Genomic DNA, 63,232 nt, shown 5'->3' on the forward strand with positions numbered 1-63,232 from the left:
GACCGGGATTGGTTTGGACGCGGCCATTGGGATATGGCAGTTGGACCGGGATTGGTTTGAACACGGCCACTGGGATGTGGCAGTTAGTGCCACTCCTCGGCACAGTTGCCATCCCAAGAGGACACACAGCCAACCCATCACCACCACGCAGTGGCTCAGTCCTGATGGTGCCTGGAGTTCCCACCCAGGTGCCCTGGAGGCCTCGGTGGGGGAGGACACCAGAGACAGATCTGCAGTGGGCGGTTCATGCACGATGAAGAGCGGTTGTCCTCCACCCTTGGCTGGCTCAAGGGCGAGGAGCACCATCTATCTGACGAGCAGGGCTCTTACATGGGCACTGGCACCTCATTCGTGAGTGGTGGGAAGGCCTGAAGACGCTACACGGACACAAATTACTCATAAAAAAAAGCAGTGTGAAAGTATGAGACACAGCCTCCAACCTGTTATTATAACTCCAGATTGCCCAGCCAGGTTAGTCATTAGTCCTCCCTAAATAACATCCCATTGCAACCAAATTAATTTGATTAATGCTTGGCTGGATTCTTCTCCAGCACTGGGCGGAGTGAGAGCCGGACCGGTAGGTGAATCAACCCTGACTGTGCTGTAGCGTGCACGTTGTCCTGGTGCAGTCTTGGTGTTTGCCGGCTAAAAGTACAGAAATGGGGAAGATCTGTACTGCAGAGTCCTCGCCATCCAAACGAACAAAACAAATGAGGAGGAAATGACAATTCTTATTTGAACTAGTGTTACTTTCATGCCGCTTTTCTTATTTTCCCCCAAATATTCTTTCAGTTGACTCACTGACTTCTTAATCTGATGTTTATTCCGGGTTATAATATGCCTTATTCTCTTGTTTGAATAAACAATGACATTTCTGATTCTAAAAATTATAGGTTGGGGTGGGAAAGACCAAGAAGTCATCTCCTACTTCCTCATCACAGTGAAGAGCCCAAGGACAGGTACAGACCAAGATGGTGCAAAGCCCCAGAGCGTTCCTGGGGACTCCTTGGGAGGATGGCAGAGAAGGTGAAGATCTTCAGTGTGTTGAAACCCAGGAAGCCAAAGCTGCAAGCTTCATCCTGCAGAAAACCACAGGCTTTTTATAAGTTTCCTGAGTTTTTCCTGGAGAGGGGCCAAGCTGTAACCCAGAGGTGCTGGAGTTTATCTTTCCCATCTGCTGTGCTCATGAAAAAGGGAGAAATGCTAATTGCTCAAGTGCATCATGCTTGAATGAAAGATCGTAACAGCCCAGTGGCTGGGCTCCCCTTCACCTGCTCCGTGGGGCTCTGTGGGAGCTGCTAGCTCTAGTGTAAATGTAGATCCGTATCTGCGGCAAAAGGGGCTGTTTTGCTGAAAATGAGTGAATTTACTTGTCAAACAGCCTCGGTGCAATCAAGCAATGATATGTCTTCAATATTTTTTGGTAGCGCTGTTGCCATTTTGGACATAGAGGATAAAAAATACAGGATAAATATATTTTTTGTTGGTTTGTAAGTTCTTGTTTTCTACAATAAAGGGCATGTGCCTTCTGTGCGAATACAAAACCTGCCCTCAGGAGTCTTCTGCGCACTCTGCGTAGGTAACCTGCCTGCATTTTCAGATCATTTTTGGCTTGCGGAGGTTGGGGTTCAAAGTGAGATGGCAAATGTCTCACTCCTACTATTTACCACTGGGTCTCCACCACTTAGTCCAAGTAACGTGGGGTTGTGAGATACCGCCTGGGATTGCTGACCTGTCCAGTCACCACCTGGATTAGTGCAAGACCACCGGTGGCTAGGTGTAGGAGTCTGGGCCGCGCTGGGAGAAAGTTAGTGCAGACAGAAGAATGCAAGGACGAAGACAAGGCCAGCAAAATAAGGCTGGCAAGAACACACAAGATAGCAGATAAGTGAGAAACACCTGTGGTCAGCAAAAGCACACAAGTCTGAGCAAAACAGGGTATGAGATAAGGGACTTTTGGCAAGTTTGGGGCTTTACGTGCTAATTGCAATTAACCAATGCAAATGCTTGTAGAGGCGCGTGAACAGCGCGTGTAGATGACCTGTAGCCTATTAGAAGATAGATGAGTGCGTGTACGGAACTTAGTAGAGTATAAATGTAACCAGAAAAGGAATAAAAAAAAAATATAATAAAGATGGACGACCTGATCATCACATTGGTGTTGCGTCGTTTCTGTTCCCGCACGGAGAAATAAGGACCCCGGCTAATGGTGACCCCGACAGCTAGATGCCCTACGGCTCAGAGGACAGTGATGTCCCAGCTGGTGGGACTCAGAGCACTCTTCCTTCCACCAAGCATTGTTGAGGTGAAACAGAAAGGAGATCTCACCCTCAGCAAAGCCAAAAGCAAACTGGATGAACTTTGCCGAGCCCTTGGTGGAGCTGAGGGAAAGCTTGGCCGTGCGCTGAAGGAACATCAGGACTTGTTGAGTGTGAAGGTAACGCTGGACATTGAGATGTCATGTGCAGGAAGCTGCTGGAAGGAGAGGACAGCACGTAGATGTCTCTATAAAACCTGATTCAGGGCGTGAGTGGTTCTTTGCATTAGAACATGGGAAGAAATATAATAGGTGCAGTATTTTACGAGCTTATTGGGGAATGAATCCAGGTGGCATTATATTAGCTGTAATTAGAGCTGTAATGAGTTTTTAATTGATACTAATCATGTTTATTATGGGAGGGCCTCAGAAGCTACCAAGATTGGTTCCCCTGGGTTGGTTACTGTGCAAATATGGAGGAGACCCACCCACTTTGTAGTCGTATTGGATATGACAGCGAACAGCTGGTAAGCAGGAAACATTTGGTTTTATAAGTGGCGCTGCTTTGTTGAAAGGATGGGAACAGAGTCTCCTGAGAGGTAATCTGCCTCTGCAACCTTCACTGTTATTTACATGGCACATATCTCCTGAGCAGCCAGAGTCCTTCATGATCCTGAAGGATGAGATGGAATTGAGGTGAGGGAGGTTACAGGAGGTTAAATGTGGAAATCAGCATCCATTGGTCCCTTATCTACACTTCAAACAGCAACAGCAACACCCCCAGCTCAGTCACCTCCAACTCAACTTGTCTAAATTCAAAACTAGCTCAAATACTCACTAGAAAACTGCCGACCTTCTCAAGAGGGACTGAAATCAGCATGTCATGAAAACAGGGACAACCACCAAGTGTCCAGGCTTGGAAGGAGTTTTAAAACCCAACAGTCAAAGACCTAAAACCTTCGGTAAGCAAACACATTGACAAATGTACCTAAATCCAACCCCCAGCAGTGCTACAGGCTTGGGGAGGAGTGGCTGGAGAGCTGCCAGTCAGAGAGGGACCTGGGGGTGTTGATTGCCAGCCGGCTGAACATGAGCCAGCAGTGTGCCCAGGTGGCCAAGAAGGCCAGTGGCTTCCTGGCTTGTACCAGCACCAGCGTGGCCAGCAGGGACAGGGAAGGGATCTGACCCCTGTGCTCGGCACTGGTGAGGCCGCCCCTTGATGAGTGGGTTCAGTTTTGGGCCCCTCACCCCAAAAAGGCCCTTGAATGACTTGAGCATGTCCAGAGAAGGGCAACGGAGCTGGTGCAGGGTCTGGAGCACAGGTCTGATGGGGAGCGGCTGAGGGAACTGGGGGGGTTTAGTGTGGAGAAGAGGAGGCTGAGGGGAGACCTCCTGGCCCTCTGCAACTCCCTGAAAGGAGGGTGCAGAGAGGGGGGAGGAGTCTCTTGAGCCAAGGACCCAGCGGCAGGCCAAGAGGGAATGGCCTCAAGCTGCGCCAGGGCAGGGTCAGACTGGCTCTTAGGAAGGATTTCTTTGCAGAAGGGGCTGTTGGGCGTTGGAATGGGCTGCCCAGGGCAGGGGGGGAGTCCCCATCCCTGGAGGGGTTGAAGAGTCGGGTTGAGCCAGCGCTGAGGGATCTGGTGGAGTTGGAAACTGCCAATGCTGGGTTAACGGTTGGACTAGATGATCTTCAAGGTCCTTTCTAATCTAGATGATTCTGTGATTCTGTGAAATCTATGTAGCTACCGAAGAAGTTTAGTTAAGGAGCAAAGTGGAGCTCTTCCGTTTGCTTTTGCAAGCTCCTGTTCTTTTATTCTTGATGCAAAACCACCTCCTTCCTCGCCTCTTCGGGTCCTGGCTGCTCTTGCCTTGGATTCATCACGAGTGAAACTGGTTCTGTTGTCAGTCTCCGCAGGGTGAATCTCGCTGACTGGCTTACTGGGATCCAAAGAAGTCCATGTCCTAGAGCATCATCTAAGGCTTTACAGGAGAATTTGGGCCCTTCATCTGAGTTAATATTCACCTCAACTTTGATTGTGGAGATTGCACCAACAGTGAAGCGCCTTTGATCCCAGCCTTTCCTTCCTGTTTGATGTCAGCTCCATTCCTCTGTGAGAGTGCTCAATGAACTGCAAACAAATCACATGCTGCTCCTGTGTTACGTGTCTCTGAACAAAATATCTGCTCCCACATAGCCAGGTGACCCGGCTGAGTGCTGCCAGGGCATGTGGTGTATCTCCAGCTCCCTCCTGGCCTCGTTTTATCCAGGGCTCTCTCAGCTAAAGCTGGGGCGGGTAGAGCAGGATTTGCAGAACTTGTGGCAACCACATTGTCTGTGTCTGGTCCTGACAGCAAACCTTCCTCCTCTTCTTCCTCCCACCCACTCTTGGCTTGGAAGCTGGGGCTTTCTGCTCTTCATCTTGCTTCCACCCTCACTAGTTCTGCCCCAAGAGTGGGCTGATATCCCTTTAGGTTTACACTTGTGAGCCCACAATCCACATTTCTGACCAGTTCTATTGATGGTGCCTATCAGACCTAGCTGAAAGCATGACATGGCATGGCATGACATGACATGACATGACAATGTGGCATGGCATAGCATGGCACGGCAACATCCACTCTTTAACTAGAAGTATGATTTGAAGCAAGTCTACATCTCCCATAGCCTGCGGACCAGGGCTTGCTGGGCAGACCCGATGAAGATAGGGTAGACACAGCCACAGAATGTCACCAGAAGGCTTGCAGCCTGTGCAAGGGACACTGTCCCATTCTCACACACCCCCGAACCTGCTGTTGTCCTCCAGGCTGATGACAAATTGACTTTCCCATAAATTACTGGTCAGGCTGAGATGGGAATTTCAGGTTGTGCAGAAAACCACTACCTAAAGGAAGGACCGGCTCCATTCTTAGTGCAGTCATCGCTCACAAGTGACAGCCTGATGAAAGGACAAGTGGTGTGTTGCGTTTGCTAATAACTGTGTTTGTGGCAGATCTGTCTGAGCTGCAGGTCCTCTGCCTTGCCTGATTTTTACAGGGTTTGATATGGGGCCAGAATCAACTGTAAACAGGAACTGGTCCTTGTCTCAGACTTGAACAGCAACTTCATGCTGGTCCTGGAGGTCCTCAGAGCAGCCTCTCTGCCTCCATCCCCACAGAACCACTCTCTGAAGTCCCTAGAATAAGTTCTCTAACACAGATATTTGAAATTTGCTGGAGTAAAGGCGGGGCTGACAGCCAAGGAACCAAGCCCTTCAGCTGCTTTGCATTATTTTGTTTTCACCTCTCTGACCAGGCCCAGCTCCTTGCAGACACATAAAGAGAAAATCAGCTGATCCTCTGTTAGGTCTGGTTTTGCGCCACAGCCTTGTCCATTTGAAGTAAAGCAGCTGAACAAGAGCAAGGGTAGCTCTGGTATTGTCGTGCCTGTCAACAGCACAGCCTGCTTGAAACCTTTTGGGCTGAGAAATGGCTTCTGTGGCTTTGCAGTAGAAGTCTCTCCAGAAATGGTGGGGATAGTGTTTCCTACAGGTTGGAAGTTCTCAGCTGGGAGGGCGCTTTGGTGCTGGGTGCTCCTAAGGTCGTGTGGCAAATCTCTATGGCGAAAACAGATTGTTTGCTGGAAAAAGATATGTTAGTTCTCCTCCATCACATCTGCTGGCATCCAAGAAATCACCCTGAACCAAGACTTCCTGGCACCTCTCAGTACAGATGTTGATCATGAGGTCCAGAGTGTGCAAATGCTGGAGAAGGAGCAAATCAAGATCCTCAGTGAACAAATGCCTCATTTGTTGATGAGGTAGGAGTTGTAATTTTTCACTGTTACGCTTGTAAAGACTTCTGGTGGGATATGGCATTCAAGGGCAGGTAGACAGGTCCCTTTTCTGGCGTGTTAAGTAGGCAAATTGGGCCTTGGAAAGGGGAGATTGTCTTGTGCCTGGATCTGACAGGCTGGGATGGGTGAGGTCACTCACACCGGGCTACCAAAGTCTTGGTAAACGCAATGAGATGCTTCAGGCTCTGGGCATCCTTTGGCTCAGTGGTTATTACACCAAGTTGCGCAGCAAACTGCCGCTCTGGGTGGTTTTTAAAGCACAGACTGTGCCAAGCACCACTAGAGGGCTCAGAAAAGGTTTTAAATGCATAAAAAATAAATCTAAATTACTCTTTACTGCGAAGCGTTAGCAGCCTATCTCCCTTCGAGGAACAGCCAGCATGCCCGTGGCTCCAAAGGGGTTCTGGTGACAATGTGTGAATGGTTTTGTTCGTCCTAGCACAGATGATTGATGGCCCCGACTGAGGTTCCCAGTGACAATAAATAACCGTATTTAAAACTTTTGTGTATTGTTGACTGCTTCTGTATTCTGGAAGTATTGAAAGCAGCATGATTTGGGGAAGACTGTGACCTTTTGAGCCATAAGGTTACTTCTAGCAGTCTGCAACTCGCTTGGCTCTTCCCAGCGGTGGCATGCCTTTGCCAGTCCTTCCAGTGTGCAAACCTGCCTCCGTTCCTGCGGACTGGCATTCTTCTGTCTTGGTGAGCAAAGTGCAGCTGCAGGCCAGGGTGGAAATGGCTGATGGATGAGATAATTCCCGGGATGTTAATACTTCAGTTCCAGCCCTCTTGGGCCATGTAGCAACACTGATCATTTCCTGCTAAGGTGGACAAGAGTTGCAGCATGTCCCCTAAACAGAGCGGAGTGCTCAGCAGATTTTTATTCTTCTTCCCCAAACCAGAGGTTGAATGTGTGCTTGGGAGAGTTTCCTTTGCTAAAGGACAGCTTTGAGTGGCAGCTCATTACGGGTTGAGGTGCCAGGACTGCCCGTGGTCGTCATTTGAAATGCCCTGTCCTTGTACCACAATCTGAGCTGCAGTATGTAGAGGTTTTGAGGGATCAAACCAGCCTTCATGGACTTTATGATACTCTCCCACCTAAGACAAACCATACTAAACGAAGCTTGCCCTGAATCCTACAGACTTGTGTGCGCTAATAGCACCCCCCATGCGGTGCACTCGCATGATAAATACTGCCACAGCGCAGCCTGGGCTTCCGCCGAGCAAACTATTTCCATCCCAGCTCTTCCCTGAGATTTATACCCAGCATGTTATCAGATCCCCAGGGCCATGGAGACAGGCAGCCAAACACCATGTCCTACCCAGAGAACTTTCCCAGAGCAGAGGGACGTGGTAGCCTGAACCACCAGCCCCTGGCTCGTGCTGTGCACAAGCAGGTACCAAACGTGCGTGGTCCTGAGGAGTGCTGGTGGGAGGCGACTGCATGTTGCCCTCCTGGGCCCATTGCACCACCAGCTCGAAGGTGCACGTCGGCATGTCATGCCCAACCCACCATGGACCTGCTGGCCCAGACCCAAACTGCTCCGTGGCAGTGGCTGTGCTCCAAAAGTGATTAGACGCTCTTGCGTGCAGCAAGAGCTAGGTGGCTGCCAATCTCAACTTCTTTGGAAAAAGCTGAATTCAGGGCTTGGCCAGCAAATTATGTTGTGCAGTTGCTGCCGTGAACTGGAGCTTTTAACTGGGAGGTGCCGTGGGATAGGAACTCGTTGATTTGCTGGGGGAGTGCTGGGTCCTGAGTTTTGGACACCGTATGGCCTTGGTGTGTGATGAAGGACGTATGGGCATGGGACTGGGACAAAGTTAGCATGATGGGATGGATCTTCCAGGGATAGCATCATTTATCATGGTCTAAAGCGCTTCTGAAAGTAAGGTGTCTTATGATGCCACATAAGGTCTCTTGAGAGGATGAATTCTGGGGAATCTTGTACCTTTGTGTCAAACTCAGTTGCTGGTCCTCACATCCGCCACCAGCGAGACCATTGCAAACCCAGGAGAGACTGGTGGAACCTGGCTTGTTTGAAACTGTGGACGTGCACAATATACCTGGCAGAACCCGCTCATGGAAGAGTCCTCTTGGCTAAGAAACATCATCCTTTAAAACACATCATCTCTAAGGTTGTGTTAAAAGAGACTTTGACTAACTTTGCTGTTCTGCGGGGAAAGAAAGGTACCTTCAACGATGGATTCTCCAGAGAGGGAATCTCTTTCTGCAGGTGGTGATCTCTCTTGACCAGCTCTGCAAAGAACCTAAATGACTAGATTAGCCAAAATGCTTAACTTCAGAGCTGGGCATCACGTGATGCCCACACTAGGTGACTTCTTCAGATCTTTCCCTTGCTGGGCAGGAGGTCTAGTCTGAGAATAATCAAAGTTCTGATACATTTTGTTGTGCTTTACCTTTTCTCCACCTGTTTTGTTGTCCTGTGGATGCTGTTATTGCTGCCACAGAGCTAATTATAGCAATTGAGGTTCCAATAACTTAAAAGAGTGATTTACTCAATTGATCACAAAGTCTGACCTTGATTGGACTAATTATCAGCTCTAAGTCAACTGAGAGGCCAGCCCAGGTGATACGTAAGTGTGATTGGGTGTGGTGAACCTCCCAGATGGAATGACACTCTGCCCAGAGAAGGCAGCACTGGGACCCACTTCTTTTGTCGGCTGCTAATCACATTGTTTATTGGATTCTGAACATCTGCCAGAATTATTTCCAGCTGTTTCAACTTCCTGTGGGAAGGGATGTTATTAAAATTCTTCCCAATCATAAACAGTGTCTTTGGATGTTTTCCACACCCCTCTTAGCATGTTCTCTACCTTTACTCTCTGACCAAGTGAAGTGGTCCCCAAGGTCCCAAACCCTTCGAGAGGCCATTCCTGTGAGCACTGATCGCTGGTGTCACTTACGGAAGTTCCAGCAACTCCCTTTACTTATTCCCTCTGTAGATCTTGCTCAAGAAGCTGCCCTAATATTTTTCCTCTATTTATATCATGGATACCATGTACGTTGACTATTTTTCTGATGGAAAGCAAACCCACACAGAAAAAAAGTCATGTTTTTTCATGACATGAGAATTCACATTTAACCTAGCGTGCAACCCAGTTTCCTCTTCATCCTAATTTTTCCTTTTTTTTTTTTTTTTTTTTTTTTTTTCCCCCCTCTGTAGTCTGTATCTCTCCTCCTCCTGAAATCTTTGGAGATTTCATCCCTGCCTTGCTCCAGCACCACGTGCCCCAGCTCGAGCGCATCAGCTGCAGGTTTGCTGTGTGTGGAGGAACCAGGACTTGCTCAGCCTTTAAGAGATCTCAGGGGTCACAGAACATGATATTTTGCATTAGGTTAGCCAATAAAGTAAAAAAAAAAAAGTAATAAGCTTCTACTTCATCCACTCACTGCAGTTGTTAATAATAACAGCAATAAAAAAATTACTTCACTGTTTTCACACATTTTATTAAACAGTTACTTTCACATTCTTGTAGGGGAAGAAAGAGATTAACAGATATCATAATTGTGATTAGTATTTTCTGAATAGATAATTTAATATTATAGGTGGTTACAAGTCATTTATTGACTTGTTTACCTTCCTGTTAACCCAGAATAATTAACCATTTAATAAAGTAGCCTTTAGTCATATGTTAACGGGATTGCAAGGTAAAGTAATACTTTGTTTTGTATTAAAAGAATACTTGCTGGTCCAGACCTGAAACTAAAGTCAAGCCTTAACACAGCCCACGCCTCTCCCCATTCAAAGTGTCTGAAGCAGGCAAGACCAAGATGGGAAGTAACGTACCCTGAGAAGAAGGGGACCTACCCCACACCAGGTCGAATCCATCCTGCCTAACTCTGGCTTTCTCAAAGTCAAAGGTCTAATCTAAAGCCATCACACAGCTCCCTGCACAGTCAAGGAGAGGTTTGGAGCTCCAGGGGCAGCTCTCTTCGCTCCTCATGGGCTTTCCACCGCTTCCCACGCCGTGTCTCCTTAGCTTGCCTTGCTGTCATTGTACTTATGAGCTCAGCACTTGGTTCTAACCTCTTACAGGTTGGTCTGTGCTGCCCCTGACCTCTCGGTCTCCACCTTATTCTACTTGTCCTCCCTCCACTCAAAAAGCAACCACTCCCATGCAAGCAGAGATGCACTGTTGCTTCTCACCATCTGAAATGCTGTGGCCCACCAGTTGCTTCCTTACATCCATATAATGGAGCAGCTCCTGATGGAGAAGCCAATGACGGGTGCTGTGCCAGGTTCCTCCTTATCTACTCATTAAGCGCCCGTTGTCTGGAGTGGCCAGCTCTGCCCCCTCACCTCCGATCCCAGCCTCCACCCTGGTTCTGTGCAGAGCAGCCACAGTATTTCCACAAAATGTTTCTGTTTACCAAAGACAGAAGAACATTTTCTCCCCAAAAACATCCCCAAACAGCTGAACTCAGTACCCACTTACATCAGCCTATGCAGAACAAAGCCCTCCCATCTTAGGGGCTTCCCAGACCTCCTCTAATTATAGTTTCCTCGTCCAGAAGCTTCACAGCTTTACTATGAAGGGTTGACCACTCATGTAATTCTGACCATGCCCTGATATGGGGTTTTCTTTCTGTGGTCTAACAGCAACTTTCAGTCACACCCAGGTGTAGGTCTGGGTGGGGGAAGCTCTGTCAGATCTCTATGTACTATAGATCATGTATGTGGGATCATATTTCTGTCTGGATAATTAGTACAATATCTACTGGCAGGCAAAGTGCTTTCCAGGCTGGGGAACCTCAGAATTAAAATAGCAAAAACATTTGATAGAATACCAGCATTTCACTTTTTTTCTGCCATTACAAGTTTTTTGACACTTGTCTTCCTTTTGTTCTCGCCTTGAAATCTCTTACTGCCTTCACTGGCCACAGAAAACGGTTATCGTGGGAGAAAATGAAAGTCTGTGGGATGACAGGCATTTTTATTAGTGTGTCTATGCGATCTCAGCCCCATTTTTCTAAGCGACTTAGGGCCCTACTTACGCAGGTATTTAGGCGACTAGTGATCAATCCTATGTGTGCATGTCTGTCTACTTTATCTGGACAGCTATTGAAGTTAAGTACTGTATTTATTAATGCACTACTGTACTACACTGCTGTGTGTCCACTGCACTGGTGTGCAGTAGTTATTAAATAATAAGTACACCACTGTACTTATCTACCCTCTGCTCTGCCAATGTGCCTTGTAAAGAGCACTAGTTTATGTTCAGCGGTGATGAAAAGTAGCTAGATCCTTCTTCTGAGACATCTGCAGGATTTTGGTTATCTAGGCTTTCTGTTTTGAGCTGATTAAAATGGTCCTGCAAGGATGTGGAGGCATTTCCTTGAGCATCAGCCAAAGTACTAGAATTTATTATTCCCGTTTATTATTTGGGTTGACCGGAGGTGGACAGAGACGGATGGGGATCGTGGAGGCTGACGTGATCCTGCCTCAGTTCTGCTCAAGGAGCTAAAGCTTGGGTCTGTTTGGGAATTGTCTTTATAGTTTGAAAACGTTAATCCTTGGTGCAGTCTCTGTGACATGGCTCTGGTGGAGGACAGCTCAACTTGCACTACTTTCACCCCCTGTAAGTCAGGAGTTGAGCGAGCTCTCCAGGTTCCCTTACGATCCATAGAGGGAAAGGAGACAGAAAGGCATGCTCATGTCACCTGTCTCAGATGCTTCTCCAGGTGGGAGGAACATCATTACCTGCTTCATGGACTGCTCTGGATGGGAGGGATAACACATGGACATTCTGTGCTTGCTCCAACAGCTGTACAAGAAGCCCAGGTAGTCAATTTTACATGAATAACTTTTGGGATGCAACTTAAATTTATCTTAAAAACCCCCAACAACAAAGAGCCAGGTTGACCATGTGCCTATTTGAATAGTCCCTGAAGGCTTCCACTCCTGGTAGATTCTGTGATAACCCGTCTCTGTGGTAAGGACGTTGGTTGAGCTTGTGGTCCTTTTGGTCCATGCGTGTTGGGAACTGATTTGCTGTTTCTTTTAAAGGATCAGAGCAGAAACTAGCCAGGCACAGCCAAAAGCAATGCCAAGTCATTGCAGGGAAGAGGAAGGTATCACAGGAAGCTCCCCCTTCATCTGCAGGAGGCATCGCTGTTTCTGGAACCAGCTCAACAGGTTCAGGTGTGGCTTGGTCTGTTGTGCCAAGGCTGAGCTGGTGCCAGCAGCGATCACAACAGCAACCTACACGCTGTGCTCTGGATTATGTGGCACGTGGAGCAGGATGGCTGCTCTCCTCATGCAGCGTTTGCAGGAGGCCTTCTCAAGCAGGACACGGCTGCCTCAGAGATCAATGCAGTGGTCTTGTATGAGTCGCCATCTGGTTTGCTTCGCGCAACGAGTTGATGTATGTATTTAGGGCGATGGTTTTGGATACATATCACTCTAACCATTGCTCCACACGGAGCTGGCTTGTTTGGTCTGTGGGTGTTCCCTTCCCTAGGTCATCACACTTCCTTCCAAGATCCATGTGGATGATCTAAAGTATTGACTGATGCAGCATTCATTGGAACGAGCCACTCTCAAAATGGAAAGAGAAGGGATGGAGATGAATTGCACCCAGAGCAGCCATTCACAAACTCAGTAGACAGGTGAACAACTCTTTAGAAACTCTTGTGCATGTCACTGAGGAATTGCTAGTTAGGGCAAGCAAAAGGGATGTATTAGCTCCGACCTCACAGAGGAGATCATGGGTCACTGAGTCTCACGTCCTCCTGACATGAAGTCATTGTCCTCCTAATCTTTACCTGAGCCTAGTAATGGCTCCGAGGTCACAAAGGAGTTTCATCCTCAGCAGTGTTCAGACACAATTTGTCCTATGAAGAATTTTACAGGGAGCAGATACAGTTCTGAAAGCATCTTTCAGCTTGACTGAAATATGGGAGTAAAAACCAATTTACATTGGTTTCTCTTGAAATGCACCAGCATCTACAAACTACTGAGCCCAACTAAAACAGAATAGGAAAGATTTTTGTCTAATATCCTAATGCTTTGGCAAACCTTACCCAGATGTATTGAAATGGTTCTGTTTCCAGATTCCGGCCCACACCCCCCACCCCCTTTTAAAATCATGGTCGTTACACACTTTTTTTGTTCACCATAATTATTCTTTCCAGCAGGACACAGAATTCTCATTCCAAATAGGTACGTAAAAAGCAGGAATTCAGTGAGAAATTTGGTCAAAATTCTCAGTAAAATGCGGGTAACTAGTAAAGTTTAATTACGAAGGAGTAACATGAATGGAAGGTCTGGGCTACCAGTTGGCCATTCCTGGTGTAAGGCTGGAAGAGACCAAGTTTGGTAGGGGAAAGTACTTGTTATCTGGTTGTCTGGAAAACACTGTGTCTGCTTCTAGGAAAAGCCCTTCATCTGGTCGCTGAGCATCCAAAATCTTGTCCCCCTCAAGATATTTCAGTTGGTCTAACAGCTGGTTTAGTAACTTCTCCCTACAAACCTTTCATTTAGGGGATTTATGAGGCACTTTCCAAATGGAGCCAGAGCAAGGATTACCAAGCCCTGACCACTTAACCTCTATATAACTGAAGGGTTCACAGTGTGGCTTTATCCAGCAGCTTTGGAAGGAAGAACATCCCCTTCGGGTGAAGCCCAGATCCTCTGAATGTTGTGTAGGGGACAAAGGGGAGGTGGTTGTTGTGTGAAAACTGTTCCACCAGTGCTTTTGGGGACAGTGCATCAGATCTGAGCTGTCTTCTAGAGATATCAGGCAAGGCTGAAGACTCTCAGTGGCATTGTCAGCAGCAGGACTTGGCTTTCAAATGCTTTTTAATGAGTCCATGGCCATTGAGTCTTGCACCAGAGTGTGCTCAGACTGGAAAAGTGGACACTTGCACTGAGTTGAGGAGAGGAAAGAAGGATGGATCAGGCAGATGGTCAGTGGGAGAATCTGTGTAGAAAAGCTTGGAGTCCAGCTCTGTGTTTGATATTGCAGCTGTCCAGTGGCATGACCTTTAGAAACCAACAACCCATAAACAGGTAGTTTTAGTTCATGGTCTAACTACTTCCACATAAAGGACCAGGAGCAGAAGGTCTAAGAGTGTATGGAAGTGATGGGTCATCTGCTTCCTAACGTGACCTCATCTTAATCTTAAATAGTTAAATGTTTGGTTTAATTGATTAAAGTTTATGTCAGAGCTTTCTCTTTTCTATTTAAAATGTATCCATTTATTTAAAGCTAAAATCAATACAGAGACATTCCATCTTTTTCTGTTTTCTAGATGCTATTTCAGCTTTATGAGGCAAATGCAGATTTTTTTTTTTTATGCCATTAGCGAGGAGACCAGATCTCAACACCTTCCCTCTCCCTGCAGCCCTGCAGCAGCAAGACTTACTCATGGGTGGATATACTGGGAATGAGAGAAAGGAGAGAATAAGAAGCTAAGGGAGCAGTAGTCCTTGCTTTCTGTAGTAGCTACTCCTGGTGTGGTGGCGAAGCAACGTGAGCCACCATGAAGTCAATATGAGGACGATATCAAGGCCTTCTGTCTCATGAAATGAAATGCCAAAAGAGGTGGGTAAATTTGAGAGAGAACAAACCGTGGTAATGTGCACGGATAACTGTGCAAGCTGTAATTAATGATGGAGGGCAGGCTAATAAGATAAGGAAATCTTATCTGAGAAAAACTCATGAGTCAAGCGGGATTTGGGGAATTTCACAATTCCTCCGTTGGTGTGTGGTGTTTACTCTGACCTCTCTTCAGGCAGCCAGCCATTAATTGCTGCTTGATGAACCAAACCCAATAACAATATTAACAGACCTGCTAATTACCACGGAATGGAGACCAACTCCTCCAGAACGTATAAAGGAGAACTTCCATCACCCCCACCAGAGGAGGTGAGGATCCTTCACTCTCATTTCTCCTCCTGATTTACACCCTTTCCCATCTGCTCTCTTGCCTTCTCTTAACGCTCTGAAAGTGACACTATGAGCCAACATTTCTCCAGATTTGGGGATGGGAATTTCAGTTCTTCTTCCGCTCACTGTGGCACACTGGGTGGTGGGAGAAGTTCATCTACCATAAGGCATTGTGAAGACAATAGAGGAGAAGAACGATACAGTGGTCATTGGTATGGATATGGCAGCAGGAGTCTCCACAACCTTGGTGAATTTAGGAATGTTTCTATTGGTGGAGGCTATGGAGGAGAAGGAAGAGGATACGGGAGGTACCTGGGATTTGGCGGTAGGCAACATCTTGATAGTGGCTTTGGTAGAAGAGGATATGTTGTGGGAGCTTTTCAAGGTGGTGAAGCAGGGTTTGGTAGAATGTGCGGAAGAAGTTCAGGCAGGGAAGTACTTGGAGGAGGCCTTGGTAGAAGTGCCTTTGGTGAACAAGGGCCTAGACAGGGTTTTGGGCAGGCTGGTGTTATCAGGGGCATCGAGGAGGTCCGTGTCAATACCAACCTGCTGAGGCCAATACAAGTACAAGTTGACCCCGAGTTCCAGAGAGTGCGGTCAGATGAGAAAGAGCAGATTAAGGCTCTCAACAACAAATTTGCATCATTCATCGATAAGGTGAGTCCCTATTCTATCTTTTACTTGTTATCTGGGAAGGAGGAAATATAAGGGGGTGCTGCTCTGCCTGTCCGAGTCATGGGGACACCTTTACGTTGCACCTTCTCCCCCCAAAATCACAGCATTGTCTAGATTCCCTTGTGCTGGTGTGAAGTTTTTAATAGCTCGCTATAAATGCTGCTGCATGAATCACTTATATTTAGCCCTGGGATAAGTATCTCTGAGTAATCTTTTGTGGCAGGACAGTAACAAACCACTGGGATGTCACCGACACATTAACTCCTCTTTTGAGGAAAAGGGTTCCTGTATGGCTGGTGTTAGTCTGGTGCCTGGGAATTGTTGATGCCAGCAGGACAAACGGGTGATGGACTTGGACATCCTTCATGTGTTTTTTTTTTTTTTTTCTCAAGCAAAGCAAATTGTTGTATTTCTCCAAATTCCAAACCAAATGACTTCTTTGCTCGGAGGTCCTAGCCTCTTTCAGGTGGCCAGTGGCCCCCACGTCTTTCTTTACCTCTTTCTTGGTTTACACCACGATACTTTCACCTCTCTCTGCAGTCTTGTCTTCTCTTTCGTTTCTACTCACAGACACAGGAACAAAACAAGCCACAAAAACACTTCCACCCACACAGACCTGACATGTGCCTTTGTTTGGGTGGTGACATGTGTCTCTGCGCAGGGTGGAAGCTTGTATTATTTGTTACACGTGAAAACCTCAGGGCTTCTTGTATTACCCTACAGAAAAGGTGTTGGTTACACGCAGACGTTTTAAGCATGTTTAGTCCTGAAAAATAGTAGTGCCTTTGACTTTTTTTTTTAAAAAAACTTTTGAAACCTTCTGGATGTCAGCTTCCAGGTTATAACCTCTTCAGTGTCCCAGCTGAAGAGATGTTATCCCTCTGGTTTCCAAAAATACCAGCTCTGCATGTCATAGGTCTTTCTGACCTCTTCTCTAAGGCAAGGTATATCTAGGAAGAGAGAGGTACCGTGTGGTCTTCTGAGAGAGGGCGAAATCTTCTCATGTATTTGGGTGTCTCAGGTACTTCAGAAACAGCTGAAGTGTCCCTCCACCCCAATCATCCCTCTAAATATTGTGCATTTAAGAGATGAAAGCCAGCAAAGATTTCAATATCAGTTTGAGAAGCAGCAGTAAATCCACACCCTTCTTATGCAGCAGATTGGGAAAAAAGGTGTGTCCCCGTTAGTCTAAGCTCATGTGTTGGTACCAGTGCTACTGCAGCTGGTCCCACCTGACAAATCCTCTAGATGTTACTGCTTTAGAAACATCAGTTAGGATTTATTTTGCTATAGGGGCCCGTGCTGGTGTCGGTGTTTCCCCAGTGCTTTCAGTGACTGAGACGCTTCTGCTTTGCCTTTCAGGTTCAATGTCTGGAGCGGCAGAACCAGGCTCTGATGGCCAAATGGGAACTTCTGCAGCAGCAAAGTGCCCGACCGGAGGAGAGCAGAAATATCACCTCTTTCTTCCAATCTTACATCAGCAACCTGCAGAGGCAGCTAGAAACGCTCCAAAACCAGAAGGAGCAGCTGGATCCAGAAGCATATAATATGCTTCAGCTTGTTGAAGATTATAAAAATAGGTGAATAACCACAAGTCTGGGAGAAAGCATACTGGAATTTTCCAAGGCAATGTTAATCATGCCCTGGGATGGCAGAGCTTAGCTTCACGCCTTCGAGAGTTTTGTAGCCATTATAGCACTACTCTGCAGTAGGTTCGTTATGGGATTTCACTCTGATGCTGGAAGACCAAAGCAGATTTGGTAGAACCAAGAACAGTAAGAGGAAAATCAAAGGCCCTGTAGATCTAATCCCACTCTTCTCTCCTCCTGTCCTTCATGCCCTTCCTCCCGCAAGCAATGAGTAACCCAGGACTCCCTACTCCTGCTGGTAGTTGTGGAGAATGACAGAATGGTTTGGGTTGGAAGGGACCTTAAAGACCATCTAGTTTGAACCCTCCTGCAGCTAGGGACACCCACCACTAGCCCAGGTTGCCCAAAGCCCCGTCCAACCAGGCCTTGAACCCTTCCAGGGAGGGGGCAGCCACAGCTTCTCTGGGCAACCTGTGCCAGGGCCTCACCCCCCTCACAGGGAAGAATTTCTGCCTTAGATCTGACCTAAATCTCCCCTCTTTGGGTTTAAGACCATTACCCCTCATCCTATTCCTACACTCCCTGATAAAGAGCCCCTCCCCATCTTTTCTGTAGCCCCCTTTAAGTACTGGAAGGCCGCTATAAAGTCTACCTGGAGCCTTCTCTTCTCTGGCTGAACACCCCCAGCTATCAGCCTCAAGCTGAGAAGAGTCACGTCTTCTATCTTGTCTACACCCAAAATACAACATATGTGCACAGGCGTGAAATATGGGAATCTTAGTTCAGAATTACAAGGATGTTAGAACTGGTTGTATCTACTGCATTTTGTTGGCTAATTTAGCACACGCTTTTGCAGGGGGGGGATGCAATTGCCCTTGCAGCTGTCAGAAATTACAGTTAAATGAAAACTTGACACATTCCCTTTTTGGATTTCAGAAACCCTTTGGTTTCTGATTCACTTGACTGGAAAAGTAAGATAGGCCATGATCCACCTGTTTCTTTTCTCTGCTGCAACAGATTTGAGGACGAGATCAACAAGCGTGCATCTAAAGAAGAGGAGTTTGTGGAGCTTAAAAAGGTGAAGTAATCCAAGACACTGAGCTAAATCAAAGGCTCAGAAATAAAGCAATAACTGGATGGTTGCTGAGGTTTTCAAAAGAAGGGTCTTTGCTTAGTTTCATCTAACTCTCCTCTAAATGAAGTAATGGAAAACCTGAGCTTTTTACTGCAAGGCTAGCAAGAAATAATTTCTTCTAGAGACTGAATCAGTCCTTTGTAAGATGAATATTTAAAAAGTGCTAGTCTTTCTCTGTTCACTCAGTCACAACCTAGGGGAAACGTTATTAGGGGTTAAATAGTGTCTATAGATGGCTTAGATAAGAGAATAGAAAATGTAGACAACTTTTTATTAGAAGAATTAATGAAATTTCTGGTTTTGCATTTTTCCCAGGAACACATTTATTGCCACAGCTATTTTGCTTATCTCCAAGCCATTCTTTTCTTCTTAGAGTTAAAAACCTTCCCTTTGTTCCAATCACTTTTCAAATGAAACCTGAGATTTGTGGGCCATTATTTGACTCCAGAAATGAACGCTTTAAAGAAATGTACCAAGTCTTGCAAGAATTGCACTTCAGTGGAGAGGTTGCCATCAAAGAACTATAAATATGCCTATGGCTTTTTTTTACAGGAACTGGACAGTGCCTACATGGGGAAAATGGAGTTTGATGTTCGGGTGGAAATACTGAAGCAGGAGCTTGAGTTCCTCAGATGTTTACATGAAGCTGTGAGTATACTTCTCAGGTTAAAAGCTTACGCTCAGGTCTTGAAGGGCGTGTATCTTTTGGAGGTTCTCAGAAATTTCACTTGGACAGGACCTTGTAGAGTGGTGCGGAGAGTGGATTATCTTTGACCTTTGAAATGATAAAGTCCTTTTTAACCTGTGAGTGTAAATGGGGTCTGGTGTGTCATAAAGGCTGGAAGAGACACTTGAAGATTAAAACTGGTGGTGGAACAATAGGACCTGAGGGGTGCAGGTAGGGAAGTTCCAGGGGGTAACTGGCCAGATGGCGCCATTTCTTTCCTTGTAACACAACCTGGACTGTTCACATGGATTGTTAAAATCCAAAATCTTGTTTTCCTTGCAGGAGCTGTCCCAGCTGCAAACAGTAGCTGGCAACACCAACGTCATTCTGTCCATGGACAACCATAGAGAACTGAACATGGATGGCATCATTGAAGAAGTCAGGCAGGAGTATGAGACAATTGCTCAGAGTAGCAAAGCTGAAGTAGATGCCATGTATCAGGGCAGGGTGAGTAGACATCAACAAGATAGGGAGGCAAATCTGTCTCCTCAATGGTGAAGAAACCAAATATGTCTTTCTCTTCTCTGTACATCAGTACCAGGACCTTCAGAACATGTGGATAAATCAACGTGAGCAACTGAGAAACAGTTATCAGGAAGTCCAGGAACTCACCAGGCAGATCCAAAGACTGCAATCAGAAATTGAAATTGCAAGGAAACGGGTAAAGCTGATGCTTTCCATCATGACTAAACTATTTAAGTCACTGTTACATGGGGACACAGTGCAGTATAACGTGGCCTGTCCTTTGAAGGCAAACAGAGAGATGATGTTCCCTCTTCAAAATGAAGCAGATTTAGATTTTGGCTGTCTACACTGGGATTTAATTTGGGTTAATTTACCCAGTCTAATGTATAATTTACCCAGTCTAATGTATCTTCTGAATTCTGTCATTGAGGCAGGTCTTTTAATTTCCAAGGACTGCCAGAAGGGTTTGAAAATCCCAGTCCTATAGAAGGGAAATGGAAACATTCTGTTCGTGTCCCCTGCAGAACGCCAGCCTCCAAGAAACCGTTAAAGATGCTGAGCAGCGTGGGAGCTCTGCCATCAAAGATGGCCAGCAAAAGCTTCAGGAGTTGGAAAATGCCCTGCAGCAGGCCAAAGATGATCTCACTCGCCTTCTTCACGATTATCAGGAGCTTCTGAACGTGAAATTGGCCCTGGATATTGAAATTGCCATGTATAGATCACTCCTTGAGGAGGAGGAGACCAGGTAGGTACAAACTATCCATCCTGGATAGAAGCACTTGGACAAAGCGGTGTGTCCCATTCTTCCACCTATCACTCAGATCTCCAGGATGAACTGCTGCCTGGAAGGAGCGAACTCTTTCACTGGCTTAATGATAGAGCCTGGCCTGACTTTAGCTTCTATGGGGTGCATTATCTCAATGTCATTTTTCCTTCACAGGATCCAGGAAGGCTCACCAGCCACAATCTGTAAGTATCTCAAGGTTTGCTTTGCTTTTTTAAGAGCACTGTTACTATTTTGTTGTCTGTGGTACTTAACCCCTACCAGCAGAACAACCTATCTCCGTTCCTATCTCAGTTTCCTAGGGAAATGAAGCAAATGGTAGATGCTTGTGAGTGTGTGTGTGAATACATGTATATATGCATTAATATGTCAACATTGAGCTACTGACTTTGCAACTTATTCGTTAATTTCAAACAAATTTGTAGGAAGTGGGAAACACCTCACTTATTCTATAGGTCTGTGCAGTGCATGTCAGAACTGAGGGCAAAAAAAAATCTAGTCCCAAAATTTCTGGAAAGAGGAAGCCAGCTAAAGGAGAGAGAAATGCATGTTATTTGCTTTCTTAAAGGAAGGGCTGCACTGAGTGTTCATGTGTAGAGTAAGATATTAGTCATGTTAATGATAGGAAATAAAGTCAGAAAAACATGAGAAAACATTTCATAGGTACACGTATAAATGAAGATCCATGTTGCCCCTTTTCAAAGATGACTATGACCACTAGAGTAGGGACAAAGATGGTGTAAGTACATAAGTACTTACATCAAATGTGTTTATAAATTTTGGGTAAGAAGAATAAGGTGGATATAATTTCCATTTCTTGCAGGTGTCATTGACCACAATGCGAGTGCTACTGGAGTCTTTGGAGTAAAAACCGGATGCATAAAAATTGGGAAGGGGGGGATGAGCTCTGGTGGTGCCAGCAAGAACACAGGGAAAGGGACAATATCTGGAGGAGTAAAAGGTGGAAGCTCTGGTAGATGGGGAACCAGCTCAGGCAGTGGTGGGTCCATTTGTGGAGGAGGAGGTGGCTCAGGTTCTGGAGGTGGGGGCAGCTCAGGCAGTGGAGGCTCCATGTCTGGAGGTGGCCATGGCTCAGGAGGATGGGGATCCAGCTCTGGCAGATGCAGTCCCCACAGTGGAGGGATGAGCTCTGGTGCTGGCAGCAGCTCTGGCCGGAGAGGGTCCAAGTCTGGAAGTGGAGGAGGTGGAAGCTCAGGTCATTGGGGATTGAGCTCAGGCAGTGGTGGATCCAAGTCTGGAGGAGGAGGAAGCTCAGGGTCCGGAGGTGGGGGAAGCTCAGGCAGTGGAGGCTCCATGTCTGGAGGTGGCCACAGCTCGGGAGGATGGGGATCCAGCTCTGGCAGATGCAGTCCCCACAGTGAAGGGATGAGCTCTGGTGGTGGCAGCAGCTCTGGTCGGAGAGGGTCCATGTCTGGAAGTGGAGGAGGAGGAAGCTCAGGTCATTGGGGATCGAGCTCAGGCAGTGGTGGATCCAAGTCTGGAGGAGGAGGAAGCTCAGGGTCTGGAGGTGGGGGCAGCTCAGGCAGTGGAGGCTCCATGTCTGGAGGTGGCCACAGCTCAGGAGGATGGGGATCCAGCTCTGGCAGTGGTGGGTCCATTTGTGGAGGAGGAGGAGGCTCAGGGTCTGGAAGTGGGGGTAGCTCAGGCAGTGGAGGCTCCATGTCTGGAGGTGGCCAAAGCTCAGGAGGATGGGGATCCACCTCTGGCAGTGGTGGGTCCATTTGTGGTGGAGGAGGAGGAGGAGGAGGAGGCGGCTCAGGGTCTGGTGGTGGGGGCAGCTCAGGCAGTGGAGGCTCCATGTCTGGAGGTGGCCACAGCTCAGGAGGATGGGGATCCAGCTCTGGCAGATGCAGTCCCCACAGTGGAGGGATGAGCTCTGGTGGTGGCAGCAGCTCTGGTCGGAGAGGGTCCATGTCTGGAGGAGGTGGAGGAAGCTCGGGTCACTGGGGATCGAGCTCTGGCAGTGGTGGTGGCTCCATGTCTGGAGGAGGAGGAGGAGGAAGTTCAGGTCACTGGGGATCCTGCTCTGGTAGTGGTGGATCCATGTCTGGAGGAGGAGGAGGAGGAGGAGGCTCAGGGTCTGGTGGTGGGGGCAGCTCAGGCAGTGGAGGCTCCATGTCTGGAGGTGGCCATGGCTCAGGAGGATGGGGATCCAGCTCTGGCAGATGCAGTCCCCACAGTGGAGGGATGAGCTCTGGTGGTGGCAGCAGCTCTGGCCGGAGAGGGTCCATGTCTGGAAGTGGAGGAGGAGGAAGCTCAGGTCATTGGGGATCAAGCTCTGGCAGTGGTGGTGGATCCATGTCTGGAGGGATGAGCTCTGGTGGTGGCCAGAGCTCTGGCAGGAGAGGGTCCATGTCTGGAGGTGGAGGAGGAGGAAGCTCAGGTTCTGGAGGTGGGGGCAGCTCAGGTAGTGGAGGCTCCATGTCTGGAGGTGGCCATGGCTCAGGAGGATGGGGATCCAGCTCTGGCAGATGCAGTCCCCACAGTGGAGGGATGAGCTCTGGTGGTGGCAGCAGCTCTGGTCGGAGAGGGTCCATGTCTGGAAGTGGAGGAGGAGGAAGCTCAGGTCATTGGGAATCGAGCTCAGGCACTGGAGGCTCCATGTCTGGAGGGATGAGCTCTGGTGGTGGCAGCAGTTCTGGTCGGAGAGGGTCCATGTCCGGAGGAGGTGGAGGAAGCTCGGGTCATTGGGGATCGAGCTCTGGCAGTGGTGGTGGCTCCATGTCTGGAGGAGGAGGAGGAGGAAGTTCAGGTCACTGGGGATCCTGCTCTGGTAGTGGTGGATCCATGTCTGGAGGAGGAGGAGGAGGAGGAGGAGGCTCAGGGTCTGGTGGTGGGGGCAGCTCAGGCAGTGGAGGCTCCATGTCTGGAGGTGGCCATGGCTCAGGAGGATGGGGATCCAGCTCTGGCAGATGCAGTCCCCACAGTGGAGGGATGAGCTCTGGTGGTGGCAGCAGCTCTGGTCGGAGAGGGTCCATGTCTGGAGGAGGTGGAGGAAGCTCGGGTCACTGGGGATCGAGCTCTGGCAGTGGTGGTGGCTCCATGTCTGGAGGAGGAGGAGGAGGAAGTTCAGGTCACTGGGGATCCTGCTCTGGTAGTGGTGGATCCATGTCTGGAGGAGGAGGAGGAGGAGGAGGAGGCTCAGGGTCTGGTGGTGGGGGCAGCTCAGGCAGTGGAGGCTCCATGTCTGGAGGTGGCCATGGCTCAGGAGGTTGGGGATCCAGCTCTGGCAGATGCAGTCCCCACAGTGGAGGGATGAGCTCTGGTGGTGGCAGCAGCTCTGGCCGGAGAGGGTCCATGTCTGGAAGTGGAGGAGGAGGAAGCTCAGGTCATTGGGGATCAAGCTCTGGCAGTGGTGGTGGATCCATGTCTGGAGGGATGAGCTCTGGTGGTGGCCAGAGCTCTGGCAGGAGAGGGTCCATGTCTGGAGGTGGAGGAGGAGGAAGCTCAGGTTCTGGAGGTGGGGGCAGCTCAGGTAGTGGAGGCTCCATGTCTGGAGGTGGCCATGGCTCAGGAGGATGGGGATCCAGCTCTGGCAGATGCAGTCCCCACAGTGGAGGGATGAGCTCTGGTGGTGGCAGCAGCTCTGGTCGGAGAGGGTCCATGTCTGGAAGTGGAGGAGGAGGAAGCTCAGGTCATTGGGAATCGAGCTCAGGCACTGGAGGCTCCATGTCTGGAGGGATGAGCTCTGGTGGTGGCAGCAGTTCTGGTCGGAGAGGGTCCATGTCCGGAGGAGGTGGAGGAAGCTCGGGTCATTGGGGATCGAGCTCTGGCAGTGGTGGTGGCTCCATGTCTGGAGGAGGAGGAGGAGGAAGTTCAGGTCACTGGGGATCCTGCTCTGGTAGTGGTGGATCCATGTCTGGAGGAGGAGGAGGAGGAGGCTCAGGGTCTGGTGGTGGGGGCAGCTCAGGCAGTGGAGGCTCCATGTCTGGAGGTGGCCATGGCTCAGGAGGATGGGGATCCAGCTCTGGCAGATGCAGTCCCCACAGTGGAGGGATGAGCTCTGGTGGTGGCAGCAGCTCTGGTCGGAGAGGGTCCATGTCTGGAGGAGGTGGAGGAAGCTCGGGTCACTGGGGATCGAGCTCTGGCAGTGGTGGTGGCTCCATGTCTGGAGGAGGAGGAGGAGGAAGTTCAGGTCACTGGGGATCCTGCTCTGGTAGTGGTGGATCCATGTCTGGAGGAGGAGGAGGAGGAGGAGGAGGCTCAGGGTCTGGTGGTGGGGGCAGCTCAGGCAGTGGAGGCTCCATGTCTGGAGGTGGCCATGGCTCAGGAGGTTGGGGATCCAGCTCTGGCAGATGCAGTCCCCACAGTGGAGGGATGAGCTCTGGTGGTGGCAGCAGCTCTGGCCGGAGAGGGTCCATGTCTGGAAGTGGAGGAGGAGGAAGCTCAGGTCATTGGGGATCAAGCTCTGGCAGTGGTGGTGGATCCATGTCTGGAGGGATGAGCTCTGGTGGTGGCCAGAGCTCTGGCAGGAGAGGGTCCATGTCTGGAGGTGGAGGAGGAGGAAGCTCAGGTTCTGGAGGTGGGGGCAGCTCAGGTAGTGGAGGCTCCATGTCTGGAGGTGGCCATGGCTCAGGAGGATGGGGATCCAGCTCTGGCAGATGCAGTCCCCACAGTGGAGGGATGAGCTCTGGTGGTGGCAGCAGCTCTGGTCGGAGAGGGTCCATGTCTGGAAGTGGAGGAGGAGGAAGCTCAGGTCATTGGGAATCGAGCTCAGGCACTGGAGGCTCCATGTCTGGAGGGATGAGCTCTGGTGGTGGCAGCAGCTCTGGTCGGAGAGGGTCCATGTCTGGAAGTGGAGGAGGAGGAAGCTCAGGTCATTGGGAATCGAGCTCAGGCACTGGAGGCTCCATGTCTGGAGGGATGAGCTCTGGTGGTGGCCAGAGCTCTGGCAGGAGAGGGTCCATGCCTGGAGGTGGAGGAGGAGGAAGCTCAGGTTCTGGAGGTGGGGGCAGCTCAGGTAGTGGAGGCTCCATGTCTGGAGGTGGCCATGGCTCAGGAGGATGGGGATCCAGCTCTGGCAGATGCAGTCCCCACAGTGGAGGGATGAGCTCTGGTGGTGGCAGCAGCTCTGGTCGGAGAGGGTCCATGTCTGGAAGTGGAGGAGGAGGAAGCTCAGGTCATTGGGAATCGAGCTCAGGCACTGGAGGCTCCATGTCTGGAGGGATGAGCTCTGGTGGTGGCAGCAGTTCTGGTCGGAGAGGGTCCATGTCCGGAGGAGGTGGAGGAAGCTCGGGTCATTGGGGATCGAGCTCTGGCAGTGGTGGTGGCTCCATGTCTGGAGGAGGAGGAGGAGGAAGTTCAGGTCACTGGGGATCCTGCTCTGGTAGTGGTGGATCCATGTCTGGAGGAGGAGGAGGAGGAGGAGGAGGCTCAGGGTCTGGTGGTGGGGGCAGCTCAGGCAGTGGAGGCTCCATGTCTGGAGGTGGCCATGGCTCAGGAGGATGGGGATCCAGCTCTGGCAGATGCAGTCCCCACAGTGGAGGGATGAGCTCTGGTGGTGGCAGCAGCTCTGGTCGGAGAGGGTCCATGTCTGGAGGAGGTGGAGGAAGCTCGGGTCACTGGGGATCGAGCTCTGGCAGTGGTGGTGGCTCCATGTCTGGAGGAGGAGGAGGAGGAAGTTCAGGTCACTGGGGATCCTGCTCTGGTAGTGGTGGATCCATGTCTGGAGGAGGAGGAGGAGGAGGAGGAGGCTCAGGGTCTGGTGGTGGGGGCAGCTCAGGCAGTGGAGGCTCCATGTCTGGAGGTGGCCATGGCTCAGGAGGTTGGGGATCCAGCTCTGGCAGATGCAGTCCCCACAGTGGAGGGATGAGCTCTGGTGGTGGCAGCAGCTCTGGCCAGAGAGGGTCCATGTCTGGAAGTGGAGGAGGAGGAAGCTCAGGTCATTGGGAATCGAGCTCAGGCACTGGAGGCTCCATGTCTGGAGGGATGAGCTCTGGTGGTGGCAGCAGCTCTGGTCGGAGAGGGTCCATGTCTGGAAGTGGAGGAGGAGGAAGCTCAGGTCATTGGGAATCGAGCTCAGGCACTGGAGGCTCCATGTCTGGAGGGATGAGCTCTGGTGGTGGCAGCAGCTCTGGTCGGAGAGGGTCCATGTCTGGAGGAGGTGGAGGAAGCTCGGGTCACTGGGGATCGAGCTCTGGCAGTGGTGGTGGCTCCATGTCTGGAGGAGGAGGAGGAGGAAGTTCAGGTCACTGGGGATCCTGCTCTGGTAGTGGTGGATCCATGTCTGGAGGAGGAGGAGGAGGAGGAGGAGGCTCAGGGTCTGGTGGTGGGGGCAGCTCAGGCAGTGGAGGCTCCATGTCTGGAGGTGGCCATGGCTCAGGAGGATGGGGATCCAGCTCTGGCAGATGCAGTCCCCACAGTGGAGGGATGAGCTCTGGTGGTGGCAGCAGCTCTGGCCGGAGAGGGTCCATGTCTGGAAGTGGAGGAGGAGGAAGCTCAGGTCATTGGGGATCAAGCTCTGGCAGTGGTGGTGGATCCATGTCTGGAGGAGGAGGAGGAGGATCAGGGTCTGGAGGCTGGGGCAGCTCAGGTAGTGGAGGCTCCATGTCTGGAGGTGGCCATGGCTCAGGAGGATGGGGATCCAGCTCTGACAGATGCAGTCCCCACAGTGGAGGGATGAGCTCTGGTGGTGGCAGCAGCTCTGGTCGGAGAGGGTCCATGTCTGGAGGTGGAGGAGGAGGAAGTTCAGTTCACTGGGGATCCAGCTCTGGTAGTGATGGCTCCATGTCTGGAGGAGGAGGAGGAGGTGGCTCAGGTTTTGGAGGTAGGGGCAGCTCAGACAGTGGAGGCTCCATGTCTGGAGGGATGAGCTCTGGTGGTGGCAGCAGCTCTGGCAGGAGAGGGTCAATGTCTGAAGGAGGAGGAGGAGGAAGTCATTGGGGATACAGCTCTGGCAGTGTTGGATCCATGTGTGGAGGAGGAGGAGGAGAAAGCTCAGGATATGGAGGTGAGGGCATCTCAGGTAGTGGAGGCTCCATGTCTGGAGGTGGCCACAGCTCAGGAGGATGGGGATCCAGCTCTGGCAGATGCAGTCCCCACAGTGGAGGGGTGAGGAGCTCTGGCCGCAGCAGTTCCATCTCTGATGGTGAGGGAAGCTCCATCTGTGTAGGTGGTGCTTCGACCTGTGGTGTTATCTCTAGTTCTGTCAGTGGAGAGTATGGGTCTACTGGTGGGGGATCCAGATGTAGCAGTGGGGGGTATGGCTCTGGAGGTGGGTCTCTCCCTGAAGGGGAAGGTGGTTATGGAGCAGGGAGATGTGGAGCTGGGACCTGCAGCCCTGGAGATGGGACTGGAGGGTGCAGCTCTGAATGAGGGAGGTGTTCTCAAGCGGGCATTTACAGGCCTGTCTGTGGAGTTGACGGATTCTCCTCGAGATGCTTCCCACAAGTAATATTTGCATTCAAAAAAATCTGTCAGTGGAATAGGAAGGATGCATTCCCCTCGCTACTGGAAGCAAGGGTGGCTTTCATGCCCACCAATGAGTAATCACTAGTCTGACAGAATCCCGAGCTCTCTTCTCCCTGCACAGCCATCTCCTGAATTCTCCAACAACACGCCTCCATTTTATGACAATATTGTTATAGTTGCTGTTGTTTCCTCAGGCTTTCTCTGAGCACTTCAGCTCAGGCTGTTTGGAACCTTTGTCTTTGGCAACTAAAAGCTTGAAACCCTGTCTGTTGTGTGTGTATTGGTCTATGGGAGGGCACGACTCTGATGTGCATGATGAGATTTTTGAAAGAACTCTTTAAATATATAAACCAGTTTATGGAGATCTGATCCAACCTCAAGAAAAAAAATCAGTGAAGAAATGGAAGGTGTTTACAAAAGACTGGTGTGGGGCGGCCACACACTGCACCCCTGCTTTGAAAATGGGTTTCAGGGTACAAGTCCTATTGGTCTGATCTAGCCAGTCAGCCAGGACACGTGGCTACATCTCAGTTCCATCATTCCCTCCAGGAGTCGCTCATTAAATAATCATGGGACAGATCGCAACTTCCATTCTATAACTCCAACAGGGGAGGTTTAGATGGGACATTAGGAAAAAATGTTTCCCCGACAGAGTGGTCAGAGAGTGGAATAGGCTGCCCAGGGAGGGGGTGGAGTCCCCACCCTTGGGGGTGTTTAAGGGCCGTTTGGATGAGCTGTGGGGGGATGTGGGGTAGGGGAGAACTTTGTAGAGTCGGGCTGAGGGTTGGACTTGATGATCCTGAGGGGCTTTTCCAACCTGAATGATTCTATGATTCTATTCCATATGGATTTTGTTAGCATTGTGGTTGCAGATAAAGAAAGGAGTGAAAAAACTACGACAAACTATGTCTCCTTATCTTGCTTCTAGTCCCGTTTCTCCTGCCAGGTCCCAAATCTACATTGGACCGCATGTATCTGAGTAAGCCTTTTTTTGTCCAACATATTAATTAATGGTCTATTCTATGTAGAGGAAGCAAGATATTTTCTAAATTTCTCACAGAACCTCCCTGAAGTCCAATCAAAAGTTCTGATGATGAGCAGAGCAGCTGAGATTACTGGGAAAGTTTGTCCAAGAAGCTCAATGCAACCTTGTCACCTTAATTTAGTAACAGTCCACTTAGATGAGTGCCACAATCCCATCAGGAATATTTCATGTCTTTTCCCCAGTCAGAAGGAAGGTAGGATCCTCTTAACTGGTTTTCAAAGAAATACAACTGTGAGGAGTCCTGGGGGTGGCAGCCGGTGGGACCGAGCTACTCAGCTTGGTGGGAAATCCACTGCAGAGCCCCCTTTGCAAATGGCTGTAGAGATGTGGAGACAACTAGAGAAGGTTGACAGGGAGCCACAAAGGACTAAATCAACCCTTTATAGCATAGTCTGGAAGCAGTTATGAATACCTTGCATGTGGGGAGGTCTAGACACTATTTAAGACAAAACTAGGTTGTCACTGCCCTCATCAAATGCAGAAAGCCCTACGCGAGCTGTGAAGCCGCCAGCCGTGGTAGCGAAATCTGGAGATGCTGTTAGCAAACCCTGCTGAGATAAGCTTGTGTTGTCATCTGCGCTGGCTCACGTCCCACGGGTTCAGCTTGCAAAGTGCCGGGCAGAGCTGCCCTCCGACAGCTGAGACAGTTCCTTCGCCCTGTTCATGGCGACTGCGACACCACTCGCGGAAACAATTCGGTCCTTCAGGATCAAAGAGATAAATAAGCTGCATCATCACAACCCCGTTTTTTATCTAAGAGATTAGGTAAGGCTTTTCAATCAAGACAAAGCCTCTCCCCTTACAATAAAAAGCGGAAGCTGTGAAAGGTAATTCTGCACACTACCGAGCACTGCTGGCCTTTAGTTTTACTGTTAATTATGTAGACAGGGTGCCTAGAACTTATCTCTAATCAGAAGAAATAAAGAATTAATATGAACACTGTGGTCAGGTCTGCGGGTTTTACTGGTCGGTTTTCTAGAGTTAAAGGTCGAAAAGGAAGAAGGGAGAGTCAATGGGGAGAAACAGGCACTTCTGGAGGCAAGTCAAAAGACCTAATTTGTGCATCTACCTTAGTAGAGGATGAATCACCCGCCGGAGATCAGACAAACCATCTGTTTCGGTTGGCTCTAACAGGAGCCTGGGAGACCAGCTTAGAAAAGAGATTGCTGACCCCCAACTTGTATGAGGGGCTTGATCAGCGTTTCCACTAAGTTGTTTTAAGTACTGTTTACACACTGGTAGTACATAGCCTTAAGTGCCAGGCTAATTTAGTGAAGGGATGGTTTGGAAGGGTATATCAAAACCTGTTCTGCTTGTCAGCTAAGCTATAATCATATCTCCAGTTTCTGGAGCTGAGTGTTCTGGCACCTCCTTTCATGTAAAGCCATCCCTTTTTAAGTAGGAGTGAAAAATCTGGCCCAGGATTTCAATTGCCTAAAATTATAATATTTTAAAAATGCTTAATTATTGCTGTTCCTTTCCTTCAGCAGTTATGTGGTCCAGCTCCTGATAGTATCTGTAAGGAGCCTGCGTGTTTGGCTCTGTTAAGACCGAGGCCAGGTTTCAGGTCTTTGGACCATACAGATCTGAGCTGGAATGATCAAGCAGATGGTTTTCTTTCCACCTCCACAGCACATGCAAAGTGTGGAAAGTGGCTAAAAGAGGTGCGATGTCAATGTGTATGAGGATATATCCGCTGCTCATTTCTCACTGACTCAACGCTGAGTTGTATGTGTCAATTAGATATTGCTCATGCATTTTTGGTGGAAAATGCCACAAGATAGACTGCCCAAGGCTGTGCCCAGAGACAATTTTATTTCTGAGACTCAGGGGCTGAGCTGAAGGAATGAAAAGATCATAAAATGGGGCCTTCAGATTAATGTCTTGGGGCGTGTGTTATCAGTCATCAGAACACTGTGAACATGCTCAGGATGTAACACCGAAAGGCACAGCTTGAGCCTCCGAGAGTATTGACGTGATGAGCAAGAATTCAGGTACGAGGGGAGGACACTAAGCTGGTGAATAAGATGACAGTAGGTCAGCTGTTCTTAAAGCTGATGGTAACTCTACCTCAGGGTTGTTCTCCTGCCAGAGCTGCAGTACTGGATGCACACATATTTTACACAACATCCTGGGCTCATAGTCAACCTCAGAGTAAAAATCCATATGAATCTCACCTTCTTGCAAGGACTGAGGACCTTGTCGTTCCCATGCTGCCCTGGCTTCTAAATATTGCCCTCTACAGCTGTGAGCTGGCTCTTGCTAGTGGTATCCTTGGAGGTTTCTGAGTGTTGAACCAGGTGTGAACAGGCTCATGTCACCACCAAGAACCCAACCAAGAACCCATGTGGACAGGGATGATCAAGATGCATTAGATACCACCACCTAGTGGGAGAAAAATGTTGTACCATAGTGGTGTAGAGCTGGTCTTTGCACCAGCTCTGCCAGTCTCTCTGAGTGATGGAGTTTTGGGCTTGAGCCCTCTTTGCTGTACAGATGTGGCCAGAACAACAACTTCCCTTCTGATTTACTTTGGCAAAAAGCTGCAAAATTACTCAGGGCTACATTGCAGCACCATGAAAACTGTGGGCTTCCTATCTTCATTGCTTGGCCTTTTCCCCAAATTCCTGGTGATTTGAAGTAAATTAATGAGCTGTGATTACACTGGGAGCTACTCCCCTGGTGCCCACATACACATACAACCCTCCCTGTCCTGAAAGGGAGCTGCAGCAAACACAATTGCTCTGACGTGAATACACTGAGTTCCATCAACTGGATGGAAGCAAGTGGAGAAGATCTGGTGTATTTTAAACCTGGAGACTCTCTGATGTCGAATGACACCCACAAACTTTGTCTCCTGCAGCAAGTTGGGTGGGATGAGATGAAGTTGGGAGAGGAAGGCAGAGCTGACCATGTCGCCCTCTGAGCTGGGCAGTTCAGGACAGCCCAAGGGTCTCCTCAGGTGCCATCACCTCCCTTTTGGGGACTCAGGGTCATGAGGGGACATCTAGACTCAGAGTCAGAGGGGAGGCTGATCTGGCTGGATGAACCTTTTGCTATGTCTGTGGATGTGAAAACCCAAGTGCGGAAGTTTTGCTTAACAAAGTTTCTCTATGGGAGGAAAACTTTTGAAACCATCCCTGACCCTGTAGGCTCTAACCACAGCAAGGAAACAAAAACTCTGAGCTAACTCCTTCTTGCTTGAAAGGAGCCAAACGCTCCGTGCTACAGCAGGGCCAGGCAGAGCGCTGTGAGATCACCCACCCCTGCTCAGAAGGTGCAGGAGGACCATCACGCATCGCGGCACCTCATCGCTGGGGCCATGCGGATTCAGCGGGGGGATTGGGTGGGAGATGGAGAGACAAACTGGAAGCACAGAATGAAGACCGAGGCAGAGCAGCTCCAGGCCAAGCGCCCTCCTCCTGGGCTCCAATCCTGCTCTTCCAGCTGGGATTGCCACGGATTCTGCTTGTATTTAAGCAGCCAAGTGAGACACCCAGGACTTCAATCATTCCTGCTCTTCTGTGTGTAGGTGTAATTGATAGTGCTGTCAAGAACCTGCAATTAAGCTAGTTGTCTTTCCAGCTACTTCATACCATCAATTATCTCTCTTGCTGGTCTAAGGGCAAGCTGTTCCAGTGCAGAACATTTGCAAATAATGAGGTACAAGAAAACCTTTGGCATCAGCCGCTCTTGGAGACAGAATACCAGCACGGTTGCTGGTAACCAGTTTTGTTTTTCATCAGTCTTCTTGCGAAAGGTGGTGAAAAAAGCCCTCTAATGAGCCCAGGGAGTGGAAAAAAAAAAAAAAAAAGATTAAAAAAATCACTGCAAAACCAAGGAAAGAAATGAGCACATGAAATACGATGCCATTTCTTGGGAATTTGAAACGCTTAAATGTTTAATTGTCAAAAAAACACTGACCAAGGTTTGACCCTATTGAAAAAGTTGAGGGTCAGTACAGCACAATAGCAGGGGAAAACCATTTATTTCAAATCATCTGAAATGAAACCCTTTGCCTTTCTGTTTTGAAAGAGGCTTTGGCAAGAAGCCACAAGGACAGAGATGTAATCTTGGCTCCACCTCTGAGGTATTGTGAGGCTCTCGGCAAATATATTAAACTTATCAGCCTTTTCTTCCCTGTCTGTCAAGCAACTCTAATAAATCTTTTTTATTTGCCTTGAGGTATCCCAAGGGTTTTAATTACAAGCTCAAATATAAAGGATAGTAGCAGAGAGTAGCCATACAGCAGCTGTATTAATAAGGTATTTTTGCAGGATACTGGTCACTGGTGCATTCATAGCCTGCCCACCAAGGCCAAGCCTACCGCTCTTTCCAATTAAATGATTAACAAGTATCCAGCTAACAGCCTTGTGGCTGAGCTTCCTATTTTCGAAGGTATTTATTGTCTTCTCCACGTGAGTCTCATTTTTCTATGTGTTCTACACAATCAAAGCCAAAAACTTAATGAGAAGATACAGCTACGCTAATTTATTCCCCTAAAAGTTGTGCATCTAAGTCTGAGCTGGGCGTTTCAGACTTGGACTCAGCAAAGAAAAGGCGCTTCTGTCTCCCCAGTCAGTTATGGCCTTTAACTGGAGATGGTGGATGGAGGGCTATTTATAAAAAAGAAGTATTTTGGACTCTGTATCATAGCAAGGAAATTCGCGTGTCCAGTCGATGCTATGGTTCCCGGTTCCCAAGCGCTGGGCTGCCTTTGGCTGTGCCTCATGAACTCCTACTATCCTTTGTGAAGGGAGGGACTATGAAACGAACAGATACTGCAAAAATCCCTGATAATTTGCTGTTCAACAGAACATTCCTTTACAGATTGTCCTTGAGAGAGGGAGATGCTCATAAGGTCTTTGCTAAAGTGTAATTAATGTAAGGAAGGAGGACGAACTAAAACAAAAGAATTCTCACAAAACCCAGCCCATGGTATCCTCCAAGCTGAGTATGCAAACAAAGCGATTTAAAACCAGTAAAGTTCCGTAGGATTTCACAAACGTTCAGTGTTATGCATTGTTTTGCATATTTAAACCTACAAATCGCCGCCAGGCAAGACAAACCCCAAGGAAACCCCAAATTATTCATCTCCATCAACCAAGCCCCACTTCTGAGATGTGTATAAAGGAGGCGCTCAGGGCTCTTGGAGCAGAGGGGCCCCTTTTTTGAGTTGCACGCTCTGTTGTCCTCCAGCATCCTCTCCTCCCTCACAACTGCCAGCATGAGCCAGCAGCTGTCAGCTGGAAGGTCTTTTCACGGAAGAAAGTTCTTCTCATCATCTTCTGCTGAGAGTGGCCTGAGCTGCTGCCGAAGCAGCACTTTCCCCCCTGCTGCGCTATTCGGAAGAAGTTATGGAGCCTGGAGCCACAGTGGCCAGAGCCTCCAAAACACAGATGGGTGTAAATGGATTTCTTCTGGCCAAAGCCTCGCGCAGGGGGTCTGTGCAGGCTGGGGGTGCGGGGGCATCCACGCCAATAGTGAAGGTAGGAGTCATGGGTTAGGTTTCCATGGTGTGAGCTACAAAAGTGAAGGTTTTTGTGCGGCGCATGTCAACAAGAGGCTGCTGCAGCCTTGTGATGTGAAGATTGACGCCGAAATCCAGCGCATCCGAAAGCAGGAGAGAGAGCATTTGAAGAGCCTCAATAACCAGTTTGCCTCTTTGATTAACAAGGTGAGAACTGAGACAAAACTTAAAGGAATGATGAGGTTTAAGTGTGAAGGAAACATTTTTGTGCTCAGGTCTTAGATTCCCCTCCTTCTCTCATCCTATTACATGAGCCCTGTGCTGGTTTTAGCATGTGTGACTCCAGTACGATGAGCTACAAGTGCAGATCTAGCCGATACTCTTATTTTAATCCGGTTTATGTGCTTATGTGCTTTGATAAAATGCATCTGGTTTTATTATTAATAGCGGAAGGGAGCTGTTCCTCCAAGGCATCTTACCGAGCTTCTCCACTGTTGACTTCTCTCTGCACAGCTAGACCTTGTAAAGTTGCATTGGCTCCTATTGATAAATGATGGTTTCCACTGTCAGCCAACTGATATGCAGATCTATTTAAATATTCCATGGTTTCTGTAGCTGCCACAAAGGCTGTGTTGTCTAGGGCTTCCCTGGAGAATGGGAGAGCAGCATGCCCAGTTTGCTCTAGGGTTATAGGATTATGAATATTGCAATGCCCCCCTTTTGTCTTCTCATCCCCTTTCAACCACAGTGAGCCCCTGGAATATTGACTCAGAAGAGAAAATGCCTTGTTCCCCCCACATTCATTTGGTCCCCATACAATGCATCTAAGAATGTGCCTGGAAAAGGTGGCTTTGCTTTCTGAATGCAGGTGCAACATCTGGAGCAGCAGAACAGGGTGTTGGCCACCAAATGGGGCCTACTCCGAAAGCAGGTCCTGCCGTCCCAGAAGAACATCAAGCATGTCTTCAACAACTTCATTTGCAGCCTGCAGAGGCGGCTGGACTCACTGCTGCATGAGTGGGGGCAGATGGAACCTGAGCTGAACGACATGGGGGAACTCGCTGAGGAGTTCAGATGCAGGTGAGTGGGTAGAAACCATTCACAGGGCAGTGAGCTCAAATAGCTTGTCTAACGGGACTTTAATTTTTGTCCGTATCCATAGACTTCTCTCTGAGGTCTGAAAAGCTGAGATCCAAAAGCACCCTGACCCCTAAATACCCAGACAAACAAGATCTCCAGTGTCAGAGCGACCCAGTAACGAGTCTCTTCTCTTGCCCAGCAGATACAATCAGGCAGTGAGCAGACGCACAGCTGCCGAGAACGGGTTTGTGTTACTGAAGAGGGTAAGGCATTTGTATGAGTGGAAGGGTTGATGCACACATCCAAGGGCTTTCCTCTGATCTGCTCCTTCCAAGGCAAGGATCAGGTCTTGAGAATGTTAGACGTTGGACAAATAAAGATGCAGAAAAACACGTCACAGAGTATTGCCAGAGAGCATTAAACCTCTGCCCTTTAGCACAGAAAGTATGTTTCATTCCAAACTGACAGCTTGCTAGTCCTAATGCCCAAATCATGATGTTTTTCAAGCAAGAACTCAGCAATATTGTATATGCTTTTGGGACCCCTCAGCTGTTGCTGTTCAGGGGATATCTGAGCTTCCCAATTAAACAAAATTTCCTACTCTAAACAAAATTTCTTACTCTAGAATTATAATGAAATTGCCTTAGGTCTCTGTGTAGGCACCATTTTGACTTCTGAATGTCTGGAAACTCTTTTAGGATGTGAACTGTGTCTACCTGGTCAAGACAGAGCTGGAAGCAAAGGTGGAAACCCTAAAGTGGGAGCTAGAGTTCCTGAAATGTGTTTCTGCTCAGGTATGGATGCTTCTGTCCCAATGTTGCCTGATGGCAGCTATTCCTACCAGCTGCTCCTTGTCCACATTGATTTAGGCACCAGGCTCTCTTTGGGAGGCAATGGGAATCCCAAATAAGGAATACTTTGAGATCTCAAAAAAACCCAAACCATGAAGCTGCATGTGTGACCAGCTCTAGTATCAACTCCTGGTTTGTGGCTCAGGTCAAACTCCCAGTGGGGGTGCTACTTCCACTGGAGTGTGAGATAAGAAATCCAGGGACAGAGACATACTGGCAGCTTACTGCCACTTCACATGGCTTCTAGGAAATCTCTGAGCTGGAGAGAAGTCCCTGTGACACCTCTGTCGTTGTGAAAATAGACAACAGCCGAGGCCTGGACATGGAGGGCATCCTCAGGAGAGCTGAGTGCTGGTATGAGGACATAGCTCAGAAAAGCAAAGCAGAGTTGGATGCGTTGTACAGAACTAGGGTAAGTTGTATCATCCAGTGACATATCCTTAATTCTCTCACTGTCAAAAATAGCAGTGCAAAGGTGGTGATTTTTCCTTTCCGTCTTCACTATGTAATTTCTGGAACTAATTTTCCATTCTGCTAAACTCTGTGAGTCTCAAAGTCAGGAGAACATCCCCAGAACAGATACAGCGCAATGGGACAGGACTCAGTTGTGCTGGGAATGGGGAGGTTTTAGGTGAGTTGAACGGTGAAAGCTACAGGAGGAAAGCTCCATTTGCTGCTGAAGGTCTCAGGAGCTGCAAAGTTGTGAGGGCTTTTCTAAACCTGGTTTAATTCACTCTGGAAACAGAAGCAAGGCTCCTATATTACCTACACTACCAGTATTAATTGCCAGCTCTCTCTTTTCTTACTATCAGCCCCAAGAGCCTGAGAAGGCAAAGGGGAGAGACAGCGATGAACTGAAGTCCCACCAGCAAGAGATTGAAGAGCTGAGTTTTGTGATCCAGAGAAGGCAGTGTGACCTTGAAAATGTGAAGAAGCAGGTATGATGGATCATATTTACTCTCTGGATCCTAGATGTGAGATCCCAAGTCACGTTTTCAACATCTCTGTGACGTTTCTTTCACCTTTATCAGAGAGCATTGCCTCACGCTGGTTCCATTGGTCCAAAGATCTTACAAGTGCTGAGCAGGGAAGAAATATTACCTGCTGGTGTATTTTCTGTTGGATCATTTGGATTATTGCAAAGAACTAATTGCATCAAATTAGATTGTTGGATTAGCTACAGCCACTTGGAGAATTGCTAAAATTGCTCCAGCAAGAATTCTGGCAGGAGGCAATGCTTCTGACACAGGTTCAAAGCATCCAATAAGTAGAGTAGAATTATGACTCACCAGTAATTCAGCACCCATAGAAACTGGTATAATTTTCAGACCATCTAATTCATTATATAGTTTATAACGGGAAGTAATGGAAAACCTTAATTATTGGTTCCAGTTAGAACAAAGTATTGGTATCCTCAAAACAAGACTTAACCACAGTCTGGCAGTACAGGGACATGTCCAGCCTTTCTGTAGCATTTCAAAAATTATTTGATTTTGGAAACATTTGGCTTTCCTAAAAACAACTTCAGTACTTGCCAATTTGGGACTCTCAAAAGAAATGAGAATTTCTCTTTCCAAGGTGCGCATGGCAAGAAAAAGGGCAGGGAAAGTAAGGACTTGTTGTGTCTGCCCTGACAGGTGTCGTCTCTGCAGACATCATTCTGGGGTACTGAGCAGTGCGGAGACTGTGCCCTCAAAGATGCCCGGGAGAAGCACGCTGAGCTGCAGAATGCCCTCCAGAAGGCCAAGGATGAGCTGGTTTGCATGCTGCGGGATTACCAGGAGCTGCTGAATGTCAAACTGGCCTTGAATATTGAGATTGCGACATGTAAGACTCTACTGGAGGGTGAAGAGAGCAGGTGGGTACCACTACAACCATGTGTGGGCTGTGTTCAGTCCTTGGGACTCTTCAGCAGAGACAAGGAGGCTGGAAAACTCTAGCAATGCTAGCGACGTGATGGATAACCTTGTGACCTCCTTCTCCTTCAGGATACACCTTGGGAGCCCCGTGAGAGAGTGTAAGTAAGCTCAAGGTTTTCTATTTTCCTTACAACAATCTAGTTCTTGTTGGCAGGGGGAGGAGGAAGGTTACGTCCTCCCCATGAGTGATTCAGCTTCTGTTTTCCCATGACAGTGATCGCCCCCCCTTGCAACACCATCACTGTCTGTAAAGCCGACCTGGGCTGTGGGACTGGTAGACAGTCCAGAAGATGCAAGTCCTCCTGTAGCGCTGGTGGAGCGTCCCTACCTGAAGATGCTGGTGCCTGCCTCAGAGGATTTACATCCAGAAGCGTTGCCAGCTGCACAGGCAGGCAGTATATCCCTGGTGCTCCCAGCTGCATCCCTAGGAGTGAAGAATTTAGGGCCAGAGGTGGGGGCCATTCATGCCAGAGCTCAGCCCCTCCGGGCAGCGGTGGACTCTGCAGTAGGACTGCAGGGAGCTGTGGAGAGAGCTGCAGAGCTGCAAAGAGCGTGGGAAACTCAGCTCACCCGCAAGCGATGCGTTGGCCAGGGGTGAGGGTTTCAGCTGGACCTCCATGCTCCAGGAACACCCGGATCTAAACTTCAGCTGTGAGACAACCAGGACATAAGACCTAAAGTAGAAGAATGAAAGCCCTGCTCCACTTTCAGCGGTAAAAATGTCCTCAGCTCCACTTTACACACAAGGAAGAGGCGTACTGGGTACAAGACCATTGTAGCATCATGAAACCACATCAGAGAAACTCCACCAGCATCACATCAAAAAAGAGACACTTAAAACGTATTCCTTTTGATTTCTGCTGTTTCTTTAAAGGGCTGATGGTTGTGTTGGGACACTTAAGTCACTATCACTCAATTCCTGCTTCCCACCAGCCTTCTTTTTCTTTTTTTTTCCTGATTAAGCCTGTGCTATCTATGAAACAAGCCGTGGTATTAATTCAGAATCCTTTCCCTGCAGTGGTCTGGGAAGTGCTTCTGGAATTGAGCTCTCTAGGACTCACCATTTCATCAAAGTCTATCTGATGCAATTTTAGACAAGCCAGTGGAGCTGTAGTGGTGAGACACATGGGGTCACGGAGAGGAGGGCAGGACTCCAGTGATGTTCTTTGTTGACTGTCTTGGAGCAGTTTGGTCATCCATATGCAGGCAGGCAAGTCATAAAGGAAATCTAAATTCAGAAAAACACATTTCACCTTCTGTAGTCAGCAAAGAGTAATTACGTCGCTTGTACTCCTGTTAGCTTCCTTGTTTAGTGTCCTGACATACGCATAAATCACAGCACCCTCACTTCTATCTTGATGACTCAAGAGCTTTAAACATTTTGCTGTTTTTCCAATAAACTGCACGGAGAACAAACATGTTGCCACTTGGTTTTTAGTGTTTGCCAAGAATACAGAAATGCCCTATTCCTGGGCAAGACGTATCCACTTAGAAGTCTTAACAACGAAGCAGAGGTGGCAGGGCTGCCCAGAGAGTGTCATGTAGATCCAGTCTTTGGTTGGTGTAAATTATGGAAGCCTTTTAAAGTCAGCTTATTTAGGCTGATTTGCACCAAATTTGGCTCCTACCCAATGCTATTCAATGGGTGTTTTAAGATTCATAGGGAAGTCATCTCAGTCTCTTTGCATTTTTATAGCGTGTCTACCACAGAGGTGTGATGACAAAACACATTTTATACCTCTTCAAAATCTGCTGCAATAGGGTCATTATAGGGAAAAGCTCAGGAATGGTTGCTTTTTTTTCAGCATCGTTTTAGAAATCCTGTGACTACCAGTTTAGGATTTCAAATCAGATCAAAGGGAGATATTTTATTGTACATTTGAGCAGATTAAAAAAAGAAGCCAACAAATTAGTAACATAAATCAACCACAAAGTACTAAGGTGTTTTGTGTTTAAACTGATGAAAGTCAACAAGCAGAACAAAAAAATGAACCATACAGAGGCAAGTTGGACAGCTATGTGTTTTACAAAAGGGAGAATCCAGAGGGGAAGGTCTTTCCTATCCAAAGCAATTATCGTGATTCAGAACTGGAAGAGCTTTCTCTCCCCCCATAATTCTCATGTAATAGGACATTATCTCCCAATCAGATATGGGGAGCACAAGAGAAAACAGGCACAATCGTTAATGAAGAAAACCACAAGAAAGATTTGACAAGAAAAAAACAATTGAGCATCCATAAATATTCATTAAGAGGGGTTTGAGTGTCTCATAAAGGTTATGGTGTTCCATTGAAAATAGACGATCCTGTCACTTTTTATGCAGGAGAAGAATAAGTTGGGGAAATGACACAGAATTAGGGTCGTTTTCTCACCTCCAACTCCCCCCCCCCTTGTCACCATTTCAAGATGTGATAAATTAAATTTAGCAAGTGTTTTACTTTAAACCTGTGATCAGCCTCTCGGTACCTCAGCACTTCATGAATCAGCCAGGCCTTTCATCAGAAATTCAGCAGTACATCACAAAGCTGCACAAACCAAATCAAACATGGGCTTGGGCACTAGGGCGTGAGCATAACAAAAGGCAGAGCTTATCTCCTGCTGGCTGAATATGCTTCCCAGGATGACCCAACCCACCTTCCATGGGCAATTCCTTCCTTCTGTGTGGCTCAGAGAAACTCTTCTGCCCAAGAAAACAGCTACAAGTGGAAGGGATAAGAGCTCCTGTGGATTTGTAGGGAAGCTGCTGTAACCTAATAACGGCTGCAGTATTTTTTTTCCTTTTCTAATCTTTTTTGCCTTAAACAGGCAGTGATGCCGCCCCATCCAGGGACCTGGATTCCCACACATGCCACATTCATTTCCGCCGTGCAATTCTGTGGGAGGGAGACATCAACATGAAAAAGATCAAAACAAACCTTCACTTCGTTGCAAGCCTCAGCTTTACAGGAGGTAATCACCGCACGGAGATAGGATATATGCATACATCAGGAACTGAGCAAATCTAGAGCGTGTGATGTTGTGTACTCTCATTAAGACTTCAAAGGTGCTAAAGAAATTTGGCGCCCAAAGGGTGGGACTAATTCAGCTAGCTTCAACCATCCAGAAGTGGGGCGCCTGGTCTAGTTGTCTGGTTGTCTAGACTGTCTCTGGTAGTCAGTAAGAATAGAGGTGAGTACCTCCAGAGGTGGATTCCTCCCACCTGTCTTAGCTGCCTATTTTAGGATGCGATGAATCACCGTCTAGAGATGCCTATCTCCTTCCATTAGCCATAGAGGGAGTCTCAAAGATGAAATTAGAATACATGGCCAGTTTGATGGCTGAAGCAGGGAGGAAGGTGCACCCAGGCCCAGTGTTTGATGAATTTTATGAGGAACATCCTTTGAAAAATCCCAGCCTTGACTTCTAACATAGAGCAGATGTAGGTTAATGAGAGGAAAAAATACATTACCAGACTGAATTCCCTTGGACAACTTTGGCTTTAGGATACAAGGGAACGAGACTGCACTAATCAGATCAGTTCTTTAACATCTCATGAATGACAGGGACAAGAGACTATACAGTCCAAGAAGCCGTGTGTATAAAAATACATGTTACGACCCAATCTTACATCTATCAAAGGGTGATAGCACAGGTAGGTTATTGCCATTGTCCTGTCTGAATGCAATTGAGTTTTCTATGGCTGAGGATAATTACAGAGATGGAGCACGGCTCTTTGAGACTATCGCATAAAACGTATTTTAAGAGCTAGTTGGGATTCATCTCCAGAGGCAACAAACAAATTAGTGAACTTCACATGTTCTTATAATGAATTCCATTTTCAGCAGCACATTCAGGGAGAAGAATGCTGACAAAGGGAGAGATTGCAAGTTGTCAAAATGACTCATCCAATCCTTCATCAAAATATTTTCCTCTTTTGCTTCCTCAGTCCTTCCCCTCCCCCCCCCCTTTTTTTTTTAGTCAAAAAGATGTAATTTTCACTTCAGAGTACTCTCCCATTTCCCATGTCCTTGCTCACAACAACAAATTGTCGATTCTTGAGGTCTTATGTACCAAGAGGCAAAACACTTATTGCTCCTTGGCAAGACCTAAGAGACACAAGTGAACTTTCTGCACAGCTGCCTTGTCCCTGGGATTCAGGAGCAACAACAGGGATTTGGCTAACACAGAAATTTTACCCAGTGCTGGGCAACTTATGTCCCAAATCTCTTACCTATCAGGAAGGCAGTGGCTCTGGTGAGGCATTTTGGAACTGGGGCTGCTGCAGCACAGTTGGTTCACAGACGTTTAATTGCAGTCTATGGTACGTTCCAGGTGTCTCCCACACAGCCGACGTGTATAATGGGGTGCAGAAAGGGAGCAGCGGCGCACCAGTCTTCAGTCTGACTTCTGGTCCAGGACGCAGTTTTCCTATATAGAGCTTGTTACAACTCCCTTTTGTACTCTTCTTTGGATTCAAATATGCATTTTGCTTCTGATAAATCTTTGTCTAGAACTTAAAGGGTCTGGGATGTTACCAGCTTTAGCTTGAAGTCTCTAATATTTGTTCTGATGCTGCCAATTGTGCTGGCAACCCAGTATGAACCGTGAGCCTAAAATACTATAAACAAAGGTGTAATCTGAAAGTCATGCTGTAAATATGTTGAATTATCCCATTTGTATAGGGCAAAAGTATCAGTTTACGCAACTAATTTATACCACCAGCCCCTCAAACTCACGTAAGTGGCAATTACACGTCCAATTAATAGTTTTGTGAATCTTGGTGCTGCAGTCACGTCCTCTGGTTTCGGTGCGCATGCATTCTTTTTAAGAACTTGATATTAGAAGGTTTAATGTTTTACAGAAGTTTAGCACTGTTTTTATGATTTGCACCACCTGATCCTAACTCTTGGAAAATGTTCTCGGGGGGAGTTAATGGGAATGAGGGAACACAGCTACCAGGTGTCTCTAGATATCATCGTGTCGCATGTATAATCCGTGTGTTGCTCCCTTTCGGTCTGGAAGGGCTGAGGGCATTTAGCTGTTTGCACTATAATGTCTCTTTTTCTCCCAAACACTTTCAAAGAGCTGAAAGAGCCCTATTGTTTTGACTTTCCAAATGTCAGTTAGGAGAAGGCCCTCAGATGGTTGACAGATTGGTTCACTGTCTCAGTTCCTTGGGCTGGTGATTAGGAGAGAGAGATTCACCTTGCCAATGTGAGTCAAAGCCATCTCTGGTGTCCATTCTAATCCACTCATTAAGACTTCCTCTGTTGATGGAGAAAGACCAGAGCCTGTGGAGAGTGAATCACCCCAATTCCCCTAAGCACGGACCCAGGGGCTATTTCTCTTGGAGATGTATCTCCACTGAGTGTCAAGGACATGTCTGGCAAAGTCACCCAACTTCTAGCTGTCGCTTCTTGAATGAGGTGGATCTCGCCAGGTTGAAATGTGCTACTGTTCCTTTCTTGTTCCCTGTAGAGACTACCAGAAGATGAATCAAAAAGGTCTCTGACATCCAGCTTGGTAGAAGCTCCAATATAACAAGGGCCAAAGATTTAACTGTGTCAAGTGGACTTCAGGTTAAGAATCTGCAGCATTACTCAAGCGAAAATGTCACTGACTGCACAGAACATAAATCTGGTAAGCAAATCGAAATAGACTGCAGTTTCTGGATGCAATCTGCTCTGTTTTGGAGGTGTTTCATGATGGTGAGAGGTGGTTAGTGTGAAATGCTGCATGGGAATGTTTTGGGGGGGCATTTTGAGTCCTTACATATGAATCCAGACCCATAACTCAGTGAATTTGCTGTTGTTTTGGGTACAGAAATGATCCATCCATCACAACACAACTTCCGCGGTGTTTTTCCATGGTTGACTTTTTTTTTTTTTGGGTTACTTTTCCGCACCCAAAGATTGTGAAATTACCCCCGCAAAGTGCAAGTCTGCAAAACATGCCATCATACACAAAACCCCATGAGACACAAAACCCCAAACGACACACTGCAAACAAATCACAAAGAGTTTCTTCAAAAATGTTTGCTAAACTATAATTAGCGTAAGTTAGGGGAACACTTCAAACCGTAATATATTCTAAGCCAAGTTGCAAACAGAGCACTTTTAGATTCCTTTTTATTTCCTCAGTAGTTAGTATTTGCTGGGCTGTTTTGCATTTTGAGGAGCATTTATTGCTGCCAGGCAAACCAAACCCTTAAGCGCTTTAAATTAACGTCCTGATCCTATCAAGGCCGGCTTCCCAAATATATATAAGGGGTAGCATCACTGTGTCACTTCAGTGGGACCTCTGTTCCTCTCCTGCAGAAGAGCTTCCCCTAAACTTTCATATTCCACCTTCAAATAAGCCACGATGAGCAGACAGGCGCCTACAGTGAGATCTGTCCTGGGACGAAGAGGCTTCAGTTCAGCTTCAGAGATTTGTGGTCGAAGCTACGCCGCCTCCGCCTGCCAACCTGTCCGATGCGGAGCTGCTGCCTATAGCAGCAGGAGTGTCTGCAACCTGGGTGGAAACAGGAGAATTTCCTACGTGAACGGGGGCTGTGGTACTGGATGTTTTGGAGAGTTCGGCTTTGGAGGTGTAGGCTACGGTAGTGTTGGAGGAAGGGTTGGCCTTTGCGGCCCCAGGGGATATAGTATTGTGAGAGGTTACCCTGATCGCAAGGCTGATGGCATCCAAGGTATCTGCATTGATGAACGGCTTCTGAAGCCCCTCTGTGTTGGGGTCGACCCACTGGAACATGAAATACGCTGCCAGGAGAAGGAACAGATCAAGACTCTCAACACCCAGTTCGCCTGCTTCATCGACAAGGTGAGTGTAAACCTGCTTCATGCTTGCACTTCTTTGAGAAAAATAAAACACGACCAACCTTATCCAAAACTCCAGTCCAGCTCGTGCCATGAGTCACTGAGCTGGGTCCATGCAAGGGTCCAGATTCCCACAGAGCCAGGGTGGTTCAGAGTGAGATCTTCAGTATTGGGGAAGGGCTCATTTCAGCCACATACCGGTTCTAGTATTTGCTGGTGTTTGTATCGTGGCCATGGTGGCACTGGACTTTCTTGCAGGTGTCTCCTCTCTGGACGGCCTCAGTTCAAGGCTGGATTTCTCACTGCAGCCTTCTTCTACCTCAGCTAGAAGTTACAGCCCCGATGGGCTCATCTGTCTGTCCTGTACTAGACCCTCTTCCCCCCTTTGTCTTTAAATATAGTGACTGTTCCAGAACCATTTCTGAGGCAAAGGAGATTAATCTTCGTTCAGGCACCTAAACATGAGATATCTAAGTCTGAGCTGTCAACTTTGTAGAAAAAACAGAGACAAGCAGGTTCCACCCTCTGGGGACTCAGTCTCATCCTGAAATACATCAGAGATACCGTGCAGAGGAGCTTTATTTCTATTCATTGGCGAGAAAGGCAGTTTTAGACATGTGACATTTAGATTTCTAAATAATTTAGACATGTGAATTTTACATTTCTAAATAAGGGCAGATAGTTGTATGATAATCATGGCATATCACCTCTCACTTCCCCAAAATCCTATTCTTACACCTGCAATTCCACAGTGAGAGGAGGCAGTTAAACCAGGTGTGGAGTTATCGCATTCATCTCTTTATTTGAAGAATTGCTACTTTTTGGCCTGCAGGTTCGATTCCTGGAGCAGCAGAACAAAGTGCTGGAGACCAAGTGGGGCCTCCTGCAGCAATACGTCCTACCAAAGAAAGGGAAAAACCTTGAACTGTACTTTGAGAATTACATCTGCGACCTGCGGAAGCGCCTGGACTGCTTGCTATGTGAAAAGCAAAAACTGGGCAGCGAAGAATGTGCCACGAGCCAGCTGGTGGAGGAGTTCAAGTGCAAGTAAGGGCCTTCAGGTCTCCTCCAACTGTTGGCATTTCACTTCTCCTCTGGTTCATTTCAGGAAACATCTCCCAGACATGTGGCACATCCCCTTTGGGGATGTCACATTCTTCTGTCTCACTTGCAAACTCTTTGCATTGTTAATGTTGTTGTTCATGAAGAAGCTTCTGATCTTGGGATGGTCTAATGTTTGGTCTCCAGACACTGATCTTACAGTGCCTGATGGCGGTCTCTGAGCAAGCGAAGGTTGTAATTTATACCTGGTGGTTAACGTCTGTGTGTCTGATAGTATTGCTTGCCTCAGCCCTCTTCTTCTTTTCCAACAGATACGAAGAGGAAATCAACAGGCGTACAACCGTGGAGAATGAGTTTGTGGCACTCAAAAAGGTGAGAAGCTAGAACGACATGAGTCATTATACCTCTAATAGGTTTATTTGGTGTAAAGCTTGGCTGAAATAGTGCATTATTAGCAAATGCCCAACAAAACTGTTAGAATGAGCAGAAGGAGGGAGGCCTGTAAAGAGGCACTGGGTCAGAAAATGAGACAAATGCAAGTAGAAAGCAAAAATAATGTATCCTCAAAGTTTACGTCATCAGCACTACAGCAATGGTTTTGTTACCCTAAGCACATTCTTGAAGCGTAATGGGAGGGTGGAAGGGGGACAGAGTGGGAGAGGTCACACTGGAATACCCGGTGTCTAAGACACTGGTTATTTTCTGACCGTCTCTTCACGTCCTTTATACTTGGACATCAGAAAAGCAGAAATCATTTGAACAATATTAAAAAATTATGTTTAAATACTCATTAGTCAATTCTGAGTTTGTAGCTAGGTCCTAAGTAATAAATAAACTAACCCCTGTAAGTCACGTTGGAATGGTTTTGTTTTCCTTTAGGAGACACCAGGGCATCTTGACTCACTCTCTCTCACACCTTTTTACTCTTGAAATCTTGTTGAAACATGTTGCTGTTTTATTGGCGCTGCCTCTGTCTTCTGTGTGTTTCTCCAATGTTTTCAGTGAGATTGGGCTGGAACGTGTCTCCTCTCTTGCAGGATGCAGACTGTATCTTTTTGAACAAGGAAGAGCTGGAGGTGAAGGTGGATCTGTTGAGAAGGCAGTTGGAATTGTTGAAATGTGTGTTTGAGGAGGTGAGTTTCTCTGGTCTGTCCCAGGAGTTTGGTGGTGCTGTCTCATCCTTCAGGTGCTCCAGATTTCTACAGCTTGAAACCCCTCTTGAACATGTCTCATCCCAAGCCCTGAATACTTGAAAGCATAGAAGTACAAGGTTGATATAATATTAACATGATTGTGCTGGAAATAGGGTGTTTCCCCGTTTCTTAATGCAGCTCCAGGTATGAATTGGCTGTGTCCTAACTCTACCCCTGAGAAAAGAGATGCGTCTGTCTAGTTACTCCGGATTGCAGTTGTCTGATTAGAGCTAAAGAAACTCCCAGTTTAATCCTGTCATTAACATCAGTAAAGCAGCTGAAGATGACAGGATACCAAGGGTTAAGTCACTCAAATTCCTTGCCCTTGATGTGGACAGAATTGCTGCAGGTCAGCATGTAGGTCAGCAGCTGGCATGTGGCAACTCATCCAGCAGGGAGGATTTTCTGCTGAGCCAACTTGAGGGACATTTCTTGACTTGTTATACCCATCAGCTGAGCAGTGTGGCTCTTTGTCCCAGCCCTTCCTTCACTACAAAGTCTGAGAATTGCTAACAGCTGACTAAGCCATTCCCCAACCTGCAGGAACGAGCTCAGGTGGATCGCCAGCTATGTGACACTTCGGTCATCGTGAAAATGGACAACAACCGAGACCTGGACATGGAAAGCATCATCAAGAACGTTGAGTGCTGGTACCAAGAAATAGCTCAGAAGAGCAAAGAAGAAGTTGATGCTTTCTACCAAACCAGGGTGAGTAAGACGCCACCTGGGTGTCTGCCTGGCTACTTAACAGGCTGTGGGTCAAACCCGATGATTGACTTGTTTCTTGGTTCCAGTTTCAGGAGCTTCAGGATAAGAGAGGCAAGTATTGTGATGATCTGCAAAGCAACAAGTGTGAGATTTCAGAGCTAACCCGGATGATACAGAAGCTGCAGTGTGAACTGGAGAACGTGAAGAAGCAGGTAGGAGAGGCCCACAGGTGATGTTTCCAGAAAGGGCAATGTCTTACAGGACAGCTCAGATATGGGGAAAGATGACGCATCGGCCTTTAGTAGAATTAAGACCTGCTCTGGGCTGTTGTTGGAAAATGTATAGTTAAAAAGTGCATAGAGAGAAGGGATGCTGGTGGTTTTTTTCTCTGTTTGCAATTGGAGGAGTGGATTAATCCAAACCCAGAATGTCCAGGAATTATGAAACGAAACCTTGAAGACACCTGTGCTGTTGTCCTCCCCTCTGACAGGTGTCCTGCCTGCAAACCTCCATTTGTGATGTTGAGCAGCGTGGGGATTGTGCCCTCAAAGATGCCCGGGAGAAGCACATTGAGCTGCAGAATGCCCTCCAGAAGGCCAAGGATGAGCTGGCTTGCATGCTGCGGGATTACCAGGAGCTGCTGAATGTCAAACTGGCCCTGGATATTGAGATTGCAACATATAAGACTCTACTGGAGGGTGAAGAGAGCAGGTGGGTGACTGAGCCCTTTTCTCCTGTGTATCAGAGGCCAGAACGATTCCAGCTCCCCAGTGAAATCTGCAGCTCTAGGATCCTCCCAGGCTCACAGAAACTGGGGCTGGAGAGATGACTGGAGGCCATACAGGCCACCCTTGTGCCAGCACAAACAGTTCCTGTCCTAGGGATAGTCAGACATGTTACAACAAGGGATTAAGTGGGCTGGATGTATGGCTGGAAGTTATGAGTAACGTCGGGTTTCTAAATGTGCATGCAACTGGTTAATAGGATAACGTGCATTTCTCTTCTCTCCCCTAACAGGATATGTGTGGGGAACCCGGTGAGCGTGTGTAAGTAACCTGAAGATTTTCAGCCATGAGGGTTTTTCATTTTTGGAAAGGAAGTTTATGGAGTAGCGTTATCTGTCTGCCCCAGCTCCCTCTACCTTCGTGTCCCTTTTCCATTTCAGCCCAGGCCGCTGTTGAAGGTTCAGGCCCAGAAATCTCAAATACCTCTGAATTTCAAAATAATCAGCTTTCGGATAGAGGGGGGAAGATAAAATTCATGACCCTTTTTTACTCTTGGAAGCAACAGCGAGCAGTCCTGGCAAACATGCCAGGCAATGCACCAAGGCACACTGAACCTGGGAAAGAGTATGGCACCAGCCAGATGAGCAACGTGGGAACTGGGAGGATCTGCGAGGGGATGTGTTGGGACATGGGGGAGGAGTTGGAAGGAGCAGGGGCTAAGATACGTTGGACAAATCTAGAGGAAATCAGGTTTGGTCGGTTCTGTCACTCATGAGACAACTTGCCTTGTGAGAGTCTTCCAGTTTTCCTCTCTAAATAATTAATCCCGTGGGCTGTCTTGCAGCTGTGGTCAGCAGTGGCTACAATATCCCTGACGAGTGCGGGATGCTGGCTGCAAACGGGGCTGCGTGTGCCTACGGCTCCCTGGGGAGACGGTCCGGAAGACAGAGCTCCCAGAATGGAGGATTCAGCTCCCGAAGCGCTGGGATCCACCCCAAGAGAGTCATTAGCTCGGTGGCCAAGCAGTGTGTCCCAGAGGTGTATTGCCAAGCCGGAGTGGTCAACTGCAAAAATGGAGGATTCAGCTCCCGGAGCGGGGGGTACCCAGCTCGCACCGTCATCAGCACGGGAAATGGGGGCTTGAATGCTAGAATGGGGGCTTGCCAAGCTGGTGGGGTGGTCAGCTTTGGAAACCAAGGCTGCGTCATCAGGCAGCTGGGGGGCTCTCCCGTCGTCGTTGCAAACAGCCCCGAAGTTGTGGGGTGCAACAACGGCGTGGTGGGGAACTTCGGGGTTGTCAGAGACCCGTGCGTGGTTCCGTAGGGCCTTCAGGTGGGGAGGTGGCACAGCCAGCAACGTCGGAGAGCAACGCGTAGACGCGCGGTTCCTACCACTGAGATGATGCAGGATAGTTTCTCTGCCCACTAGTAGCAACATTCGTCACCAAGCCCATTCCCACATTTATTAGCATCAGATATATACCCCACCAGGTTGTGTTTTCAGAGTCCCCAGCCTAAAGACACATCTAGCAAGCTTCTCCAGCAGGTGCTCAACACAGTATTATTTCTCCGAGTTTATACTGTCTAGATTATCACAGCTTTAAGGGTTCGCCTGTTGCGCTGCCTTCTGTCTCTGGCTTTTCCCATAATGAGCAAATTCATTAACAATCTTCTTCCTTACAAGACACCTCTTTTTCTTCCAGCTCCTCCCAAAGCATTTCAGAAAAGAGAGTGATGATTTAACTTTCCCAGGAGGCACTGCAAAGAGCACGCTCCTTTTTTTTTTTTTTTTTAATTTTTTCTTTTTTCCCTTGGTCAAAGAAGAAACCCTGAGCTGCCAATTTGAGCTTAAATTTTAAACAAGGCAATTTCAGCTTTCAAAGCACCTGCTAGTTACGCTGCAGCCATAGGCTTTTGTGGAATTTGCTTACAGATGAATACGTAGTACTTTCATTTGCTTCTGCATGTTAGGGGTGGCTAGTTCAAAGCGTGCTGATTTTTAGAAGAACTCACCCCCACCCCCCGCCATCCCCACCCCCGAAATGCCAAGGGAAGTTATCGGTGTGTAAATCTTCCGAGTTGACATCTTGTACTCACACGAACAGAGCTTCTTTCAATGACTGCTCAAACTTCCCAGCTTTTCACTGTGCCTTCAATAAACTGCATTGAAAGTACATGGTTTGTCTCTGAATTTTTCAATTTAAAGAAATTACAGATTGGGGGAAGAAGTGCTCTTTAGCGGTTTATGGCGGGAAGAAAGGACCAAACAGATCTTCTGATTCTCTTTAGGCAGTTTGGAGCATGGTAGGACTCAGATGCCACGAGAGTCCAATGGTGTTCATTCTGTTTTGTTTACCTCCTTATATCACATCACCTGTAAGATATTTTATAGCCCAAGTAACAACTGATGTCAAAGATTGCCAGAAACCTCCAAAATAATTCTGAGCACTGTCAGATGTCCTCTGTGACAACTTTGCTAACTTGTAGCTTCATTCACTGCTGCAACCTCAGAACAACATCTTTGTTTGATCCTTCCATGTCACAGCAGTTGAATGAAGGTAGATGCCAACACCGACCTTCTGGGCTCACAGGGTTTGTGAGCAGGGCTGTGCACGCGTATTCCAGACATAAACCCCTTTGCTTCAGTGACATTAGGGCTGACAAAGTGTGACATCTACCCCGTATGACTTAAAAGGCAAAAGGGATAAGCTATGAGGGCCATAACGGGGTGGGATTGACTTTGACTCAGATTGGAAGTCTCCCACGTAGAGCTCAACGCGTGAGTTGGTTGCTGGGGGCTCATTTCATGGAAGAAACCCATGTTTCCATGAGGTGATTCATCTGACCAAACACAGGCGCCTAATTTAGCATGAAATGCATCAAGCTCTTGACTCTACCGACTGCACCAATTAGACCTCTCCTGGCTCTGCAGGCAGCCCGGGGCAGGGGTATTAGTGCAAATGGAGACATCACCATGCAAGACGTCTGCATGTACTCAGACGAATACACCCTGCCTGTCATCCGCTGGCTTCGCAGACGCTATTATCACAGTGAATTTCTTCCTGTCTCCAGCACATGAAGAATTACAGGTCACACGACACCACTAATCTCCCCGCTCTCACAGGGCAAAATTCTAATTGCAACCTAAAAAAGTGAATATTAAAGACTGATGCAAGGAAGAAGATAAGCACCTTTGGGGAAGGGCATGAGATGTTATTTCTATGCTAAGAGTAGAAACTGTTTCATCTAACTCTGACCATCTGTGTGTCAGACTCTGGTTAGGTGAGGGGGACAGTCCTCCACCTGAGCCCTTCTCTCAAACGAGGAAACCCCGTTCAACAGTTTATATAACTTCTATGTGGCTACAATTAGATGAGATGGTGCCTACCTAGGTGGGTAATTTTACATCTGAGCTTACTGCATTCACCACTTGCAGATGTAATTTGGAAAGAATGCTTAGAGTCCCTGCTGAGACACTGGGCAGCCCCAGTTAATTGCCTGAACGTCACCGAGTCCCTGTGCGGTTTCAAGCTGTCACTCTGGGCCACGGCCAAGCGGCATGCGTGGGGTGGCTTCCCAGGAACCACTGTGGCTCCAAGCCTGGGTCTGCCTTGTGGCTATGAGAAGGTACAGCAGTCCCTTCGTAATCCACAGCCAGAACGACTCGGCTTGGCTTTGTGTCAGAGGCCACTTTTTGTTGGGTTTTGCTCTTGCTGAAAAAGATGGTTGCTTGAGAAAGAGGAGGTGGAGAAAGCCACAGCTTTGGGACCTGGGGTTAGTCCTCACAGGCTGCTGCTGGTTGACTCAACCAGTTGGTCTTGCCCTTGCTTGCTGTCCCTCCATGGCCTGGTGAAACAGGAACTGGCTTTGCATGACATTCCCAGCCTCGAAGGGGTGGAAGCCCAGCAAGCCCCAGGTTTTCCAGAGCTTTCCACTCCTGACCAGTAAAATCGGGACACCAAGGTGTCCCCAGATAAGAGAAGACGCAAGCCTGGGCTGTCGGTCGCAGTGCCTCATTCTCTTGCTTTAGGGGTGAACTGCAGACAGGAGTCTAAAACAGCTTCTTAACATTACCAAGGGTGACTTCTCCTATCCTGACCGAGGAAGCAGTAGGCGACCGCCTAATTTCAGTGGGAGACTAATTATCTTTTAGTGGACTAAATAATAGAGAGAAGAAAGGAAGATGATACTACCTCTTCCAAAACAAGGACAGCTCCTTTCCTCCTCATGTTTGAGCCAACACCCAAATATTCTTAGCTATAATTTTAGCAAACCAAAGAGGAAAATGAAGGCTGCGTGTATTTTTTCTCTATGGTTACAGCTCAGTGGACTAGCTCTTAAGATTATGTCACAGTAGCAAAAGGAAAAGGTGCATCTCAAATGGTTTTTGAACTATTCATTAAAGCTTGTATTACAAGCTCAGGAACATTTCCTGGTAAGCGATTGCTATTTTTCCTTCCCGCATTTTTTTTTAAAATCTCAAGGATTGTTTTGACTATTTGTTTGCTCTTCTTTCTAAGAGCAATTATCTTAAACAAACAGTTGTTTTAAGTTGGGGAACTGGATTTTCTGTTAGTTAAAAATAACCAGAGAAACCCTTTTGATAACAGAAATGTTTCCATTCAGTTCTTTTAGTAAAAAACATTAATAATTTAAAAATACCATTCCTGTGATTTTATTCTACGAAATGTTTTGGTTTTGATGTTTTGGCTGAACAATACAAGCCCTCCAAGACAAAGCCTACCACGGTCAAGGAGATGAAGAAAAATGCGGGAAGAAGCAAAGCCATCTAGACTAAGTACATGGTCCAGGTCTTCTCCATCAGTCATGGGAACAGATGGACAACTTGGAGGGTGCCCCCTCCAAAAACCAAACATGTCTTGGGTGTGTTGCAAAAAGAGGAGTATGAAGACAGGGGTGACTCTACTCCTGCATTGGGCAACCTCCTGCAAATACGTCACCACCTTTTATAACCAGCATTTGCCATTTCAACCACCTGTCCAGGGTGGAATGTTTCTGCCGTAAATTCGTCTTCAAAAATGACAGCCTTGTCACACTGACCCACTCACCCTGAACTTAATTTATAGACCAGAAAGGCTGACTCACCTTCTCCTAAAGCATCTCTCTGCACTAAATACACCAAGACAAGAACGCGGGAAGAGGAGGAAGAGGTGGGGCTCTTACAGGAACAGAGAGAAAGTCATCTCCAAGAAAGTAATTTCTGCAGCCTTTCCCTGCCCCCTGTACGGGGCAGAAGAGACAGCAGAATGGTGGCAATCAACTGAAAGAACACACTTCACAGTAAATATTTGAACTGGTAATTAACCCGAGTGGAATAAATTAAACAAGGAAATGTTCTCCGAGCCAAGATTGTAATTTAAGCTTTTTCGCTTGTTCATTATTGTGTGTGTGATAGTTACAATAACGTTTTTTCATGCCAAAAGCAGATACCAGTTACCACTAGCCAAACAAAATGACACAGCCTCAAAAGACATTCATCTCATCCAGCCATACCTGACAGAAGGGGTATTTTCAAAGTCTTCCACTAGACGGGCTCTTTCCCTTCCTGCTCAGCCCCTTTCTTCTCTCCCTACCTGGAATGAGCTAAGGATGCCAGACCTCTGTGGTCTAGCATTGGAGGATGGGTCTTTGAAGACTTTTTAGGTCAGAGGCAGCAGAAAAGGCAAAAGCAAACTCATCCAGTCTTTGAATCAGTAGCAACAGCACGAAATTTGAAGAGTTTTGCTGGAACAAGAACCCTCTTTGGTCCCTGTGCAAGTCTATGGAGACCTCGGTGGTGGACCACACGCAGGATGCAGTAAGGGTGGCACAAGACGTGGAAGTACGTATCATAGTTTTGGCTTTACGGATCTCAGATTACAGACACCCCAGTGAGTGCAGAAGGTTTGGAATTTATCGCAGCAGAGGAGCTTGCAGGATGAATCATGGTGAAGGTGATCCTGGTCCCACTCATTCTGCAAGCAGTGAAAACAGCCAAAGCATCAGGAGAGGTGAAAGCTCCCAGCAATTGTACAGCTCTGGGGCTGAATCGTCTGGGACTATGAAATACGTAGATAAAGAAATCTCAGGAGCAAATCTGCCTGCTTTGCTGATAAGGTAGGAGCAGGAATTTTACTTTATTCTGCGGTGAATTCCTTGCGGAGACAAACTGGGAAGTCCTCAGCCACATCAGAAAGATATGGTTTGGAATATCCCACGTAAAAAAAAAAAAAAAAAATCAACTTGTATACTTCCAGCTTTTTATTCTAGGTGTTAAAAAACCCCCCCAACATTTAAATAGCTCAATATTTCCTGGAGGACAGAAGTTGCATTTCTGTGGCCTGATGAAGCAGATGTAGATTTATTGCATTTTTTACCATTACTCAGGGAATCATTATTAGGGATCGTTTGCTTTTTTTTTTTTTTTTTTAATCCAGCCATCCAATTTTCAAGCTATGTATCCAGCTCTCAGAAAGCACAGTGGTTTTATCTCCCCATTCTGACCCCTGGACCAAATGAGATGTTCCAGCTCTCCTCCTGACATGTTTTTTTCTGTTCTTTAATGAACACACCATTCACTACAATTCTATATTATTATTACTCCTAGCACACAGAGGAGGCAGCCAAGTGGGGTCTCTCGTGGCTGCATGGATGGGAAAGCTGAGGCTGTATTTTCAGCCCTGCATCTGCGGCCCGAGGAAGCGGATAGACACTTTGCATGGCAGGTGGGAACAAACGATACCCAAAGAGCCTGCCACAAAGCAGGTTGTGGATAAATACAGGTAAGAAATTAGCCAGTAATTAGTTCCTCCTGTGAACACTCATTCCTTGCAGCCAGACGGCTCCACAATCCACATCATATATTCAAAAGCAAGTTTCTTGTGATGTGGTCAATATTACTAACGGGAGGGAGGGGGAAGGTTTTAGTCAGAGATCTCACTTGAAAAGGGGTGGATCAGGGTAGGAGCAAGATATTCTGGGCTTGTGGTCCAGGCTCAGCATGTGAGTGGAGGATTCTCCACCTGATGGGTACAAGCAGTGTAGGATTATGCTGGATCTTTCTCGCCTCTGCGTAATACAACTTCTTTCCTTTTTAAGGTGATTTTAATAGAAACCCCAGTTTTCTTTGGATGCTTCAATTCAGCTGCACTAGAACAAAGTGAATGTTGGACCTCTCTGTTTGGTGGACAAACCAAACAGCTGGATAAATTCTGACCTGACTGTCCCTAAGCATTTTCGGGAGCTCAAGGTTTCTCTTCTACAGCAATGAAACCTTTCCAGGACGTCTGCTCTTCTCAAAACGCAGGCCAGCAGATTTAACTTTCCTTCTCCACTTTTTCTAGGCTTGTGTCATTGAGGTTGCCTGAGGAAACTTCTAACCGCAGACAACACGATCGCAAGTCTGCTTAGAAGAAGTGAAGGGAACCCAAACCCAAACCAGCCATGCAAACCAACTGGCTAGTTGAGTGTGAACTGCTCGGTGTCTGCGTGCGCTGGCCCTGCGTTGGCTCCCGCGGAGCTGGACGGTGCACGCCATGCCATGACAGAGCCACGGGGCAGGGCAGATTTGTTGAGGCGGGAGCTGGAATTGCTGAGATGTGTGTTTGAAGAGGTAGCAATCCCTCCCTTTCTGTCCGCAGGGAAATGCAGGTTATGTTTTTTTTCCTGGAAACACCCTCATCTTTAGCAGGAGCCCAGTTTAGCGTAGACAGAGTTGGGTTTTGGAGCTGGACCGTCTACTTATCCAATGTATTTACTAATAAGGTTTATGTGGTAGTTACATATGGGAATAAAAATCCCACTGATATTCTTCAGGGTTCAGGTGCTACCTACATGGGGAATCCTCTGTCTATACCCAACGCTCGTTGGCCATGGTCCAGTTCAGTAGGTGGATTTATCCGTTTCAGGATTAAAGGAGACTTGGTATATTCCTCAGTGATGAATCACTCCAGGTCAGATTGTAGCTGCAGGATGAAGACTCACATTATACAATTAGTTCTGCATTTCCCCAAAAGTGATGCAAATGAGGGGGAATCACTCTGGACTGCAGCTTTTTGCAACCTTCAGGCACAAGCTTTGCAACGCCTCTGTCACTGCAAAAATGGACAACCAATGGGACATAGGCACCATCAGAAACCCCAGCACTGACCAGAGCTCAGAGCAGAGCAGACATCAAGGCTTTGCACCACAAATGAAGGACCCATCAGCTGCTGAACACCATTGCACAAGAGCAACTGGCAGCTCTGGAGGAGCCCAGATGTTGACCTAGGATAGTGTATTAAACAGGACCTCTGCCAGCTTTCTTAAATGGGCTACTTTGTACAAATTAAATTAACGATGTTATGATGTGAAGCAAGCGGGCAGGTAGAATCTTTTAAAAGCACAAAAATATTTTACATTTTAAAGTGCTCTTTCAGTTCTGGGGTCAAGGAAAGACGATTCAGTATAACTGAGAAACAGGGTCTGAACACTCAGCACCTGAGATCTCTGGCTTTGGAGATGAGACCATGAGCTTGTCCACAGCGCTCTGCTTGTGACAGTGATGAAGGGTTTGGGTGGGAAGGAGGTGCTAAACCTCATCAGAGCAACAGGCAATTATACCAAACCCAGTAGCAATCTCATAAACAACTGGTTCTCTTTATCATATACCCTTGGAGTAACTTGAAAGAAGTCACTCAAAGGGGGTATGACGTTTTGGGGACAGTGTGCCTTGGGCGTTTGTCAGTCCTTAATTGAAATGAGGACAATGAAGCCACAGTTGTCATGCTCAGTAATTAAAGGGAAAGTAAAGCCACCTGTCTGCCCTTTGACAGGTAGCCTGTCTGCAGACAGACATTTGTGATGCTGAGCAGCATGGTGACGGCGTTTACAAAAATGCCTGGGAGAAAAAACATGAAATGCTCTCTACGTTAAGCCAAGGAGGAGCTGGAAGGCCGGGTGTGCAATTATTGGATGTCTTGAACACCAAGCTCGCTTTTGGTCATGGAGATTTCCACATGCAAGCCACTTCTGGATGGAGAACAAGAGCAGCAGGTGCATAACACTCCCTGGTATCACACGCAGCGCCCAGCAGGCGGATTACTCCATAGGATATTCAAGGAGAAAAAGCAACCACATAATAACAAGAACAAAGAGAATAACAAGGCAAAACACCGATGTGTGGATGTTGCTTCAAGAAATTACACCGGAGTTCCCCAAAGGAATCTCCTCAGTGTGTGCATCCCCACTGAACAGAGGGGGAAGATGGGTGCCTGATTCACTTGGGATCACCTGGGTGCAGAGTTAAGAGCAGTTATTAAACGAAATAATAAATTTCTATGATCCCACTCAGTGCAGCTTCTCCTGAAAGTTGCAGATTTGCCTCATAACATATTTCCTTTTATCCTCCAACAGAGCATGGCCAGGGAGTCCTGTTGTCACAGCTATGAAAAATGTAGAATTCACAGGAAGATTTTCTCTCTTCCATTTCTCTGTACTGTTTCTGGATTTCTTTTCCAGTTAGTGAGTGCTGGGTTTTCTTGCAGCGCCGGTTCCCAAGTCCAGTGCTATGGATGGTGATAGTGGCCCAGTTGGATTTGAAACTCAGTATGAGCACATCTGTGCCATGGAAGAAAGAGTTTCCTAAACCAGGAGATTTAGGTCAAAAAATGAAGGAATCCAGCTCAGCAACACAGTGAAATCAAAGTAGGACTTTGTATCTCTGTAGGCATAGTGATCGTGCACGCTGGAGGACGTAGCTGCGGCAGAGAAGCGTTTAGCTTTGGGAGGAGGGATCACCAGTCCAGAGGTGTAATCATTACCGTTGCTTGTGTTTATCTCCCTGAATGTGTGGTTTTCTAGCAATTCAGAGAGTTAATCTCTGGAAATGGAGGTTCCAACCCTGTAGGCTCACTGAGCTGGGGAAATAAAGACTGTGGTGCCCAATATTTCAGCTGGCAGCTCTCCAGGGCAGATTGCACTGGGGCTTTAAGTAACTTTGGAGCAGGTGTTTCTGAGGATTAGGGCTGTGATGAATAGAAGTTTGTTACAAATACCTCGAGGACAAATACTGCTCTTTATCTGTAGTTAACCCAGTGGAGACAACCATAATACAGAGCTTATGCACCAAGCTGCCACCTCTGGAGTGACACATGGCGAGTTTTTTGCATGTTGGTGGCAAGATGAATCACAAAAGTGACTCCAACTATTAATTAAGATAATAGGTACGTCCTCTAGAAACTATAACTTCTGTAATCTCCTTAATCTGGTGTCCACCTGGGAAGCTTAATGAATAGGTGCTCATAAATGCAGCATTGTTATTTCTCCTGGTTTGTATTTGCCCTTTTATGCTGCTGAAGCTGGTAGCCACGTACAGATACCACCCCTGCTCTTGGAACATGCCCCCATGGCCTTGCAAAGTGTAACTGCTTGTCTCCAGGTTCTCCTGTGCTGGAGACTTTAGAAATCAATCTTTTGCTTGATGATACCAAGCTCTCTCATTGACTATTCATGGACCTCTAGCTTCAACTTGGTGACTAGTTTTAGGTAGCTGAATTCAGGTAAGAGGACTCCCACGCTAGAAGTGGTTTTATTCTTTTATGTTATTCCACTTGCCAAGTCGTTTTTACAAGGCCAGTAATAGGGTTTGCTCTCTACTGAACATCTCTCTTTGTCCCTCTCTGCAGAGTGATGCTTTTTAATTCAGCATGGCACACAGAGATTGCATTGCTGATAAAAGCTCTGTGTTCTCTGCTCTGCTGCCAATAAACTGCACGCAATGTTTGTGCATTGTCTCTACTTCACTTTTTCTTTTTAAGAAACCTGTTTATAAGTTTGCAAAATTAACTCTATTACATTAACCACACACACTGAACAGCTGCTTTCTGTGGTCGTTATTATATGTACTCATGTGCACACACACAGATTTACAGACCTATCGATGGGAACTAGTTGAAATTCAGTGGCTGAATTTCCCTCCTCCCACACTCTCCCCTTTCACTCAGCTGCTGGAGGGCATCTCTGGAGTCCCTGGTTGCCTTAGTGCATGAAGGAACACGCTTTCTGCTTTAAAAAAGTCTGTATCATAGAAGAGAAGAGACAACTGTCCCGTGAAACAGCACAGCAGGATTTCCAGCCTCAAAATCTGATGTGGTTCTCATGGCTGCGTTTTACAAGGATCACCCACCTTTCCCCAGAAAAACACATTCAGTGTGAACCTCGTGTCCTTGGCAAGCGGTTGCTCTCCCTCTGCAACTGCAATTCCCAATGCTTAGTCCTGGCTGTTGTGCTTTCATCATGACACTGCTATACCAATTCCACCCCATTACTCAGAGCCCTCTAATAGTCCATCAGGCCCCGAGTGTTAGCACAAGTTGGTCAGATGATGCAAAAGGGCCTTACAAATTCCTATGCAAAAGAGGAACGTTACAAAGGAAGGGGGTGGACACCCGTGGTGTTTGGTACGAAACCTATTTGTCTCTTGCAAAATAAGATGGTAAATAAGAACTATGAAGGAGAGTTTCTTGGCTTAGGTCACCTGGTAACACCGTGGAAATGGAGAGGTAAAAAAAAAATCCAAACAGGTTGCCTCGTGTTGCTGCTGGGACCCTGCTGACTGCAGTCACAGAAGCTCTGTCCGAAAAGCGCATGCAGCTCAGCATCTGACACTTAGGTTTTTCATCACACAAATAAAGAACTGTCTAGAATATGACAAAGTTGCCCTGAATGAAGCACCTGGATTTGCTGGCTGGGCACCAGGTGTGGCCAGTGCGTCACAGTGGACACAAGCAGGGCAGACATCCAGCCCTGGCTAGTAGGTAGCTCTCCATGTTCCTTGTATGAGACATCGCCTTGGGGAGCGATACTCCCTTCTGCTTAGCTTACTGCCATGATACCCCAACACCTTCTCATCGATACTGGTGACAAGACTGACACTGGTCACCCACAGTTTATTGCTGTCCAGCAGAAAGACTGCAGAAGGAGGGTAAAGGTTTTGGCAAGGTCTTATCTGGCAGCAGTGCAGATGCAGATGGTGCATATGGGCAGTGACCACCAATGCTCCAGGAACAGCCTGGAAGGAACCTCAGGAATTACCTTGTCCATCTTTTTGTCCCAAAGCAGCACAAATGGCCAGGGACAGGCCAGGCTAAGGGTGAACAGTTACTGTGGAACAAGGTTACTGGGAGGAAAGCAAGGTGCCCAGTGGCGATGGAAGGAGCCCAGACCATCATCTCTACCCCGGTCCCCACAAATCCACCATCTGCTTTGATGTGGGAGCAGAATCAAGCTGCAGTTAAGAGACTGGGAACAGCCACCTTTGCAGGGCTGGACCCGCAAAACCAGAGGGAGATATCCCAGGGGCCTCATTAGCCATTTTAATGGTGACTTCATGGTCCCTTTCTCAAGGAGCCACAAAAACTGCCCAGCCTGTAGGGAGGGAGGAGAGCACCAGCACAGCCAAGCCCTGCCAATGATTTTCTCAGAAGAGGGTCTTAAAAAGCCTTTTTCTCACTGGGAGAAAGCAGACTTGGATGGCTGGGTTGTTATAGCTGGAATCATAACAGGAGGTTGGAAAACCCCTTAAGGTCTCCCTATCTTCACGGATGGCTTAACAGGTCTCAATTTAGTAAGGTGCTTAAGCAGAACTAATTTACCTTAATGCACCTGGGTACATGCAAATCTCAAAGGCATAAATCTCATGGAAGCCATCACAGTTTAAGGCATATTTAGGGCCAAGGACGTCAGGGGTTTCCCCAGTAAATCTGGGTGTAAGCTGCTGCTTTAAAGCTTTGTTGAATTCTGTCAGCCTGAAAACAGCGGTTTCATCTTTTCCTTGTCAAGAGGAAGGTAAGTCCCTTTCTACAGCTCTTCAAACACTATCTGACCTGCGATCAGCCAGGACAAACCATGGAGACATGAAGAAGGTCTCTACGAAGAAGGCATTTGCGTCTGCTTGAGCCAGTGCTGTGCATGTGTGCAGCCAATGAAACAAAAGCGATTGCAATCCTTCTCTTCAGAAGACCAAATCACCTCAGAGTGCTTCCTCCTTTGAAGCTGATGTAACCCGCGCTCAGGGCTTCCACCATGTGACTGTGAACCGGCTTTGTGAAAGCTCAGCAGATGGAAACCACAAGCGCTGCCCTGAACCGTCTCCCTCTGATGTGCAAGGCTGGGCACATGGAAGAAGCCACTTCTTAGGGCTGTGAGGAGGAGCCAAAGGTTGAAGCACAGGTTTGTTGCTTTCGATCCACGGGGAAACAGCCTGGCAGCATGTCGTACGTAAGAAGGGATCTCAGGGCTCGCAGCTGGTGGTGGAATGTGGATTGTCCTACAAGTGGCATTTTCCCTGCTTTCCAACAAGACTTGGAGGGTTTACAGCCCTCAAATGGTGCGTGTATCACCCGTGCAGCACAAGGCACTCTACGGTGGGTGGCCAAGCAGATACGCGGAAGATAGCAGGGACCTGATCTGAACCAGATCTGGATATCTCACAGCTGGAAAAACCGGCAAGTTGCTACCCTCAAGGATGAAGAGCCGCGTCTTTCTCGCCGTGAAGAGGAGCTGGACTGTCTCTCTGTGCTCCTGCTGGGTAACAGAGCTCGGAGCAGTGGCTGCTTCTGGCCACCATCCCCGATGCCTCGTGTCTGCCCCACCACAGCTACATGAAGCCAGCTTGTAGGGCTGAGGCATGCAGAAAGCAGGACTACAGTCACCTGTTGCCACTAATCTGGGAGATTGGCTTCTCCCTGTTTTTCAGCTTGCCCATGGTTATGCCCACCTGAAAGAGTTCGTGAAAGTCACGTTGTGTGGACCTACCTAAAGGCTAAGTGATGTTTTAGCCCATCCATGAACACCCTATTGCCAGGCAAGGCTTCAGACCACCCAATTGTCCTCTACAATCCTTGCACCAATACTTCAGCACAAAATAAAATAAATTTCCAAAGTATTTCCCCCTTTCACTTACTAGCAAGAGATCCCGGTGCTAGGATTACTCACAAATGAAAGTACATCTCATTGCAAGATGTGCATCCTAATATACTCGGACCAATGCTGCTACAACGGAACTACTACATCATTATAATTGCATTTAGTATTTTATAGTTCTTTTCAACTCATTATGTGACCCGTAAAACAAAAAGAAATATCTTTACCTGGAGAGACTCCACAAATATTCTAAATCATGCTAGTTCCTTTGCATTCTTTTTAATTCAAGACAAACCTATTTCAAGTTTACAATAGCGCTGACTAGGAATCCTCCCAGAACCAGTTAATTTTGCCCCAGCAAAGATGCAAAGACTTTTTAGGGCAAGCTGTACAATCACTTGTGATTCTGTGATTAGACCCCTTTGTTAAGGCAAAAAAGGAACTTTATTTGTTTCCAAGCAAATTCAAAAATCTTTTAAAGAATTTTAATTAAGACAGTACAGTACCTTCTCATTAACAGATATTACTAGAATAATTTAATGTCAAATAGGTGTGTCACAGGAATACAAGGAAAAAAGTTCACTCCGGCTAACATTTCTCAACCTGTTTGTAACACTTCGCTTCACTTGTTTGTTGCATCTCCAGCTATCGTTTGCGTGAATTCGCCGTGTGC

General features: G+C 47.5%; 2 protein-coding genes and 1 pseudogene across 2 annotated transcripts; all 3 read left to right on the forward strand.

The window, feature by feature from the left end:
- The first annotated feature begins 14,921 nt into the window (after window positions 1-14,921).
- Window positions 14,922-20,342, forward strand: LOC141915922 (keratin, type II cytoskeletal 8-like; annotated as a pseudogene).
- A 13,446-nt stretch (window positions 20,343-33,788) lies between these two features.
- Window positions 33,789-40,507, forward strand: LOC141915803 (keratin, type II cytoskeletal cochleal-like). Its single transcript, XM_074807677.1, is given in 15 exon segments — window positions 33,789-33,807; window positions 33,975-34,018; window positions 34,021-34,530; window positions 35,192-35,403; window positions 35,606-35,666; window positions 36,102-36,197; window positions 36,502-36,666; window positions 37,067-37,192; window positions 37,892-38,112; window positions 38,243-38,271; window positions 38,388-38,438; window positions 38,482-38,767; window positions 38,885-38,935; window positions 39,612-39,730; window positions 40,473-40,507. Coding segments are annotated over 15 exon segments (2,025 nt in total).
- Window positions 40,508-44,515: 4,008 nt separating this feature from the next.
- LOC141915681 (keratin, type II cytoskeletal 4-like) lies at window positions 44,516-49,981 on the forward strand. Its single transcript, XM_074807459.1, has 9 exons — window positions 44,516-44,974; window positions 45,803-46,017; window positions 46,344-46,404; window positions 47,070-47,165; window positions 47,769-47,933; window positions 48,020-48,145; window positions 48,424-48,644; window positions 48,951-48,979; window positions 49,503-49,981. The coding sequence occupies exons 1-9, from the start codon at window positions 44,516-44,518 to the stop codon at window positions 49,979-49,981; spliced, it is 1,851 nt and encodes a 616-aa protein (XP_074663560.1).
- The last annotated feature ends 13,251 nt before the right edge of the window (window positions 49,982-63,232 follow it).

Source organism: Strix aluco, chromosome 27 (assembly GCF_031877795.1).
Source record: "Strix aluco isolate bStrAlu1 chromosome 27, bStrAlu1.hap1, whole genome shotgun sequence".
Lineage (NCBI taxonomy): Eukaryota > Metazoa > Chordata > Aves > Strigiformes > Strigidae > Strix > Strix aluco.

Bases quoted from the DNA above. Each gene is read 5' to 3' on its own strand.
- LOC141915681 (XM_074807459.1), top strand. From the start codon at position 44,516: ATGAGCAGACAGGCGCCTACAGTGAGATCTGTCCTGGGACGAAGAGGC. The intron at 44,975-45,802 runs GTGAGTGTAAAC...TTTGGCCTGCAG, and splicing joins TCGCCTGCTTCATCGACAAG to GTTCGATTCCTGGAGCAGCA. The intron at 48,980-49,502 runs GTAAGTAACCTG...GCTGTCTTGCAG, and splicing joins GGGGAACCCGGTGAGCGTGT to CTGTGGTCAGCAGTGGCTAC.